The sequence below is a fragment of the Gastrolobium bilobum genome, unplaced genomic scaffold (genome assembly GCF_033153095.1).
Source record: "Gastrolobium bilobum isolate Gb01-03AN ecotype WA unplaced genomic scaffold, APGP_CSIRO_Gbil_v1 utg21466, whole genome shotgun sequence".
NCBI lineage: Eukaryota > Viridiplantae > Streptophyta > Magnoliopsida > Fabales > Fabaceae > Gastrolobium > Gastrolobium bilobum.
The window spans coordinates 29639-101727 of NW_026895308.1; the positions used below are offsets into that span (position 1 = coordinate 29639).

Below are 72089 nucleotides of genomic sequence, written 5' to 3' on the forward strand. Positions count from 1 at the left end.
CCTTTTGCACCAAGTCTAACACATCTACTCATTCTTGAACAAGAAAGATAATACAAGAAAGCAACATGTCATGGCTCTAGATACTTAGAAGGGTTTCCTGTCACCTTAGCTCCTTTATATATATATGTGTGTGTGTGTGTGGACACACACACACCATTGGGTTATGTATCATTGTCCTAAATTGGAGGGTAGGTTTTCTCCAAAAAAAAAAAATTGGAGGGTAGGTGCGTAGTATGTACATGACTATGGATTTGAACCTGCCTTTGATAATTCTCAATTCCACAATTAACTATTCATATGAGTGGATAGATAAAGATGTTTAATGTGAAATTTACTCACCAAAATGAATATAATTGTGAGGACAAGAAGATGGAGAAGGTGGGAAGGAAAGGTTTTGACCCCACATAAAATTGATGTATGATTCTATGCAGAAAAGGGAGCAAAGCAATGAAAGTGGTTTGGTTTATTCACACGTCTATGTCTTAAAAGTGAGACATGGAGCACCTTGGTTTAGTGTTTGTTGTTTTGCCTTTCCCTACGGCAATAATATTATTCATTCATATTGGTATGGGGTATTTGTGATTGGTTGAAGTTTGATGATTTGCGTAAAGGCATTTCAAAGATTGGAAATTTTATGTACCAAAAAAAAAAAAAGATTGGAAATTTTGGGGGATTCCAATGTGCAATGCACCACTCAACCAAAACACTTTCATGAGATGTGCCATTTGACAAACTCAGTACTTGAAATTAAAAATTCCCTCGTTTGACACATCCTAATTATCTTCAAAGACACCATTTTAGACAAAGTTACCATTTCTTTAATCAACAAAGAGGGGTCTATATAATATTGTTTGGATTTTTAAATTAATCATATATATCACCATCACCATCAATTCAACCTTGATGACGATATGCAAATGGTCCCACACACATTCATCAATGTGGATGCACTAAAAAAGGATTATGCTTATTAGGTTTAAGAGCTAGACAACCGTCCTTCACAATTGCAAGTTACATTTTAATTCTTCCAATCAACTATACATGTTCATTATTATATTTATAGGTGTTCTTTTCCTTATTTATCTATGTTAAATTGATCCAAATGTTCAATCATGCCTAGGTCAAATCATGTTTAATCCTTGTGTTTACTTTAAAAATGAGATCAAAATTCATTGTAACGAATATGGGGTCCATGATTGCTCATACTGCTTTAAGTAGACGCCTAACTAATGATGCCAAACGTTGAAAACAAATTCATCAACTTCTATATATATAATTTGAACTCATCACCTCCTTTGAAAATAAAAGTGAGTAAAAAAAAATTAAAGATAATGATCGTTCATTATGTTGGTGATTCAACCACTCCAATCTCTTAAATAAACTTTTGGCATGCACATTGCAGCTTTTTAAGCCAATATTCGTAGTTCATGGTTGCAAAATCAATAACATATAGCGCTCCAAAATGAATGCGCAAAAGCATATTTTTTTATTAAAATGTTATATGTTAGTACTTAGTACCCCCTTTCTAAGCAATTAGAAGACAAGCATATGACATAGTAAGACAACGACCTCTCAATTTCAAAGTACAATAGTTGGAAATTGCAATAAATAAATAAATGTGAGGAGGGAAAACAAACAACCACCTAGAATATGATATCTAACATAACAAGATTCCTAATGGGCAATCAAATTCAACACGGCACATTGATGAAAAATTGGAAATTTATATAGATCATGCATTTGGGTATCACGATATGATCTATATCCATTGCAAAATAAATAAAAAATAGTCAAAAATATATTTTTGTCTCAACGTAGGGTGAGAAGTGACCCAATTGAATGCTTCCACAGTCAATAATTGAATAAAGAAAAATTAGTCAATTTCATGGTGCAGAGTTTGATCCATCATATAAAGGTGGGTGGCACAGACAATTTCAAAGAGAGATAGAGAAACAAATGCTACTCAACGAGGATATGGGTTGTCAATGAATTATAAAATATTATAAAAAAGACACTTATTTATATAAATGCTAAAAATATTCAATGGTTTAAATTGCAATCAAATGCAGGCCAAAGATTATGTCCACTAGTGTCAGAATTCTGAAGCCTGCCTGCAATACAATAAATATTTTTTGTTAAGATAAAGATTTATATTATTTTATAAAAGCATACCCAAAGCGAATCATTCTTGATTAGGTAATATATTGTTCACTAACTTTTGCCTAGATTCCTAGGTAGAAACATCCTTCCTAATTCTATATTTTTTTCCCCTTTTTTTTATAATTATTCAGGTGGTAAGTCCAACTCCACAAGCTAGGTGACTACTATTATTATAATAATCCTTTCTAATATTGTTAAAAAAAATACTTATAAACATTATTCTTTTAGTGATATGATAACAAAGAGTCAAACGATAGCATGGATAAGTTTTATGCCAATTCAAAATCGAAATTAAATTATTCAACCCAGTAGATAAAATAATTAATTAGTTGATGAAACCTATATGGTTCTTTTGATTTATATTACCTTTAAGCAATAAAGATTATGATGATATTAAATACATCTTTAAGCAATCAAGATTATGATGATATAAATTATAAAATTGACAAGATTATGGAGGATGAGTGGGAATCAGATTCACGTGTTTTGGAGGTCTGCCGGTCACAAAGGGACAGATGGTCCTAATCTTGTGGGGGCCCACAAGAGGCCCAAAGATCCCATCCTACAAAAAAAAATCAAATCTTCTCATTATTTTTGTGTTGTCCTTGTTAGGGACTCCTCACTAAATGCTACCTTTGGCGTTTGTACATGTCCTACGTGGGCTCCTTCCTAAGGGGTTGTGACTTGCTCTGTCCCCCAATTACATCAAATCAACAAACATCATTTTTTTGCTTTTTTCCGTATGCATACATAAATCTCTCTTGGCCCATCCAAACAGTGAATTGAAGGGTACTGAGACACTGTGTGGAGGAGGGTGGTGGTGGTGACTTGTCCATTGATTTGGAAGCTTTGGCTCTTGAATTGCACAATGAACATGGAACAAGGTGGTGACTAATGCTACCTAAGCTATAGTTGCTTTTCAAATAGACGGCACTATGTTCTTATTTTTTTATTATTAGTATTTTTTTTTATTGGATGAATGTGACCACAGATAATAGGAGCTGATTCCAATGTGATATACACCAACTACTTTTGCAATTTGACCCATTTATTTACGGGAAATCTCTACTTCTCCTTTTACCCGAGGAAAAAAACTCCTGCAGCAATTTATTTTAATTATATATTATGGATAATATATAATTATAATGATAAAAAAAAAATTCTCTCCCTCAAGTTAGTTAACAATATATGAGAAAAGAAAAAAAAAATTATTATTATAACTATATACTACATATAAAACATAATTAGTCTCATAGCCGGCTCAAAGAGTCGAAGCTCGTGGGGATACCGGAGAGAGCCAACTCGTCTCAAAGAGATAATTAGGGTTGGGTAACTCCAAAAAAAAAAAAAAAACATAATTACAATCAGTTGATGTGAAAAAATTTCTTTGCAACAATAGTAGAAAAAATTCACCCTTTGTTTATTTCTTGATATTTTTTAAATGTTTTTCTTATATTCACGGTAACTCTTTTTCTTTTTCATTTTTACACTAATTTACTTTCAAAATCTTATTTGCTTATGATAAAAGTTCAGAGTCACACTTTAAGGATAGACAATAATTGCAATCTTTTTATACTACAAGAATCTAATTATATTTTTTAAGGATGAATTATATTTTCTAAATACCCTCATGATTCATATGGGGTAAAGAAGTTCCCACATATATGAGACTAATCATAAGTCGAGCGGCATAATAATTATTCAGCTTTTATTTTAAATGTCTTTTTCAAGATTCAAATCCCTACTCTTTTAATAGTTCATCCATCCTGAAACTCATATTATTACTTAAATCAACACTTACGACGAATTAGATCTTATGAATATTTACACGATCCACACGTAGGGAAATAAAGTCATACAAAATAGGAGACTTATCACAAGTCGGTAGTATAACAATTATTCAATTTATTTTATTGCAGAGGTTCTTTTCTGGAATTGAATCCTTATTTTTTAATTGTTCATCCATCTTCAAACTCATATTATTAGTTAAATCAACCCTCAAAATTATTGCAGATGCTAATCTCCTACTAGTCTAAATTGTTAGACATTCCAACAGTGTTAAATTAATGCGCTCTATAAAATGACATTGTTTATATATTTTTTGTTAAACAATTTTTCGAATAGGGTTATTCTAATTTTTTTTGCCAGCTAATTTTAAATGTGTACCGTTTGAGGACTATAAGTCCACTATGTTCCCTTCTGAGGTGGAGTCACTGTATGGGTTATACCTCCAGCACAGGTAGAGACCAAGCTAGAATATATAGTTCCAAGTATGAAGCTAATCCGATGATAAGGGGGGATTGGGTGTGTGTGTATGTGACTCAAGATAAATGGGCAAAATAATGATACATAAGATGCCTCTTCTTGTGTATGGAGAGGGGTATTTATAGGAAAAGGTGACGTTGATCTTGTATGGGTTGGTGAGGAGGGGGTCAACTCTCATTGGGATTTGCTAAGGGTGGCAGTGATGCACCCCCTGTGTCTGGCAATGTCAGCATGTGACAAAGGGCAGTTACCTCTTATGGCCCTTGGGGCGGTCTTCTTGGGAGTTATAATTCCAAAATGAGACATTTTAGTGTCTCACCTAAGGAGCACCATCGTTTTGGGGCAGTGAGACTGAGGGTTGGTAGGGCTTACGTAAATAAGGGTTTGGGCTTAGACCTTAGAGCATTATGTCGTTGGGCCATCCAGAACAAAATGTATAACAGTTAATGTAAAGATCACATAGTATCATCAACTTTATTTGTAGTTTATTAAAAAAATGTGAAAAGATATATTGATTGGAAGTAAAAAACTCACATAAAGACAAATATGAGGTTGATGATAGTCTTTATCATCATATAATTTCATGAAGTCGATTATTTTTCGAGTTTTATTATTCTCCTTTAATATAAGATAGGTATCTTATGTTGTAGAGATAAAATGGGTGGGTCCCACCATTATAAGAAAAAAGAAAAAAAATGAGGTGCGAAAATCGAAGTGAGAGAGTAGGAGAGAAGTAATCTTATGTAAAAGGAGAGTAATATTTCCTTTATTTTTCATGCCACTTTTCCCCTTCACCGAAATAATGCGTGTTATCTATTGATCGAAACTTAGGCCTACAAGTGTTGCCTTTAATTAAATTGATTTATATAAATGTACATCTAAATAACTTTTCAGCCTGGTGTGGTTTTGACATATAGCAAAGCTAATAGAAGCGACGTATTACGATTTACGATTCTCACAAAGCGAGAAAAAATAATTTTTATGTCTCATGTGTCATTTTCCGTACAATGACATTTTGATTTTTATTTCTTTGTAAATGCTATAACTTAATGCAATTGAAATTATAGAATGTACATGGAATTCAATCACATTATTCCATTTTGAAGATGCAAACGCGCTATATGCCAGCAAAATGTAGTTCTTGTATTTCAAATGAAGTAATACACACGACAATGAATTTAAATTTGATGATTTGATATTTCACAGTGGATGGCTACATTCACCTTTAACCTTTACATTTTATTAGATATCCTTCAAAATACATAAGTCCTAAGAGAAAAACATCTCTTTATGTCTTGGATTTAAGTAGTTTATGCTCAATGCCAAGGCTCCAATTTCTCTTATTTTTCTCATAATATTTTTATTCAGTGTTTTAAAATCTCACCTCATCCTGGGGTCCACCCCTCCGGATCACTGATCCCCCTCTCTATGAGAGTTCGGGTTAGTAGTTAGACCCTACTTGCATGTTGACCCCTGTAACTCTCGAAACCTCCCGGTTGAACTTGTGACTCCCGGTTCAGAGGGGTTGAAAGGGTCACTGCATCTTTTAAAAAGAAATTATACACGAAATGACATCGTTTAATGCGTAAAAATCAAAAAACAAAACAAAAACTCGTTGTTGCCTAGAATTAGAACTAAATCTGAAATTTGAATCGTTCTTCTTCTTCTCTTCTGATCTTCTTTCCTAGACCCAGATCCAGTCTCCCTGTTCCGGTGATCTCCTCCACTGTGCCGGTTCTTCTCTCCCACCGTTAATTTATCATGTCGCCGCCTCTCCTCTGCTATTTTCTATTGTGTAAGAGATCTCCTTTCATATACTGTTGCAGGTGCATGAGAAAGACAAAAAGGGTTTGAGTTTGATGATATAAATTTTCATTAAATACATTAGAATATGTGTTTTATACTTTGATAGTTTTACTTTGATTAGCTTGTGAATATTGACTTGAAGATGTAATTGGTTAAATTATGTTAAGTATATTTGGAATCTTTAATGATTGGTGGTTTGATGTTTTTGAATTTTTCATATAGAATATATATTTATATTTTTTTAATGTATAAATCGGGTTAGCGAAGTAAATCTGTGATCCTCCGGTTGAATCCATGACCCCTGACTTCAGTCAAATCGATAATCGGGTCAGATTTTTAAACACTGTTTTTATGGTTATACTCTTAATCTGGTTTGGTGATTTTTGGTACACCTCCAAAGTTATTTTTTGGTGGGGATGTTTAGTTTTGCGGACTCCATAACTGTTTTTATATTTTTTAATGAGTTATGAGGATTTCGATAAAAAAAAAAACTGGTTGATATTATTTGAAAGGTTAAGTACTTCGCACTACATGAAGTGATTTGTGAACTCCCCAAATTAGACTTTGTAAAATTCGTTAAAAAATTTATGAAAATATAAAATAAAAGTTTCATTGTGCCAGTACGCAGAACTAAACACCTCCACTGAAAATAACTTTGGGGACATGATAACTCATTAACTCCCCAAATGGTTAAACATAGCTGATTGTGATATGGATCTGGATCCTCTAATGTGAAAAATCACATGACATGGTAAAGTGGAAAATCATAACCATACAAAAGTGGATCAACGGTAATAAAAGAGAAGAGAGAAAAAATAGTAAAATAGGTAGTTACAAAATCATAACCATTGATTTAACTTTGTATAGTTGTGATCTTCTCACATGACCGTGTAATTGTAAAGAATCTTGGGATACACCACCCCAAAAGTTAGCTCAAAGGGTGGGAGTGCTCAGGGCCTTATAAATGCCACATTGGTTGCACATAGAACCAATGTGGGACTATATATCTTAACACGCCTCCCTCACACAAGAGTCAATTGGGCTTGAATAGTGGACCATGCAACAGGCTCAACCTACCTGTGCTAAAAAACGCCACAAGAGAAAGTGGGGGGCAGCAAGGCTCTGATACCATGTAAAGAACCTTGGGATACACCACCCCAAAAGCTAGCTCAAAGGGTGGGAGTGCTCAAGGCCTTATAAATGTCACATTAGTTGCACATACAACCAATGTGGAACTATATATCTCAACAGTAATGTTTTTTCTTACATTAGAGGATCCATTTCCTTGTGATATACCATAATTAGATTTTGTGCTTCTATCATCATGTTCTTAGATTAATCTTTGAGCTTCCTTTTTTTATTTTTTGGGCGTGTCATTGGCGAAAAAAAAGTTAATATGCGTTTAATATGAAAATTAATTGTTCACCAAATTATCAGATCGCATTAGATGAGATTCATTAAAACTCATTTGTAACTAGTTTAAACATAGAAGAAAAAAAATGTAAATTTAATGACTTGATATATTCTACTCTATTCTTTTTTAATATTTATATGGGATATGATACTATACTTATATTTTTTATATTTATTTTATTAAAAAAATTTCAATATTATTAGATCATAATTTCAACCAAAAACGGAAGGAGAGGGAAATAATAAAGATTGGTTAAAATTGTGATTTAATGGAAAGAAATAGATAAAATGTGTATAAAAAAATAAAAATAATATCTTATCCTTTATTATATATATTTCAAGTTAAGCAAACTTTTTAATGTAGTAAAAGAATCTCATCCTTTTTATCTTCAATGTGAGTAATCTATGCTTAATTCATACATCCCCATAGATGTATCGATTTTTTTGTTTCCATCCTTTTACCGTTATACCCTGGTATTTCAGATTTCTCTGTTATTTTTCTATTTGTTCTTGTTTATAGGTCATTACATTATTTTTATTATTCAAATATTCACAGTTAGCTTGACATTCATTTATAAGCTGTTAACACATATTTAATATTATTATTATTAATTATTTATAAACGTTATTAATATAATTAATTTTATTGAAAAAACAGCATAAACAACATTATCCATTGTTTACAACTTTACATAATTCTTAAAGTGATATCTTGCCCAATAATATATTTATATCAATCAAATATACTATTTGCATGTAGATAATAATATAGATGCTTGCAATCTTCAACGTACATGTCACGCTCTCAGGTTGCACGATATTTTAGTTTTGTGAGGAGTTATACATTCTCTCTCCATCACCCACTCCTTTTTATATCTTCTAATTTTCTCCAACCCAATTAATAAGCCTTCTCTCTGCACCTTTTATTTTTAATAACAGTGACATGTTTCATTTTAATAAAAAGAAAAGGAAAAGCATAATATATTTACATTCAATTATAGTTACTCATATTTATCTAAATGACTTACGTAGTTAATAAATTAGAATCATTTAAAAATAAAAAAAATAATTGAATTAAAAATAAAAAAAATTATACTTATAATATCTTATGATACTTATAATTGAATCACATTTATCTAAATGACTTACGTACGTTGATCGAATGGTTCTGATTTAACTTTTTAAAACTTTGTTTTCTTCACTATATTTAATATTATTTATTTATTTTCACCTTTGTATGATTATGATATCCTATATTTAATATGAAACATATCAATTACGGAGAATAATAATCATATAAAGGTTAAAATAAATATAACTATTGAATCTACATCAGCGATCTGACGATAAAATAAACTGATAGTGATATTAATAGCAAAATTAATTGGTAATAATAATATCCTATCATTATATTGAAGTTTATCATTTCTCATATTATAGGAGATAAATTTATTTTCTACGCACATATAAAAATATGTGTTTCTCTTTCTCTTCTTTATATTGGCCTACATCTATATGGGTTTCATATAAATTTATGAAAAAAGTATGTTTTATTTTAAAGGATGTAAAATTGTGTTATTCTAAGTGGGAAAAAGAGATAGATCATTTGGTGACAGAGTGGACAAAAAAAAGTGTGGATCACACCTCTTTGTGAGAGTAAAATAATATAAATTGTATCATTTAAAAGGAAAAACATTTTTTCATGAAGTAGGATCCTTTGACACCAGTGTCAAATTTGAAGTTTGACACCTCATGCGATAGCTATTAGATAAAAAAAGATCAATGGTGTCACATGCTTATAAATCAGAGTCGTAGATCTTTTTTGATCTAACGATTATCATATGAGGTGTCAAATTTCAAATTTGACACTAATGTCAAAGGGTCTACCTCTTTTTTCATATATATTTATATATAGATCCTCTTTTTTCATATATATATATATATATATATATATATATATATATATATATGTGTGTGTGTGTAGGATATTCTTACACCGATGTAAAAGTTAAAAGTCTTACACTCAATCTTGACCATTGATCCACTTGTATCCATTAGCTCACATTATTAAAAAAATTGAGCCCTTAGATATAAATGAGTTTAACGGACAAGATTAAGAGTGTAATTTACACTGGTGTAAAATGATCCTGACCCATATATATATATATATATATATGGTATAAGATCCTTTGACGTTGATGTTAAATTTAAAATTTGACACCTAATCTGAGAGCCATCAGATCAAAAAATATTAGTGGTGTCACATGCTTATACATTAGAGTCGTTGATCTTTTTTGATCTAATGACTCTCTGATGAAGTGTCTAACTTTAAATTTGACAGTGCTGTCAAAAGATCATATATATATATATATATAAAGGGATAGTATTCTTTGATACTGGTGTCAAATTTTGAAATTCGACATCAAATCCTAACCTTTGATTTTCATCAATCAACGGTTTTCATTTATTCAGAATTAATATTAATAAATGATAACTAATATTAGTATCAAAAAACCTATTCTTTATATATAAGAAATAATTTTTTTTTTTAACGGAATAAAAGAAAAACATGACTCTCGTTGCCTTATCCTAAAAGGCTAAAACAAAAAACGTGTCCAAGATCCCCACCTCCTTTGGTGATCATTGTCTTCAACTACAGGTGAGTGGTGAGACATCTCACAAACAAAACAAAAACAAAATTACATAAAAAAAGAAGAGATTTGCATTCATCATGCAACATGAAAAAAAAATTCTTACACACATAGTATTTTATGGGATTCACTTTTTTTAAGCAAAAAAAAAAAAATAAAGCATGAAAAACAAATCTATATAACATGACACAATCACTTTTAATACAACATAACTCTTATAAAATCTAAAAAGAAAATTGACCACTCGCGTGTCCCTAACACGTATTTCAACACAAATTTCATTCTTATAATCTTCTTCTTTTCCCCATTTTCAAGGGTGAGAAAGAAAAAAAAATCAAAATACTGAAATAGTGCCCTTCCATTCGGAAAAAGCCGTTCATTATTCAGTCAGATTCAGAAACACAATCAGCACTGTTGAACAAAAACAAAAAGAGTAAGAATAGCAGTGAACTACGATAAAGGTTACCATTTTTAACCGCGTGCCGTGAAATATCAACTGCAAGGGATCTTATTTTGTACAACTGTACCCGCATAATAATTAGTCAGTCAGGACCACCGTACCTACCTTGGTTACAGTAAATTTTTATTATTCTTATCTTAGCCAGTATAATTAATAAATGAGTTTAACGTTCCTTTTACAATTTTAGCACACATAATATTTTAATAATATTTATAAAATGTCTTTATTTTTTAAATTTTTTCAAAATAGACATTATTTTAAAATTGTAAGAAATCATTTTATCTTTATTGTAAGAAACCGTTATTTCATAATAAAATTAGATATTTAAGTATTTAACAATGGATTAAATATATCTTCTGTTGTTGTAAAATGACTATTTTCATGTCACAGACATAAGAGAGCATGTGAAGCCCACAGGTAAGTAGAGAGAAATATAGGTAAATTCCACTTAAAATTTGAGTCAACTACACAATCTCTTTTCTCCTATCAAATGAGAGATACAAAGCCCTTTAACAATAATAGAAAATGAACTCTTTTACAATGTTTTATTAGTGTGAGATAAACATAAAGAGAGAATATAATTTTGATAAGTATTGTTTAGAGTGAAAATTTTCAATACGATACGAAAAATTCATATTTAGGTCCATCCATTTTTAGATTCGAATTATGTTTGCGGTGGCAAAAATTAACTTAAATAAATTTGTATTACATATCAACCCCTTTACCACAACGATGTTGTCTATAGATCAAATGATTATCAATCCAAAATTAATCTGTATTATAGATTATTTGTGTCATGTAGTATTATAAATAAATTATTTATATTTTATCATATTTTGTCAACCCACATAATATTTAACATAATTTGGATTTGCAAATTATTGGTATCATATTATGTCATATCAACTCATAAAGTAAAATAATCATATTCGTATCAAAAAAATTAATCATCTCATCATATCTTGTCAATCCGGATAATATTTAACATAATTAGGATTTGTAAATTATTCTATGATATTCTATCATATCAACTCATAAAATAAAATAATGATATCCTAGTCACAAAATTTAAACTGATCTTAAATTCATATGGCATTAGTAATAAGTATAATCATAGTAATAATTATGATGTGTATGTGTTATTGAATGGAAATGGATCCTCTCAATGAAAGAAAAAAACATAACATTATCATGTAGAAAGATTACAATCATAGAAAAAAAAAGAAATCAACGGTTATAATTTTATAATTATTTATTATAATATTTTTCTCTCTCATCTTTTATTACTATTTTTTTTTTTTTGTATAATTACGATTCTTCATGTAACCGTAGCATCCAAATCCTTAGGTGCTGTTTCGTTGAGGATGTAACAGCCCCAAACCCTGTAGCATGATATTGTCCGCTTTGCCCCGCGCACAAGCACCGTCGAGCTCACGGTTTTGATATTGTCCGCTTTGCCCCGCGCACAAGCACCGTCGAGCTCACGGTTTTGTTTCTTGGGACACCCCACAAAAGGCCTCACACTAGAAGAGGTATCCACACCCTTATAAGGTATGCTTCATTCCCCTCTCCAACCGATGTGGGACATTACATCCTCCCCCACTGGGAATACAGCGTCCCCGCTGTACACACCGGTCCAGGGCCAGGCGCTGATACCAAATGTAACAGTCTCAAACCCTGTAGCATGATATTGTCCGCTTTGCCCCGCACACAAGCATCGTCGAGCTCACGGTTTTATTTCTTGGGACACCCCACAAAAGTCCTCACACTAGAAGAGGTATCCACACCCTTATAAGGCATGCTTCGTTCCCCTCTTCAACCGATGTGGGACATTACAGAGGAGATTTTGAAAGATCCCTAAGCAAATCATCTTGGGAAAACACAAAGTCTATGTTTGGTACACAAGATTCATTAATGTTTCTCATCTATGCCATTTGCATAGCAATCCCTTTTTGGTAGATGATAGCTAGGCATTGGCACTATTTAGAAAGCTTTATTGAACATGGGTTTTTGTGGATAGCCAGCAAAATTGCAAAAAGCAAAAATGAAGCAACCGAAAATACCCTTCTTGGCTTAATATGAATCACAGGGACTAGGGTTGTTAACACTATCAACTATGCTTCATTCTCTCGTCAATTCTGAATGCCAAGTTAGCAACGAATTCATGCCATGATCTCCTTGGTTGCAACGAATTCAACAAAGGATACAGAACAGAAAATAGGAAATATATCAGCCCCATTCAGTATCTCGGACATGTTTGTTATCCTTAATTGCAATGGCTGCTATGGCTAACACATTTCAACCATCTAGAAATAGAGGAACTCAGCACCAACCCACAACGAATTCAACTATGGCTAACACATTTTTCATTGTCTCTGTTCTCTATTTTCTTTTCTTTTTTGTTTTAAAATTTTTAATAACAGATATTTTTGTGATTGTCACTTATTTCTCCATCTATATTTTACCTCAAACCAAACCTAGATTTTATAAATCTTACCGAATTTGTCCGGTAAAATTTGTTCAAACCAAACAACTTTTTACATTTTACTACCTAACTCATTTTTCAACTATTTCTCTATCAATTACATTTTTCTAGTATTCAAAAAATTTCTCCTCAACCAAACGCCTTTTGGTGAATTGTCATCCCTAACTATTACTTGCTAGAGTGAAACTAGGTCGCACAGTATGCTCTTATAGGACACGCCTTACTCAACCATAACATCTTTTCCTTCTCTTTCTCACTCCTCAAAACAGATCGATAATCTCGACCTGCACCGCCTCCGAAATTAACACCATCTTTTATTTTATTTTTGCATTTTCGTTGAAAAGGGAGAAAACGCATCAGCATAATAAAACGCCGTTGTCCTCTCTACGCGATGTAGGGCTATCAATTTCGTCAATCACCCCAATAATCGGAGCAGGTTTGGTTTCCCAGACTTTTTCTTCACCTCACACCCTCTCTCTCTCTCATATTTTTTATTTCTTTAAAATAAAAAAATAATAGCTTTCTATTTTTTTTGGCAGTGTTGGGAACCACCGGTTTACAGTGTCGGGTTCCGCATTGGCCTTTGGTCCAAAGGCTGAACTCTTAAGAAATGGCCGTTGCAGGCACTCTTTAAAAAACAGCGACATTTGCGCGCGTGCGACGTGTCAGCTTTTGCCACCGTTTCTCTACGACGAGAACTGCTAGGGTAGAATAGACCAACCACATCCACCACACATTTAAGAACACCATATATCATAAGGCTCCACTAGGAACATAAAAACACCATCAAATGCACACACAACAATGCAACCACCAAATACTTGACACTAATTGTTCCAACTTAATAAATGATTTTAAGAATAGTGTGTTTAAATTTAATATAACATGCTTCGAACCGACTCAAAGTAAAATAAGAAACTGGATAATGTAAGAAAAAACATTGCAATTATATTCTCTAATTTCTTGGCTAAATATTACGAGCAAAGATATTCTAACTACCAAAAATTCTTACTATCACCATTGGATAAAAAAAAAATTATTAACAAAAATTTGAAGAGAGTTGATAATTAAATAGATAGTAAATTGATAGTGAAAATTTTTGGTAACGAGAATATCTCTCTTCAAACGTTATATTATATATATGTGCAAAACAAAATAAGAGTAAAACAAAAAGCATATAGACAATAAAAAATGGACATATTTTGGAATTTTAACTTTTCCATCTTGTGAAATATAGGTCTTTTTTGTGGGGTTGATCAAGGTCCTAATTAATTTCTACATTTAGGACATGTTAACATGGACACTAGCAGTCTTGTAGGATTTACAGACAGGACAAGTGTGTAGGGTAGACCCACAAACAGTACAGAGACACAGGTGCCTGCACGGCAAAATCAGCATACACGACTCCACTTTCCCACAGTTCCTGCACAATCTGCTGCTGCTGCTCCTACTGCTGTTGCCAATGCTATAGCCAACACCCCCACCAACTTCTTCCCCTTCATCCTTATCCTTCGCACCCGCGCACACTGCTAACGTGCGCCACCCTTTCACATTATTACTCTCGTAACCATCTTCATGATGATCACTGTCTGTGCTGCCACAATAGGATTGTGCATCGTCCATCACTGCCGCTCCAGCATAGGGCACGGTGGTGCCGCCGTCAACGACGGAGCTTCCGCCTCGTTGCGCCAGCAATTGCTCGAGGTTGGAGCGTAAAGCATTGGCGGTGGCTTCGTTGGTTTGTGCCAAGTCACGCCATATTTGATTCTCCATGCAAAGTGACTTTACCCTTTCTTCCAAAGCCCAATTCAGTTTCTCAATCTTCTCTATCTCATCCTCTTTCGCCTTCAGCTTCTTCATAACGGTAAATTCTATTGCCTCCATGATCCTCTTCGCTTGCCTCTTTCGCTTTTCGTGTATCTCCATTCTCACCTTTTCCATCTGAGCATCAAATAATAGTAAGAAAGATCAGATTTTGAAGCAAACCCAGAAAAGTAAATTTGTGTATTTGGATAGGACTAATATAAAACTTACGTTTTGTACAATGAGATTGTCAACGTCAAGTTGCTGTTGTTGAACCTGAAGAGTAATATCTTGGCCCAGAAATGAGAAGGAATTGAAACTCTTGTGAGGTTGAGTGGTTGGGAGGGAATAGATGTTAGTTGAATTTGAATTTTCCCTTGAACGCTTACTTGGAAAGTGAAGATTGTAGGTGAGACAGCTATCAGATTTCACGGCGGTTTTCTGATGAAAAGAATCTGCTACTGCTAGATATGGCGGTGGTAACAGAGTCTCCCCTGTGGCTGTGGTGGTTCCAGATAGTGGCAGCTGTGAACAATTATTACCTATCACCTGATTGTTGTAAAGATTGATGCTTGACTCAATGGGGTTCATCATTTCCCTGTAGATTCATGTCCCAATAAGCTTAATTTCTGAGACATTGCATAACAGACCCATAATCAAAGAATAGAGGAGAAAGAAAAGGTACATACCAGTTGCAGTTGCCTATGAGTTGAGGGTGGAAGAGGTTGAGATGGCCAGCTTCAACAGCCATGTTGATGATCTATATATTTGCTTCACTCGCTACCTTTGTAGCTAAGAAAGGATATATATGCTTTGTTGGTATCTTCCCTATATACGTCTAGCTCAGAAATTATGTATTTGTTGGGGGTCTTCACACTCTGTCTATATGCGTTTATAGAGTGGGATCTTATTTGAGGTCTTAGCTGGAGTGGTTTGAGAGAGCACTATGTAAGGGAAAGAAGGAGCAAAAGTACAAGTAGTGATAGAAAACTGAAGAGAGAAAAATGGCATGCAAATACGGGTGGCAGTGCTGTATGGTGGGGTTTTATTAAGGGTTTCTTTCGGTCCACTCATTGAATAATTTTAATTTAAAATAAATAATAATAATAAAAAGACTGTGTTTTGTTTTAGTGGGAGATCTTTTTGTCTATAACCGTGACAAGAGAGATTTTATGAGGCAGGTCGTAGTTATGGCCAATTTATAGGGGCATTTCGGTAATATGAATCCGTCTATGTCGTAACTGGAGATCGGGTAACCAAGTACCTTACCTCTGCTTTCTCCTTTAACCGATAGTTAAATAGTAAAAAAATTATTTTTATATTTATATTAAAAAATGAAAGTGCCACGTACTACCTGCCGACTAGAGGTGCCGCGTGGCACCGCTAGAATCCAACAAAGTTGTTTTTTGTTTAATATTTTATTTTTTAATGTTGGTGTTTCTTTTCTATCTTCTGGTCGTCCAAGGAAGAACAACGTGAAAAAGGTAGGGCCCGCGAGTGTGGGGTTAAACATGTGTGTGGCAGGGTTGTGGGGGAACAGTACAAGGTGAGGCTGGTGGGGCACGTGCGAGCTGCCAGCGTGGAACCGGGCGTGGGACCCGGAAAAGAGAGAGAAAAAAAAGGAGTACGGTGTACCAGGTTCTAAGGGGAAGGGCTTTTTGGCAGTTTCCTTTTGATTTTGAGTTTTTTTTTTTAAAATTTTTTTTAAATTTTTTGTGTGAAGAAAAAGTTTCGTTGTTGTTTGTACTTTGTTGGTTGAGTCATGGTGGTAGCATGGGAAACGTTGCTCGTACCTATGGACAAAGCTATCTGCCACGTGTCCTTGTTTTGAGTTCGTGTGTTACGTTTGGTTTATGTTTTGGTCCACACTCCCATTATGATGCATCTATCCCCTGTGGAAATCCGTGGCCCTTTGGAAATTTCAAGGCTCTTCACTCGGTCATGTTTAAATGCTTCATGAGACTTTGGTTTTCTTATACTTTGTATTAATTCTACGATTATTTTAACTGATGAAGCTTGAAATAAGTTAAACAAAAATTGCAAAATAAAGTTTTTCGATGCAATTGAAGCTTTTGATCAATTATTTATTAATGTAACGTGAGTGAGATGTGTACGTGTATTATATTGTATTGATTTTACACAAGTTGTGCATGGGAGGTGATATATGATTTAAACATACATTGATAAATAATTTATTAAAAGAAAACCATAAAACAATGCATGGCAATTAAATGAATAAATAGATAGTGCCACCATGAATGTTGGCTCAGATGATAAACTCGTTCAATCTGAATACCTGAACAATGGTAAACTTTTCCTTCTGAGCGTAGTTGATGTTGGTGGTGCAATTGACACAATAGGATATCTGTACTTGCAATCAGCAAATCAGCAATCAGAGATCAGCAGTCAGCAGAGACTCTAACCCTAAGTTAATAAGAGATCAGTGTAGTAAATGTAATTAAGTTATATTTATACCTAAGGTATGAATATTCGATACTTATGGTAAAATAAATTGAAAATATTCTGTTTCTATAAGCGTGGGATTATCAGATATCTTTTTAAAGATATTTCTTATTAGGAATAAATAACTGTAATTCAATTATATAAGAAGAGATTGAGGTAGGACTCGACTAGATATAGGACCCAATACATCGATCGGAATTCGGAACAATAAGATTAAACAAATCGATACAGTTTTATTACAATTATGTCTTTATTTTCAAATGAGTTTTTTTTTATTATTATTACCAATAGAAAATAAAAATGCATTGAACTTAGATGAGATAGTTAGATAGACATCAATTAAGAGATTAAATTTTAAATTTTGAAATGATAATACATCTCTTTCATATACATGTGAAATGAAAAATGAAAGGTATGCTTTAACTACTAATAATTAACGTTGAACTTTTGTGCAGATATCAAATTTGTCAGGTGCTGGACTTCAACTTTTTTTTGAATGCGTATGCTTTCATCCGTTGAATTTGTCCTGCAAATCTGAATTTCTAGTTAAGTCTAATTAATTCGAGATTGTCAGGCTTTGATATATATAACATTCTGAATCTCACACTTTGTCCATATCCACCGGTTCACAAATTAATTAAAATTTCGAAGTTGTGGATAGACATAGACGTGTTGAATCCATTATTGGTTTGTAGCTAGTTATATCCATGGTTGCGTGTATAATGTTATCCTTGTAACTTGTTTAGATCATCTTAAAAAATTAGCTTATAAAAAGCCTTAAAATATTTAATTTTATTTTATCGATTATTAATTTTTTTAGTTACCCATCCATAATTATATTTTTGAGCCAATAATTTGACTCCTCCAACATCTCACAAAATTTGACTCTTTTAATAAGTAAAGTAAAATTCATTTGCTTGAATTTTTTATTCCCCTATTCCAATAAAGTAGAACTGGATTTTGGTGGTGAAATGGTAGACTTAAAATCTTGTGCTACAGAGTGTGAAGGTAATCGGTTATGAGACTAATTTAAGATGCGAAATAGATCTGGAATGGAGATATTAAAGTGACACGTAAGGATTGAGTCGGAGCTCTTTCCTTTCCACTGTTAGCTCCTTTGTTACCCACTTAACTATTGCTAAATTATTGAATTTAAAACTTAGCAAGTTTGATGAAGATTTTAAGTTTGTGGTTCCGATTTTCTCGATTACGATGATAAAATAAAGTACTTTATTTATATTAATCTGAACAACAATTCAGTTCAAATTTGAGCGGTGATTAATTTGTTTGTTTTATCATATCAAAATGGAAAAAAATCAAAAACCTTCATAAGAAAATCATATCGGCTATTCAATTCGGGGAGAATATTTCTTAAGCCACTTTAGATAAGTTTATCAATAGCTACTCATTTATAACTATGTTCTCCCAGGAGAACATAGTTATAACATTAAAGTTGTTTTTTCTTCTTCTCTATGTCAGCAAACAGGTTCTGAAAAGTAAATGAGGAGAGAGAAAAAAAATTAACTTTTAATGTTATAATTATATTCTCCCGAGAGAACATAGTTATAAAATATAGTTGTAGATAAGCTTATCTAAAGTGACTATAGAAATGTTTACCCCATATATATATATATATATGCTTATCATTGTATACACATAGTAACACCTTTATGAATATTATCTCTCATAAGCAATTGAATATATATGATTTTTGTTAATTTCTTTGTGATTTTATTGAGAGTTAACAGAATCTTTCTATAACATTGATTTCAAATCGAAAACTGCATTTTATCACGGGGTACTAATATTATTGTCTATTGATTAGTTCTGATTTTATCCATTGTACAAAAATTAATGCTTTAGAGTTTTCTTCTGAAAAGTTATACTTTCAATCTTTTTTCTTTTATAACTTCTTACAATTACTTTTATGATTGTCAGATCATAATCAAATCAATAGTTCTAAAATGATATTGAATGAGAGTCATTAATTTTATTTTAATCCAACAAGCATAAAAGTGGTTGTAATGCAAAAAAATACCCTTTGAAAAACTATACCAACCATGACATAAAAAAAATTTAAAAGTATAACCCTTCTCATGCTTGTAATCATATATAATATTAATATTTTATTTATAATTCAATGTTTTATCTAGTAAGAATATTTTTGACATTTTATATAATAAGAAATTTTTTAATATTCAAGTGATAAAGTTATATATTTTGTAATCACATCAATTAATCCAAATAATAATTTTAAAATCATAGAAAGTTAAGTAATAGATGTTGCATGCCTGTAACTATTTTAATGCGGTGGAAGTGAATTTTTTTTATATTTTCATTTTACACCACAAGTAATAAACATACATAGGAATATAAATGTATATATTAGGCTTGTTTGAACTTGTTTGATACTATAAGTTTATATTATAAGTTATAACATTTTTAGTTGTTTGGTGAGACCATCGTATAATATAAGCTTATACAGTAATGTCCTTTAATACAATAAAATGATGTATAACTTATTCAGGTCCAAGGGGTGGAATAAGGCTTGATAAGCGGTTCATGTATTAATATTGCTGATTAGTGCAATTCTCAAGAATTAATATATCATTTTAATATTAATATATTAAAAAAAATTCAATATGTTAATTTTTAAAAATTAAAAAAAATTATTTTTATAAAAATTAATATATTTTTTGGATACACCGATCAATAGATTTTCTATAAAAGTTAATATAATATGACATATTTTGAAGAATTATATAAATTATTTATTAAATGATGCTTTTGTCAAAAAAAAAAATTTATCATATATAATATTACACAGTACATTACCAAATACTGAATTATATTAGCTTATACAATATATTAGCTTATATAATATCATGTCAAATATTAAATAGTATTAAAATTTAATCAAGTCTTATACAATCAGATCTTATATTATCAGATCTTATATTATCAGACTGGTTTTATCTTACGTTGTGCACCAAATATGCCCTTAATACAAAATTCAACGGGAAAAACTATTACATATCTTGCTACCAAAAAGAAAAAAATATATATCAATTTAATTGAAATTGATGTATTAAATGATAATTTCTCTCCATCTCAATATAAGATATTTTTTTGATATAGAACCTCAATATTTGATTTAAATCTATACTTTGTGCTCACCTTCTCTCCATCTCTACTCTGTATAGATCTTGCTTTAAATTCTAGACGTGCAATCTCATTAATTATGCACACATATGTTGGTGCCGTTTCAGTACAAAAACAAGTTGATTATTTAGGTTTTATCATTCCTTGGTCAATATAACAACAACGAGACATAGATGGAGATGTAGCTTTCCTAAAAAGTTGACATGCATATGCTTTTATTATGATTGTTATTTGTTATTATGGGGTAGCTAGGCACTAGGACAAGGAGGGGCTGCAATTATATTCAATTTTCTGCACAACAAGCTCAAACAAAATAAGACCATACGATGTTGTTGCAGGATTTTGATTGTATTTTATTTTTTTGCATGTTTTTTGCTTTAACATTTAATATTTGTTTGCATATCTAATCTTGCACATGCTAGCTTGCTTTTAGGAGACAAAATGACAAATACATTAGTCTCTTATTAAAGTGCCAACTAAGGAAATGTCGCCAAAATTTAACTCCCAAATCGATATCAACTGACCCATGAAAAAATTTAAAAACTTCAAAGCAAAATCTAATTAATGGCGGTGCCAACCAAGGATTCCCCAACTTGGTTGTTAGTATTACATGCAAATGTTGATTAGCACCCAACGGATCAATTGAGGTGCTTAACCTGACATAAAATATGATTAATAGCATTAAAGGGTGGGCATGAGTCGGCCTGAACCAAATTTTTAGCTGAACCGAATCAAATTATTTTTAGCTTTTCAGAATCGGTTCAGAATCATTTCAAAATAGGTTTGGAAATGATTCGAAATCGGGTTATTTTTCAGAACCAAATCATGTTTCACAACGGTTCAGAACCATCTTAGAATCGATTCGAGTATGCAAAACTAATCCGAACAGGTTTTCGAATCAGTTCTTTTGATTTGGTTTAATGTTTTAACTAGTTAATAAAACATCTTCGATTCTTAAAAGGGAAATACTACTCTCATTTTATACGAGATAGTTATCTTATTTTCTTTCACTTCGAAAACCGTACCTCCTCTTTTTTTCTTTTTCTTTTTTGCTTTTAAATGGTGGGCCCTATTTGGATTTACTCTATTGCATGAGAGAACTACTCTCATGTAACATTAGAATAATATTTCCCTTCTTAAAATTAGTTAGTTTAGAAAAATGTGGATCGATTCGGTTCAATTCAATTATTTTCCATACTCCTAATAAGCATCATGTTAGAGAGATATAAAATAATTAATTTAGCCTCACTCAATGCCTTAAGGTTTTGGGTTTAAGTGGAGCTTATCATGCCTTAAGATTTTGGGTTGAAGTGATTCTTTAACATGGTATCAAAGATTCAATGACCATAAAGTCATAGTTCGATCTTTACTGCCCCCACTTATGGAATTAAATAAACATAATGTAAACCAAAATTTGGACCTATGCAATAATTCACGCTTCAAGTCCAAAGGGCTCTTGCGTATGAGGGAGTGTTTTAGAAAATATTATAAACCATTAAAATTTAAAAAGGCTCTCATCCAATACCTTAAGGTTTTGGGTTGAGGTGATTTTTTCATGGTATCAGAGCTTCAGTGACCACGAGGTCACGAGTTCGATCCTCACTGCCTCCACTTTCAGGTGAAATTAAAAAAAATACAAGGCAGACAAAAAAAAATAGACTTGTGCAGCACAAGCCAGACCAATAATGAACTTATGTCATATTCACGCTTCAAGTCCAAAATACTCTTACACAAGAGATGTGTTAGAAAGATATAAAAAATTAATTTAGCCTCATCAAATACTTTAAAGTTTTAGATTAAAGTCACAGTTATCATATCACAAGATAAGAGAGATTAATTTAACAGATGATTAAGTTTATTACAAAGTAATAGTGAGCTGCACAAGGCAGGCGGGCCGTACAGACAGAGAAACCAAGGATTATTAATGTCTAGCAATTTGGCTTGATTTTTTTCCCCCTACACTTTGATATTCCCGATAGCTTAATGTAACTTCAAATTTGGCTTTAATGTCAGAATAGAAATGTGTATTTTTAAAAAGATGGGGACATTAATATTGTTATATTATTATGAAAATGGAAATGAGTGGGACGTGATCATGAAGTAACATGAATTATTATTACATAATGATCTTGGCAGAAAAAAGGAAATGGCTATTGTATATGGAGGGCCATCTTTTTCCTTGTTTTGAAAACTATAACCTTTTTTTTTTTTTTCCTTCTGAAAAAGTATGGCCCTATGCATTAAATAGGACGAAAAGTAAGAGAACATTGAAATTAACCCAATTAATTAGCCAAAGAATTTGAGGTTTAAACAATTGCCAACCTTATCAAGTTTCTTGAAAAAGTGAGATGAGTTAGCTAGACAGAAAAAGGAGTCATAGCAAGATGAGTAAATGAGAAGTAGGTGCTAGGTTTGATTCCACCTCGTCAACTCTCTTCATATTTCCATCTCATTCTAGCTCCATTATTGCTCATATACACTCCCAACCATATTGACTCTACTTTATTTTAACCACCAAAGAAAATAATAAGAAAAAGTAAGCAAAAGTTGGGGAGAAAAAAAAAAGAGGGGTCATAAAACAACTACATTTTGATTAATTAGTTTATAGTGGAGGATGAATATTAGAGGGATCATGTGTGTTCTATGCTTGCCCCACTTTTAAGGGTAAATTGTTTGCATCTTGACTTGTGGGAATAGTTTGTGTTGAATATATCTTTTTTTTTTTTTCCTTTTTCTCCATTCAACTTAAAGTTTTTGTTATTCTCCATGTGATTTCTACACCCCCTTTTAATTCTCACATAATGAGAATCTCCTACTTTCTCTCCATCTGGCTTTGTTTTCTTTCTTTGGGAATCTCATTTATCACCTCCACTCCACAATACAAGCATATAAAACCAATCTTTGAACATGTCGAGCATCAATCTCTCACTTTCTCTTTGTCAGTCATTGTGATGAGAGAGAAAAACAAAGGTTGATAATTAATGAAGGAGGATCTTCTGCATGACAAAGTGGAACTGAAAGAACACTTTATTTTTTATTTTTTATTTATGTTTTCAAAGTTTTTTTAATTTTTTAAATTTTTGACTGTGTTATGACAAGTTTTTGCTGAAATGGGTCTGTGAGTTGAACTATCATTATATCTTGTATTGGAAACATACCTTACTTGTGCTCAGGATACTTGAAAAGTGGGTAGCTTTATATCTATCTATGGCCAACCAAAAAATTTGACCGTTAGGTTGGAAGGAGTGAATTTCAGATAAATTGCATGCACTCATCGGTGGGGTGTCTTTTGTGGACCCCCCCCCCCCCCCCCCCCCCTCTTAAAATAAAGCAAGAGTACTTGATTCTTTTCCTATGTTAGCTTACTGATAAATATTTATGAGTTTTAATAAGAGTTATCTCGCAGGAAAAGTGATTGTATAATATTATAGAGATTCGTTTTATGTGTCATAATTTTTTTTTTTCAAAAAGTGTGGGCTCCACAAAATATTATGTGCGTATAAAAATTTGTTGTGTCATGTTAAATGACAAATGCAAACCCCAATATTTATATGTTTGGTTGAATTCTTTTAAGGGGTTTGCATTTATCATTTAACATCATCGTAAAAAATTTCTTACACACACAATATTTTGTGGGATCCGCATGTTTTGAAAAAAAAAAATTATGGCATGCAAAACGAATCTCTATAACATAACACAATCATTTTTTTTACAACGTAACTCTTATAAAACCTTTCTTTTAAATACTGATAAATATTTATATGTTTGGTTGAATTCTTTTAAATAATGATTTTAACCATATATATATATATATGGGATATATTTTTCTTATGTTGTAGGAAAAAAATTACCTCATGTTATAGAAATAAAAGTATAAGTGGGATCCACAGGTAAGAGGAGAGAGAAAAAAGAGTGGTGGGACCCAACCCTTTTTTGTGTGTGTAGAAAAGTTGTTTATCTCATGTAAAATGAGATAAAAATAACCCTATATATATATGGGGCAGGTTATATTGACAAACTTTTTCGTTTACAAACTCTTACAAACTACACTATATTCTCCTGGGAGAACACTGGTTACAATGTTATCCCGGGAGAACATAGTGTAATTTGTAAAAAAAATTTAAAAAAGTTTGTAAACGGATCCTTCCCCTATATATATATATGTAATTTATATTTTTGCAGCTGTTGTACGTGCAGCAATCAAATACTTATCATATGTATACTTGAAAGCATTAAATGCGAGGAATTATAATCATACAAATGACGAAAGCATTAAATGTGAGGAATTATAAGTTTATAACCATACACCTGTCGTTATTGTACGTAAAGCGGCTGCAGAAATAATTTTACCTATATATATATATATATATATGGAAAAAATATTTCTACAGCCACTTTAGATAAGGTTATCTACAGCTACCCCAAAAATTATGTACTTTTGATTAATGAAGGGTGTTTCCGTAATTTTGTTTAATTTTTTAACATATACATTTTACTAAAACACCCTTCATTAATTCACCTAAAATTACATAAACACACTTCATTAATCAAAATGACGTAATTTTAGGGTAGTTGTAGATAATCTTATCTAAAGTGGCTGTAGAAATATTTACTATATATATATATATATATATATATATATATATATATATATATATATATATATATATATAAGGGATTAAATTTCTATAGCTGCTGTACGTATAGCAATCAAATACTTACCATATATATACTTGAAAGCATCAAATGTAGGGAGTTATAACCATACAAAAGATGAAAGCATTAATATGAGGAATCATAACCATACACATGTCGTTGTTGTACGTAAAGCGGCTGCAAAAATGATTTTACCACACACACACACACACATATATATATATATGTATGTATGTATGGATACGATCCTTTGACACCGGTATCAAACTTTGAAATTTGACACCAAATCCTAATCGTTGATTTTCACCAATCAACAGTTATTAATTATTGGGAATCAAACTTATTAATTAATCATTAATTCTCAATAAATGATAATCATTGATTGGCGAAAACCAATGGTTAGGATTTGATGTCAAATTTTAAAGTTTGACACCGATGTCAATGGATCCTACCTTTTATATATATATATATATATATATATATATATATATATGAGAATATATATCTTATGTAACAGGAAAATAAATTATTGTTCTGCACAAACAGATTTTAGTGGGTCCTACCATAAAAGAAAAATAAAAAACAAAAAAAATGTCTACACACTTATCGATGAGTGAGTAGAAAATTTGTTCTCTATCATGTTACGTAACTTATGTATTTCCATATATATATATATATATATATATATATATATATATTCCATTTTTATCTTTAGCATAATAATACTTCCCTAGTCAAAGCAGAGCATGTAAAAATTTCATTCTTATTAAATATTAATTCAATGATATAAAAATGTTATTTATATGATAATATGTTAGGTTAGCACATAAATTTTTGTGGCAAGCTTTATTAAATTAAAGTTTGGACTTTGTTAAACAAGTTTTTTTTTTTGAAGTTTGAGCCTGTTTTTTTTATTAAATAAGTCAAGCCAAGTTAAACTTAAAACAAGTCAAATTTTGAACCTCTGATAAGTTGTTGGGTCCATTTATACTCCTAATTTTTTTTACCCATATAATTTAATTTTTTATCTGTATTATTTATCAATTTAATATGAATAAAATATATATTAGAAATATACATTTGTTCATTATCTCTATGCACGATTTGTGTAAAGTCAGCAAAATGCGCATTCATGCGATCTTGCAGGGAATGATACGCGACAAACAAATTTTAACTTTTGCACAATTTATATAGAAAATGATCCGTAATTAAAATGCGCATAATTAAATTGATAAATAAATTATCAAAAGAATTAAATCAATAAAATGATATTATTATTATATGAGTGGAAAGGCGAGCCCGTAACTTCACCGTCAGAATTAAATTTCAATGAATTGAAAAACTACCAAAATTGAATTGGGATGTGCCCATTAAAGGGAAAGTGGTAGATATTGGGAAATGAAGCTCAGATGTGGTCAATGGGAATGAATATATACTTGGCTAAATCCTTTCCCTCAAATTGAAGAATACATTTTCCAATACATAGGTCTAGTTTTTCTTTTCCTTTTCTGTCAGGCTTCATAATTCCATGTGCATTAATGTGTTACTCCTTCCCACAATAGGACAGGTCATTTCGCATTTATTTCTCACACATTGTATTCAAGAATTTATGCTTATTCTAGAGGAACCAAATTTGCTGGTAAGGATTGGTGAGTTTGCAGTTGCAAGTATAGTGGGGAGAGGGGGTTTGTCTATACCATATTTTGACTCATTTGCTACAGTGATTTTACCTGCATTTATTGTCTGATTTGTTTTTAGTGTTCCATTGGGAAACCCACCCTTTAATAACATTGGTCATTGCAAGCATTATAGCATAACAAAAATGATCGAGATAGGTAAAAGAGGAACATTAGTGCAACCACGTGAGAAAAAAATTAAAGTTTCAACTAACTTCTTTTGGTGTTTAGTAGGGTAGGTAAGTTGATTAGAACTTGGATTAAAAAAAAGGAGTTTAATTTAAGTCATAACAAGTTAAGAGTGGGGAACGATAGAATATAACTATACTAGGGGTCATTTGTATTGATTTTTGAAGAAAGTTTTTTTTTTTTCCTTATTTTAATAGTACTTTCTAAAAAAGTTACAGCTATTTAAATTTTTAAAAAAATATTTGATTTTTGAAAAAAAAATATTTGACTTCTACTTTTTGTTAAAGCTAAAAATTTTAACTTCGAAAAAAATAGATTTTTGACTTTTTTTTAAAACAGACATCCAAACAGACTTTTTTCGAGAAGTGCTTTTTTTCTTAAAAAAACAGTTTTTGAAGAAAAAAAGCTCATCCAAACGGGCTCTAAGTGAAATCCCATTCCCTTATTCAATAAAGCACAAGCCAATAGTTAATATACGGCTTTTTCACCCTTTTGTCCCTTATTAATTAATTAATAACTATTTTGTCCCTGATTCGAAATTATATACCAATTTGTCCCTCTTTAATTGACTACCTTGCATTTTTAATCGATTAAATGGTCAAAACAGACAAAAATGGCTGTTGGGAGATTTAATCGACTAAATCTCCCTATTTAATCAATTAAATCTCCCAACAGGCAACAAAGGGAAACAAGTCAGTATGATTTTTTAATCGATTAAGTAGGAAGATTTAGTCGATTAAATCTCTCAACAACCATTTAATCGATTAAAAATGTAAGTTAATCGATTAAAGAGAGGCAGTTTGGTGGATAATTTTGAATCAGGGGCAAAATAGTTAATAATTAATTAATGAGGGGCACAATGGTCAAATAGCCATTAATACACTATCATGACATCCTGTAATTCACATAAGCACTACTGGAAGAAGCCAAGTGTTAATCAAATCATTTAACTATTCGTGTAGATTAACAAATCTTTTACATTTTCGGTTCATTTGTGTTGCATTATTATTTAAGAAAAATTGCAAAAGTAAAATACAAACATTATAATTGCTCTGTTATCGCTTTATATTTGTTTTTTAATTGGGTAATTGAGTTTTCATTTTTTGCTTTTTTGCTTCCTTTTTTTTTTTTTTTTATTCAAGCTTGACCCTCAAACGACAGAAGTCATTGCTCAGGCCTTACAGTTATGTTATGTACAATGCTACATGTCATTGTTGGGCTCAATTTTTCTAATTACAATTTTGTATCCAGCAGCCCAAGCTCAAACAATATGGGTTTTGTTCTTCTAATAAAAAAACCAATGATGGGTTTTAATTACACAAAAAGCTGTTTTGGGTTTGTTTTTTTTGGGCACAAATGATGGTTTTTAAATCAGCCCATTCACCCATGCCCAGCACTTTTTGGCAACAAAAGCAAAATATGGATTTTTTTTTTAAATGAATCCTCTTAGGTTTCTTTTTAATATGACCTTGTCTTGTGTTAAATTTCGCGGATTCATTCCCATACTAATGGTCATAATTTTAATGCAAAATGAAAAAGTAAAATAATTATTTTAGTTGGTGACTGTTGATCTATCAATAAATGATTAAGATTTAACACATGATATGATCATATTAAAAAATAAAGGCCTTTTGACCTCAACAATGTTAACAGTAATAAGAATTATCGCATCAATGCGTTTAATAAATAATTTGCCAAAATAATGCATTTAAATGAGATGGTGGGCCTGCATGTTCAACATACAAAAGGCAATGGGACTAGGTGTGTGACATGAATGCGAACAACACAGAGACACATCTATTATGATTTCACTATGTGGCTTAATCGTGGCCATCAAATTCATCTACCAAACAAGTCAAGCATGGGGTAGAGGCGCAACTTGTGGCATGTTGTCATGTGGCTCGATCCTGGTTGTATGTTGTACCTACCGCCTTCACTATATAATCCCTTATCCTAAAAAATGAAAATAAATTCATCTAATTAAATTTATTTTCCATCTCAGAATTTCTATATTTCATTAATTATCAAAAATAAGTTCAAATTTATAAATAGTTTGTACACTTATCTATTACAATGGTAGAAAAGCTCAAGGTCCTTATGGTGTGTCGTTTGAAGGTGAGAAAAGAATAATGCGGATAACATGCGACACTGGTCTTGAAGAGTTGAAAAAGAAAATTCATGGAAAAGTGGGGTTGTAAAAGAATCAAGTTATTTTTCAAGTGATGGCTAGAGCCTGCGTTGATAATGGTGAATACACAGGTATACCGATTATTGATGATGACGATGTTGACATTATAATAGTCTATAAGGAGGTTTGTTGAGTCATTGTACATGGACATTAAGTGTGATGATAATTTTTCATTACTGATTCGTTCGTTTGATCACAATAGCGAACCGTATATTCGTGACGATGACATATATGCATCATCATTTGTACCTCCACCAGCATTTAGCCAGACAACATTTCAGGTTGAGGATGAGCCAACCTGGGTGTCCAACGATGATGATGACGAATATGAGGAAGATGAAGACGTCTTTCTAGCTGATGTGTATCTTGGTATCAAAATGTTGTTGAAGGTTAGTTGACAAGTTGAAACATTCACATTATACTAAACTTTGTTCTTATATCGATTTAGATATTTGTATGTGTAAGCAATAGTGTAACTCCATTTTGGAATGACATTATATATATATATATATATATATATATATATATATATATATATATCTATAAATTGGGAGTATTTGAATGAGGAGATGGTGTATAATGAGAGAGAGCATCAAGGTCCATGGAAAATTGGTGATGAGTTATTTGTTAAATAGGAATTTGAATCCAAGAAGGCAATACAGACGACGATCAAGTCTTATTGCATGAAAGTATATTAGGAAGCCATGGTAATTAAGAGTACGACTCCCAAGCTAGTACATTTGTTAATTTTGTAAACCCAATTTACAATATTATTCATGTGAATTCATCACCTTGGTATCCGATTAGAAATGAAGAATCCATTCTGCCAAGTACCAAATCGATTATCATTCTTTAGAAGGGAAGGTTTCGTGCAAACCAGGTGGAATCTAGTTCTAGTCTCACTAAGTGTGATGTATACAAGCAAATCAAACACAACAGATGATCATGTCCTACGAGGAAAAACATTTAGTAGTTATTAGGCATGGTTGCTTATGTTTTTAGAGTAAATACCATTTTTGGTCCCTAACAAAAAACACGGTCCCCACTTTAGTCTCTTACAAAAAAAAAGTAGTCAGTTGGTCCCTAACAAATTCAAAGTGGACCCATTTAGTTGAAATCGTGGTCCCTCACAATTTCAAAATAGACCCATATTAGTCTGGACTAAAATGGGTCCACTTTGAATTTGTTAGGGACCAACTGACTACTTTTTTTCTGTAAAGGACTAAAGTGGGGACCGTATTTTTTGTTAGGGACCCAAAATGATATTTACTTATGTTTTTATTTATGTAGTAGTTTGAGTACTTGAAGCTGTTGTTTTAATTTTATTTGTTGCAGTACTTGTGGTTGTCATGTAATAGTATCTTATGTTTATGTACTTTGTGATTATTAATGTTTAGTCAATCGCGTTCATTGTTATCGTCTAACGTAAGGCATAAATACAACACATAGTCCATAAATGCAACATATATCACTACCAAAAAAAGGGTATTCTGAGGCGGTTTATTTGTTGTTTTAAGGCGGTTATAACTGTCACCAAATGCACCAAGTGACGGTTCAAAATCGGTCGCAGTTAATAGTGTCGCCAGGTCATTACACGACGGTTTAAGTAACCCGCTGGTATATCCGCCGCCTGTATGCAGTAGCGGTGTGAGATGCGGTTAAACCGCCTGGAAACAATATGCAGAATTCTTCTAATCTGAGCCTTCCTTGGCGGTTCCAAACCGCCTGCAACTAATATTTTATGCGCAGTTTTTGAATTTAATTTTTTAAATGTATTCTTAATTTTGTGTTGCGTTTATAATTTTTGATCGATCAAAATTAAATCTTTAAATTTAATAAAAATATGCTTAAGAATTATTTTCATTCTTAAAATATTATTGATATTTTTATGATACATAAATTATTAAAACATGAAAATAATTAAAAAAATCATGAAACTCTCTTTTATTATCTATGTAAAAATTTACAATATTCAATATACAATATATCATTTATTTAACACAATTAAATAAAAAATTAAATTGGAGGAGATGATGATCCATGACTTTGACGTTCTCGCATAGCGGAAAAAATCCATCTTACACAAAGCAATAACCTAAGCCACAAAACTGCAATTATTCAATAAACAAAATATTAAAACAGTAATTTAAAATAGCCTAAATTATATTATTATTATTTTGTAAATTAAAGTACAGGGGATGTTACCATATTCCTTGGTGTGAGATTCTAACAATTGTAATAACAACTCACACCAACGGTAATAACAACTCACATCAAATTGTAAGATCCAAACAACAAACATTTAGTTACCTACTTGAATTCATTTTAAACGCACCTGAATTTTAAGAAAGACTTTACTTTGACATTATATAGTCTACGGTTTTTCTACATCTTTGCCTGCACAAATTAACAAGTAAGAAAAATGTCATATAAAATGGACAAGTTGAAATATAACACTAACAGGAAAGAAAAAATGAAAAATTCATTGGTATAAGTTCAAGTACATTGAACTGCATTCTCACTTGAATCAGTCTCACAACAATTGAGAGAAATTACTAGATCAAACAATTTCTCTTCCTTATATGAGGATAACAAAATCACAAGTCACATACTTTAATATCATATATATTTTACTAGATTAATTATCTAACCACAAGTCACAACAATTTCGTGTAGCATGCAACTCTGTTTCTATAAGCCTCAAAGAAAGAAATGGGTTATTCTAACAGATTATCCCCTGCATTTGCCTCTCTAAAATTATACCCGAAGATGAAGGATGTAGTCACCTTTTAGTCGTTTCTCTTAGGCTTGAGTTTTTAAAGGATGGTGACCTTGAAGGTGAGAATTGCTTCGGCTAAGGGGAAAAAGGATGTGAGTCGAACAAGCTTGATGATGATGCTAAGAGACAAGATTAAACACACCCTTTGTAGTTAGATTGATTCGGCCAACATAGATGGTGTTACTTGAAATGTTTGCATATAGAAGTTTAGAGAAGATATTGAATGAGAATTCCAATAAAATAGTGGAGGTTGTGAGGGAATGATGGTAGGTTGGCCAAGAAGAATGAAAGTGGATAAAACTTGGTGAGTTTTTGAGGTCAAAAGAGGTGTCAAGAGGAGATGATGGCTTCGGTTGGTTTGTGAGACTTGGAGTGTCAAGATAGCTTAGTGAAACAAGGTGAAGTGTGGTCAATGAGGGGTTCAATCGATGAATGCATGGATGAAAGGTGTCATGGAGAGTTACAAGTGGCTTGCATGTGTATATTCTAGTTTCTGTACTAAATATGACCTAAAGAAATATCATCAAAAAAATTAAAGCTCTAACAATTACAACCTGAAGCATATCAAGGAGTAAAAATATAAGCTTTATTATGTCAAATAAGGAGTAAAATACAAATTATTAAAAACCAATACCAGTTTTGAGCTCGCCAAAACCCAATAGTGTTTTATTTGTCTACCAAGTCACAAATCAACATATAAAAGAACAGCAGATTCGAAAGACAATATTATTGATTTAATTTATTCTTATTTCCAAAATTGGATTTTTAATTTGTTCATATTCTCATTGTTAGGTTTGGTTCCCAAAAAATGGTTGGGTCCAAAGGCTCATAAATATATAATATAGTATGAAAATCTTAATTAGTTGCCAAGATAAAATTGATAATACATCTTACCCTGTTATTCTACAACAGAGATAGAATATCTACCTCACTAACATTTCAAAGAAACAAAATTTTCATTGTTTAATCTATGAAAATTAAAAAAAAAGAGAGAAAAAATATGAAAGTTCGAGAACAAGAGAAGGGACTTACAAAATATAATTTTGTTTTATAGTGATTGAAAACTATGTGAGTTGGCAGATCTTGGTCTTTTATGAAAACCCCATGAACCTGCAACATGATGAAATTGAAAAAAAAAAGGTGTTTGTAGAACTAAAATCGCACACGAGAAGAGAAGCAATACATGATGTTTATCTAGTATGGAATTTTCCAAAGGAATGTAATATACGACCTTAATCTTCCCCTTCTCTGCAATATAGTGAATTAGATCTGCAAAAGCGAAAAAAGAAAATGATTTCAAAATAACAAAATTAAAAACTAATGCGAAGGATTGAAAACATCTCACAGGGTTGCGAAGGACTTCATCTAGCAGAAGGAGTTGAAGAGATAAGAACACCAAGCTAGGTTAAGACATTAGAGGTTTTCAGTTGAGCACTATGGGATGAGGGGATGCAAAGAGAAAATGTGGGTGTGTGCGGCGTTTTTGGTTTAAGAAAGAAAGAAGAGGGAAAAGTAGGGTTAACCTATTTTCGCCTCAAAATTACTCAAGACCGTCGTGATATGTTTGTATTACGAGGCGATTAAAAAATTTGATATTAGGACCGCAACAAAACGTAAAGCGAAGGCGGATTCACTAAAGACGACGCAAAAAGACTGACGCGGGATGTTTAGTTTCTTGTAGTGATATAGTTGATAAATAAAAACACATAGGCCATAATATGAAAAGTATTTCAATAGAAGTCAAATTTAGAAAAGTATTACAATAGACAATAATGAGAAAATCACAACTCACCGCTTGTCAAGTTTCTGTCGCCTTCACAGTCATATATCATTTGATGATACGCTTATCCTAGATGATATTCTCGGAGTTCGCCGATAGGTAACCATCACCTGCATATGCACCTTCGACGACTCGTAAGTGTCTTTCCTCCCATAACACTAAAAAAGGTCTCAACTTAACAATCCAATTATTAGTCATCTTACCTCAAAGGGCAAGGTTGTGTATGCCATCTAGCTTATTGACTATTATTAGGTTTGATTGTTGCATTCCAAACTGGCGCATAACCCTATCTGGTTGGTGCAACTCCACAATATGGAAAGATATAATCAATGTCACAACCCTCCATAACAACTGTATCTTGGCAAATGCATCCAGAAAATGATATCCAATGCATGATTGCTAGACAATTTGTTACAAAATAAACAATCTTATAGGTTAATTTCATAGTGTAAACATATATTACATAACTTACATATCCTATTGTAAGCACTTTAAATCATTACATTCTCTCTATCTATAGTATCCAGAGTCGACCGATAATAACTCAGATCTTGGGAGGGGGGATGTTACACCTTGTAACGAGAGAACATGGGAAAGAAGAACAAAGGTAACTGAAAGAGACAATTTCTTTATTATCAATGATGAATATCCCTGAATACAAGCATTCTATTTGTATTATTCCTATTACACGTGTTCACTACTCAGTACACCTGTCACTGGATCCTATTCTCAACTATACACAACTACTTACAATTGGACTCTTCATTTACAAGAGTAATCTTTCAGCCACACTGCTTCTGTTCTCTTTCGAATGGGCCTAATTGTCTCATTGTTGTCCAAGGCTGGGCCATTAGCTGTTGGGCTTGTAACAACTACCCTCCCCTCCACAGAGACCTTGTCCCCAAGGTCTAATCCTGGATAGACAGCAAGCAACTCTTCTGCAGGTTCCCACGTTGCATCTTCAGGGACTGTACCTGTCCACTGGACCAAGTGTTGCAGCTGAGGAGCACCACCAACTTGAACTGAATGGGTAGCTAAAATTGCAAGTGGAACTTGAACAGGCTTATTGGCCATACTGTGGGAAGGAAGTGGAGCAAAATGGAGATCTGATTTTCCATGAAATGGCTTGAGGCAAGAGATATGGAAAGTTGGATGAATTTTGGAAGTGGCTGGCAAATCCAATTGATATGCAACAACAAGTTTCTGATGAGAACGTCTAGCAACGGATAATTGGCGATATGGTTGCAGCCATAAGAAAATCACGACGATGCTTATTGATTGATTCTTCATGCGGTTTTGAGCTCTCAATAAATTGCTCTTTAAATTGGCTAACACTTCATTCCTGTGGCATAGAAGAGTATCAAGAGCTTCCAAAGAAACCAACCCGCGGGGATAATGTGGAATAGATGGAGGCAAACGACCATACACAGCCTGGAAAGGGGACATCCCTATAGCAGAATGGACTGAAGAATTGTAGTGCAATTCAGCCCAACATAAAAATGATGACCACTTATGATGTTGATAAGAACAAAAGGCTCTCAAGTATTGCTCCAAATAACGGTTAGTCACCTCTGACTGTCCATCAGTTTGAGGATGATAACTTGAGCTTGTTTTCAATTTAGTACCACTCAAAGAGAATAAATTTTGCCAAAATTTGCTCATAAAAATCGGGTCCCTATCAGAAATCAGTGAGTGTGGAAAACCATGAAGCTTCACAATATTATCACAAAAAATCCTAGCCACTGTTGCAGCTGTATAAGACTGGCCTAAGCCAATAAAGTGGGCATATTTGGACAAACGATCCACCACCACTAAGATAGTAGAATGACCATTTGAAGGTGGTAAACCTGTTATAAAATCCAATGTGAGATCTTCCAGAATCGCCTCAGGGACTGACAGTGGCTGGAGTAACCCCAAGGGTGCTGATGTTGCTGTCTTGATTTGTTAGCAGATTGCACATTCTTTAACAAAGGCAGTAACCTCCCTTTTCATGTGCTGCCAAAAAAATGAGGCAGATAGGCGAAGAAAGGTGCGAAGGGATCCAGCATGCCCACCAATTGGAGTGCAATGAGCCTCTTCAATTAGTGCAGACTTTAATTGTGACTTGGATCCCAAATAAAATTGACCTTTGTGAAACAAAATTCCATCTTTTGTTGTTATAAGAGGATCAATGGGAAGACCAGAAACCAGTTGTTGATGTAAAGACAGCAGCTCCGGATCTGAGGCATTCTCAGCTTTTATGCATTCATTGATGTCAAATTGAGGCTCAGACAACATTGGCATCAAGGAACCCATATCAGAAGGATTAAATTGACGAGACAAAGCATCAACAACAATGTTCGAAGAACCAGGCTTGTACTCAATAGAAAAAGAATAGCCGAGAAGCTTATGAAAGCTCACGAACATATGTAGAAGCTTTTGACATCCGGAACCCAAGCTTTTTGCTAAACAAAGAGATTGGTTTGCCATGATGGATCAAAACAGCACCAATTCCTAAAGTAGAAGCATCAGTCTCCACAACAAAAGGAGAAGAAAAATCTGGCAATCCTAGAACTAGAGTGGTACTCATGGCTGTTTTGAGCTTATTAAAAGCATCATTTATAGCAGAAGACCAATTGAACTGCTCACTTTTTAACAGATCAGTGAGGGGTGATGCAATCTCAGCATAGTTTCTTACAAATTTCCGGTAATAGCTTGTTAAACCCAAGAAAGCTTGTAGCTGTTTGACGGATGAAGGTTGTGGCCAATCAATCATGGCAACCACCTTCTTGGAATCTGCCTTAACTCCATCTACACAAACAATATGGCCCGAGTAAGCAATTTCAGCAACACCAAAAGCATATTTGGGCAGTTTGACATGAAAATTATGTTGCTGCAAACATTGAAGAACAAGCTCCAAGTGATGCGCATGATCTGCCAAAGTATCACTATATATGAGAATGTCATCAAAAAAACTATGACGAATTTCCTCAAATAGGGACGAAAAATCTGATTCATGGCTGCTTGGAATATGGCAGGGGCATTGGTAAGCCCAAAAGGCATCACAAGGAACTCGTAGTGTCCCTCATGGGTCCTAAAAGCAGTCTTGTGGACATCTTGAGGCAGCATGCGAATCTGATGATAACCGGCTCTAAGATCCAGTTTACTAAACATTGAAGCACCTAGTAGCTCATCCAAAAGCTCATCAATAGTAGGTATAGAAAAACGGTTAGGTATTGTTATTCCATTGAGAGCCCTATAATCAATGCACATACGCCAAGTCCCATCATGCTTCTTCACCAATAAAACAGGAGATAAGAAGGAGCTTCGACTAGGTTGAATAAAACCAGCAGCCAAGAGATCAGAAACCTGTTTCTCTAACTCTGATTTTTGGTGATGAGGAAACCTATAGGGTTTGACATTAACAGGTTTTGCTCCCTCCACCAAATGAATAGAATGATCCATGCCTCGAAAAGGGGGAAGAGATTGTGGAGTGTGAAACACAACCCTGCATTTTTGGAGAACAGACCATAATTCAGAAGGCAAAGTGTCATGCATAGCATCTAACTCAGTCAAAACTGGCATGACAGTTTCTGTGGAGGATTGCTCGAGCAATAGGCAGCAAGATGCAGTTGTATGCTGTATAAGAGGAGGCTGAATTTCTGCATCAGTAACTCCTTGCAATTTGATCCATTGGTTATTGCTCACGAATTCCATCGATTGGCCCAGATAATCATGAGTAACACGTCCCAAACTCTCCAGCCAAGTCATACCCAATATGACATTTAATTGATGCAATTCCAATACCCAAAAATCCACGAAGAAGGAATGATGTTGAATGAACAATTGAATCTGACTGCATTTTAAATCACAGAACAAAAAGTCACTATTTCCCATGAACACCTTCATTCCTCTCGATTGGATCATATGCAACTTCAGTTTAATGGCTAGCTCTTGATTTATAAAGTTATGAGAGCGACCAGAATCAACTAATACCCTTACTGCATGGTTGAGAAGTTGTGCATCAAGAATTAGTGCCCTGGGCCTCAAGGAACCCGATAGTGCGTGCAAGGTAGCCGTATCTGACACCTCTTTGTGATCAGGAGACACAAAATTTCCTCCTCCGTATCCTGTTCTTCCTCCATTTCACTAATTAAAATAAGCATCTTAGCTTTGCACCTATGTTTTGAATTCCATTTCTCGTCACATGTAAAACAGATCCCAAGGTCCCTTTTCCTTTGAATTTCCTCAGGTTACAACTTTCGAACTGGCAAGGTAGATGTTTGGGATGAAAGGGGCTGAAGTATATTCTGGAGTGGGGTAGTAGAATTGGAGGCTACAGTATTCGAACTCGATGAAAAAGAACTGGATTTGGAGGTAGTTGTGGGTTGATGTGAAGAGTATGGGGTTTTCTTCTGGGTGGGAACAAGGGATGAGCGTAACTGCTCATGGTGAGTATCATATGCATATGCAAGTTGCATAGCATGATGAAGGGAAGTCAGCCATTGAAGTTGAATGGCTCCTCGAAGATCAGGTTGAAGGCTCGAGATGAAAAAACTCCTTAACACATCATCATTAAAACCAGGGACCTGATTTAATAAGGACTCAAAATCCCTAATATATTCCATGAGAGTACCTGATTGGGATAATTTGGAAAGAGCCCCCTTCAAATCAACAAAGGCTGAAGCTCCAAACCTCTGTCTCAATGAGCGCGTAAAATCTTCCCACTGGTTGATCATCCCCGAAGTAAACATCCATTGGAACCACGGTGATGTTTGGCCCTCCATTCTCATGCCGACAAGTTGTACCTTCATGAAAGGTGGAACATTTTGCATCTGAAAGAACATTTCAGCCTTAAAAATCCAATTACTAGGATCAGACCCATTGAAAGGGGGAAGCTCCACCTTCACCGATTTCAGCACTCGCTGCTCCGGAGTTTCTGGCTGACGGAAAAGAGGGTGAGGACCATCGGAAGTAGATGCATGGTTTTTCTGAAGAGGTTGGCGTTGAATCACGAGAATGGGCCATGAAATCCTTCAATCTTGCATCCAAAGTTAACACCGACTCAGTAAGTTGATCCAGCTTCTGAGTAAGATCAGAACGTGTAGACTGAATTTCTTGTTGAAATTCCGATCGAAGTTCCTCAGCGACATCTTGAATCCGCATGATGAAAGCACCAGATGTTACACCTTGTAACGAGAGAACAGGGGAAAGAAGAACAAAGGTAACTGAAAGAGACAATTTCTTTATTATCAATGATGAATATCCCTAAATACAAGCATTCTATTTGTATTATTCCTATTACACGTGTTCACTACTCAGTACACCTGTCACTGGATCCTATTCTCAACTATACACAACTACTTACAATTGGACTCTTCATTTACAAGAGTAATCTTTCAGCCACACTGCTTCTGTTCTCTTTCGAATGGGCCTAACTGTCTCATTGTTGTCCAAGGCTGGGCCATTAGCTGTAGGGCCGGCAAAATGGGCTGAGCCCGCCGGGCTGGCCCGCCCCGCCTGCCAAATGGGGCGGGCTGGGTTGAGTCTTTCAACCCACCAGCCCGCCAAACCCGCCCCGCCAAACCCGCCAGCCCATATGGGTCAGCCCGCCAAGTCATTTTTTTTTTTTTTTTAGGTTACTCAATTGTTATGTAGCTCCGTATCTTAGATTTCTCTGCTTGCAAGTGGCTTTTTTGAATTGTTGTGGACTGCTCATACAACACTTTGTTACTTGTTTTGTTATTCTATTTTATCCTGATATGATTTTATTTTTTTATTATTATTTTTGGATTGAAAGATGCATATTTATATGCAGATTATTAAACACTGATCTTCTTGGTTTCATAAGCACATTAGGATTTTATACAGATTTTTGTATGCTTTTATGCAGATTTTTTTATGTGATTTTATGCAGAATTTAATTTTTTGTATTTTATTTTTATATATTTTTTATTTTAGGCGGGCTGGCCCGTAGCCCGCCAGCCCACTCATAAAACGGGCCGGGTTACTCAATTCAACCCATTTTATCAAAACGGGCCGGGGCGGGCTAGTGGCGGGCCGGGGCGGGCCGGGGCGGGCTGGCCCATATTGCCAGCCCTAATTAGCTGTTGGGCTTGTAACAGGGGATATGCCTGTGCAAATTAAACCTAAAAAGAAAACATGGCTGGAATATCTATGTAAGCAATCCAACATTAGCTACACAAACTATTATAAATATAATGCGATGTTGCTATACCTTCATCCATAATGGTTTGTTGTATCTCTTGCGGGTAGAACAACAGGTGGGATGGGCGAGAATATGATTTAATCCCATAAATGCAGCATTGCAGAGCAACCAACCATTTCCTTCTGAGTAGGGTTATTCGCCTAACATAGTTCTCTGAATAAGTGTGTAAGCACTGCCGCTCTCGAAGTATAGGTGGTAGTGTCCTCAAAATTCCCTCCCAAGAAGTGAATATACCATACAACAAAATTGTTCGACGAATTGTCTTATAATAAACAACCACCAATAAGGAGCAATAGATATGTGCTTGTGTATAGTAGCTCTTTCTCTGAATCACCCTCGTTCGCTCCCCAATGACCTTAATAACGGTCTAAAAATAACATGCGTAAATAGTCTCCTTCTAGCTCATGTTGTAGCGGATATAAACACAACATCTCATGATTGACCTCACACCGAGGAGCAAATGTTGTGTGTAACATCCCGAGTGCTGACAATTATATGGTTAGTGGAAGAGCTAATGTACAATTGAATGTATGGTTAGTGGAAGAGCTAGCGTACTATCAGCGGGAGGGATACATGAATGAATCAAATAACACCGGAAAGAGAGGGATTCCAGAGATTGTGCTGGTATATGACAGCACAACTGAGAATAGCTTATAAGAATTAATTGGTACTACCTATACTAACAAGATGCATCTACTTTTCGGTAGCCCGGATCGGAAGAACTCCACTGTTAAGCGTGCTTGACCTGGAGCAATTCAGGGATGGGTGACCTCTTGGGAAGTTTTCCCGAGAAGTGTGCGAGTGAGGATAAAGCATGCTGAAAAGTCTCGTGTTAGTGTTTGGGGATAGTCGTTGATGCTTGCAAGTGGCCGGGCGTTACAAGTGGTATCAAAGCATGGCCTCTCATCCAGTACGGTGTGGTTCGAGGACGAACCAGGCGGAAGCTGGTGGGCATGTAACATCCCGAGTGCTGACAATTGTATGGTTAGTGGAAGAGCTAATGTACAATTGAATGTATGGTTAGTGGAAGAGCTAGCGTACTATCAGCGGGAGGGGTACATGAATGAATCGAATAACACCGGAAAGAGAGGGATTCCAGAGATTGTGCTGGTATAGGAGAGAACAGCTGATGATAGCTTATAAGAATTAATTAGTACTACCTATACTAATAAGATGCATCTACTTTTCGGTAGCCCGGATCAGAAGAACTCCACAGTTAAGCGTGCTTGACTTGGAGCAATTCAGGGATGGGTGACCTCCTGGGAAGTTTTCCCAAGAAGTGTGCGAGTGAGGACAAAGTATGCTGAAAAGTCTCGTGTTAGTGTGTGGGGATAGTCGTTAATGCTTGCAAGTGGACGGGCGTTACAAGTGGTATCAAAGCATGGCCTCTCATCCAGTATGGTGTGGTTCGAGGACGAACCAGGCGGAAGCTGGTGGGCATGTAACATCCCGAGTGCTGACAATTGTATGGTTAGTGGAAGAGCTAATGTACAATTGAATGTATGGTTAGTGGAAGAGCTAGCGTACTATCAGCAGGAGGGGTACATGAATGAATCGAATAACACCAGAAATAGAGGGATTCTAAAGATTGTGCTGGTATAGGATAACATAGCTGATGATAGCTTATAAGAATTAATTGGTACTATCTATACTGACAAGATGCATCTATTTTTTGGTATCCCGGATCGGAAGAACTCCATAGTTAAGCGTGCTTGACTTGGAGCAATTCAGGGATGGGTGACCTTCTGGGAAGTTTTCCCGAGAAGTGTGCGAGTGAGGACAAAGCACGCTGAAAAGTCTCATGTTAGTGTGTGGGGATAGTCGTTGATGCTTGCAAGTGGTCAGGCGTTACATTGTGCCTATCATAGGTCAATCATTTATACACTAACCAAATATGGCTGCCACATCCTATAAAGTTATGGTGCATTATGTTTGTTTTTGGTAGGGGTGTTCATCAACCGATCCAAACCGATTCAAACCACGATGATCAAACCGAAAAATCGATGACAGAATTAACCGAAAAACTAAAAATCGAAATAACCTGCATATTTTAATTGAATTGGATCGATTTTTGATTTGATTAATGAAAATCGATCCAATATATTATGTATTTAATATTTTTGAAAGATGGTGACTTGGGATTTTGTTGTTTTGTAGACTTGGAATCTTGGATGTTATTGATAGCAAATTATCTTGTTTTATTTCTTTTATTGTTTATTAATCTATTTTAACTTTTCATGAGTTTTAATACTTGTTTTAGTTTGAAAACTTGAATTTTCTGTAATTTATAATTTTATATGACTTTATTTTGATATTGCTAGTGATTTATATGACTAAAATTTTAGGCTTTTGAAAAAATAAAAAATCGATCCAATTCATATCGAATAAAATTGAATTGGATTTAAAAAAAAATCTAAACTGAATAAATGATTAAATGATCAAACTAAAAGAATTGGATGAGATAATTTTTATTTTAAAACTAATGCAATCCAAATCAGGAACACCCTTAGGGGGTGTCTGGTAGAGGAGTAAATTTTTTTTACTAGGGAAATATGATTAATGGGAAAATAGTGAGAAAGCAAATTTACTAGGCAAATTTTAAAAAAACTGTTTGGTAGGCCGAAATATTACCAGGAAAATCGATTTAAGTTTACTAAATCTATGTTTGGTTGAAGGTAAAATATTGATAGGAAAATATATTGAAAAACCGAAAATACCCCTTGTAAATTTTGAATCTAAATGGATGCGTGAGTGTATCATTGAACATCTATACAAGGAACATTCGTCTTTCGTTATGTGTTTCTATGTGTTTCTTCATAATTTTTTTTTTTGATATTTATGAAAGGGAAATGTATCCATGCCATTACAGTTTAACGAATAAGAATGCCATTATAAGGACACTTGAAACAGCTTCTCATAGACAAACTATAATCTCAACAAGACACTACAATGAGAAGGTTCTAGGAAAGTCTAATCATTCCATATCATGATAAATTTTCCTTATATACCAAACTGTGCAAAACCTGTTTCAGAAACTCAGTTTCCAAATTTAAGTTAGCATGAACACATCAACTCTAAGATAAAATAATAAAAAAGGCTAATTGCATCCAAATCCTACGATTCAGATAAAAAATACCTGTATTCACTCACACTCTCAAACCGTGTAATTTGATTATATGTATCCCTTCTCTTCTCTCTTTCTCAGTTTCTCAGATTAGAAGGGCATTTCAGTCAACAAAATCTGGCTAAATTTTTTATTTCCTTAGTCTTCCTCAAATACTAGCTCTGATGTGGTTTTCACAAAGTGGATTTTTCATATCAAATTACACACGACTCTGATTTAGATGGGTAAAATAATTGCCTAGTTTTATTTCTCTAAACCCTCTACCAAACATGGCTTACATAGTATCCCACTCTCACCTACCCATCCATCTCACCAAAAACCACCCACGAAACACCCCCTTAGTTTTTGGTCGTTATCTCTCCATAAGGGCACTAATTAGTACATGATCAGTCATCCTTGTACATCTGTCACATGAAATGTGCATTTATCCCTTGGGCACATTATTGCACAAATACTTACGACACGTTTTTTCGTATTATATTGACAAAATATTTTCCAAATGAATTAAGCCAGTATATTTTCCCCTTATTTATAGTCAAAAGGCAAAAATATGAAACGATACATTAAAATAACACAAAATATGAATCAACCGCCCACCAAAGAATAGCTGTCAGCCATCTAATAACGACAAACCACTGTCCACCTACAACAAAATTACCATTTATTAGGAACTTGCCAAAACCAAGGCCATAGGCCATGTGCAGTCATGCTGAGACAGCATAATTGTGCATCCACGCTGCATCTGTTAGCCACTAAAATTTTAATATTTATTATTTTCTACATTAATTAATTAGATAATACTGGATATTCCTCTAAAGATGCTGGACAACTTACAAGACAGATTTTGTTGACAGAAGAATTTATTATTTTTTATTAACTTATTATTATCGTAGAAAATAATATAAATTATTAAAAAAATTTCTCCTAATATCTTAAAATTTTGGTAGAAGTAGTTCATCATATGATATCACAACTTTATTAACAATACAGTGAAGAGTTTGATTCTCATTACCTCTATTTTCTAGTGAAATTAAAATAAGCACAAGGTAAACAAAAAATTGAATCTGTATAATATTCACGCTTCAAGCTCAAAAAATTCTTATGTGAGAGAATATGTTAGAAAATAATATAAGTCATTAAAAAATTTCACTCAATACCTTAAGATTTTAAGTTAAGATACTTCTTTATATATTAATAGGGATTTGTATTTGTCATTTAACATGACACAACAAATTTTCCTACACACACAACATTTTGTGGGACCCACACTTTTTGAAGAAAAAAAAAGAAATTACGACACGCAAAATGAATCTCTATAACATTACACAATCATTTTTCCTACAACATAACTCTTATAAAACCCATATTAATAACTACAAAAGGAAAGTGTAGACTATCTTTTTAAAATTAAGATATTAAGTATTTTTGTTTTTCATTATTTTGGTTGACTTCATAGTTTGGTACCTAAATAATCCCAGGAACGTGTCTAAATATTTTCAAGACATAATCCTTACTCCATGAAAAATAAAATAAAATTCAGGACATTATAATTGGCTCTTTCGTGCGCAGACGGAACAAAAAACAAAACAAAAAAAGAAAAAGAAATAGGAGCAGAATTTTTTTTTTTTTAATTTTCCATAAAAAAAATATTGTTTTCTAGAAGAACAATAATCAAACAGGCTTCTGTTAACACTTCCCCAAGTTCACCACGCGTTTTTCCTTAATACCATAAAGTCGTCGAAGCAACCCCAAATAGCTATTTATACTAACTTTACTTTTCTGTGCTTTCCATAATCAATTAATCACTCTTTTGTCTCTGCCTCATTGTACAAAAAAAAATCAGGAGCAGCTTCATCATAACCATGAGTCACAATATCGATCAACAAGAAACTTCTGGTAGGTCTTTTTGTTTTCTAAATTGAATAATTGAATATGATTAATTGATCATTCTCTCATCAAAATTCACCTCAATCATGAAGAAATTTGTTCTTCCTCATCTTTTTTTTTTTTTTTTTTTTTTTTTTTTTGTAGTTAAAGTATTGAACAAAACATGCATGGTTTTTACATCATAGAATTAATAGATGAATTGATCATATCTGGGTGCTGAAAAATCCATGTTTTTTATTCAAAGCTAGAATTATTAACTTGTTTATACAGTTTTTGGTAGCTAGAATTATCCATATCTATAGGAAAACAGTGATCTTTTATACCTAACTAGTGTCTTATCTTGTTCTACTAGTGGGTCAGACCAACCCTCCAGCTCCATCTGTTACTCCACCACCACCTATGGGTTACCCCACCAAGGATGATCCTGAAGGGTACCCCCAAGAAAGTGTTCCAGTGAAAACCACTAGCAGGGGTGAGGGTTTCTGGAAAGGATGGTGAGTTCATAGGCAAAGTCTTTGTGTTTATCTAATTTAATTATTTTCCTTTGTTTTGATTTTCTATTTTTTTTTTTTTAACCCAACACTCCTTAGTCGGGTTTAACGAGGATTATTTTTATTCTATTGATTTATTAAAAGACTCAAAATGATTGAACTTTATTTTTGACTCTCTCTTTTTTTGCAGTTGTGCTGGAGTATGTTGTTGCTGTGCCCTAGAATGTTGCCTCTGATTGATTGCAAATCTTTGCATATACAGATTTGTGCTTTGCATGTCTATATGATTTTCTGTCCTTTTTTTTATACCTGATTGTTTTGTATTCCTTGTCTAAAATGGATCTTTATATCCTCTGGAACAGCAAAAATTTATCCATGGTTGTGATGGAATTTGTAACTTGTTGATCTTTTCATTTTTACTTTGGAAATAGAACCATACGGGTCATTGCAATTTGAAACCACAACTCTCCCCTTTGAAAAGCTGTATCTTTTCAATAAACAGTTTGATTGGTTCTTTTCTGTTTGAAGGTTCGTTTATTCATAATCACTTTGAAATCTTGGTGTTTGATGGTTTTGTTCAACAATACTGCTCAATAATTGAAATGCATCATTAACTCTCTTGACCCTTGACTTTATAGTTTTGATCAAGTCTTAGATAATAATACATCATTTTATTGATAAAATTCGTACCTAACTCACATAATTGAAGTTTTAAATTTGAACAAAAAATAATTTTATATAGATTTAGGCATGATTCACGCAACCAATGCCACACACTAGTTCATTTGTTTAAGTCTCAACTTTATATTCTATGGTTCAAGTATGATCAGAGTTGACCAATCTACAATGAACAACTATTGGGATGAGAAACAAATACTTGGCACTTTGCAATGGTAAAACCCCGTAAACAAACGTGTGATTATTTCATAATTTTTAGGTTTAAAAATAATTATTATTTAAAAAATTTAATTTGTTTTGAGTTGTTTGTTATTTTAGAAGATTAATAATGTGTCAATTAGTCTTTTTAAAGTTTATACTTATTTCTTGTTATTTTCACTAAGTGAAATGAGAGAAATTTTTTTTATCGAATATGATTTTATTTTTCTAAAATTAGAAATTCTTATTCACTGTAAAACCTTAATGTATGAAAGAGTATAAAGTTGTATGGGCTCTCCGAGTGGAGTTTAATATTTTATCTCTCTTCCATTCAATTTATTTTTTTAGCTCAAATCTTATCATTACGTAGGTTTTTTAATTTATAATTTTAAAACTTCTTATTAAATAGACATTATTCAGAGTAGGAATCCTAATATTAGATTTTTTTAATATTATCTTTTAAATATTTTTTATTATAGGAAAAAATTTCATACTTGACTCACTGAATAATTTGAGTTCATTCTCTGTTGATAGGACCACCATGAGATTTTATTAAATAACAAAATGTTAAATATAAGGTATAAAGAGTGTGTTGATAGCATTGTTGTCAAAAACTAGTGTAAAAACATAAAAACTTACGTTTTTACTAGAGTGGTCCATGTTAAAACTCAAATAAAAATGGTCCTTGATAAAAACTAGTAGAAATATCGCGTAAAAACGCAAAAATGATAAAAACTTACGTTTTTACCGTATTGACCGTTTTTATTTAAAACTAAAAGTTTAATAAAAAAAAAGATTTACAAAAAATTAAATAAATAAAAACTTAATTTTGATTTTCCCCAAATCATATTCACAGTATCTTAATATCTTTTTGTTTGGATATATGTATTTTATAATTATGTCTTATAAAGCTGCAATTCCATTATAAGTTATGCTATAAGAATTGTTTTGTGTTTTTGGATCAATGTGTGAATTGAAAGAAGTGAAATTATATCCTGATGAGGATGATCCAAAATCTGCAGAGTGTATAAAGCAGTTAGAACAGATTGGTTATCCATTACTTGTTAATTATCACTATTTATAATTTTGATACTTGGTTATGAAAAATAGTTTTCTTTTTTAGATAGATAAGTGGCTCAATACACATGTTCATTATGTGATTTTTTTTACTTGCATATATATAATTTTGTATCTTGACCTTAAGTGGTAGAAAGTAGAAACTTTATGTTTCGTGTCGTTTCTACGTTTTACATTTCTACCACCCCTTTCCGTTTCTACGTAGAAACTCGAATTTGACAAAATTGGTTGATAGCATTGACTAATCACTTAAATATTATCATGGTTAATAAACCCTCCCAATGATTATTTTCCTTTAATTTGAAATTTATCCTTTCTCAAAAAGTATTATTTACTTACCATTAGAATTGAAAGTTTTTTCAATGCTTTTGTAATATTTAAGACTTTTCATCATCTCTTTTTATCGTTATTATTATTATTATTTTTGTAACAACCGATATCTAAAGTCTTAATGAATCCGTCTAATCCGACCTAGAATTTGAGTCTCTCTAGTTTTCCCGTGAGCAACTTCATATGAGTTGTTTTAGTCTTTTTACATAATGGCAGCAAAATGTTTCTTATCTTGACACAACAAAATATGATTTCTTATGTAATTTTCTTTTTAGATCCAAATCAATTGACTCAAATTAAGATAAATTGGGCATATTTGCATGATCAACAATTTTATTTTTACCATAAATAAATGTCCAAGTTGGTTTTACATAGAGCTTAAGCTCATATTACTCTTGTTTCCATGTGAATTGTGAAATCTTTCTAACTAGTACTAATGATATGATATTATGATGCAACATCATATCCCTTAACAATGATTGCATATCCTCCACCTCGCTCGGCAAGTTTTTCCTCCAACTTTGTACATTATTACCCCCACCATCTGTGGGTTAACTTTCCAAGGATAGTTCTGCATAGTACCCTAACAAAGAATTCCAAAGCAAACCACAGACGGGTTATGGCTTCTAAAAGGGAAGGTAAGTTTATGGGTTTTAATTTTCTAATGTAGTAGGAGAAAATTTTCTCATATTATGAACATATTTTGTATGGGGTCCATATTTATTAAAAAAAGATAAAAAAAAGAAAAGAAAATATTGCACAAAAATCGGAGTATAATTGATAGGAGAAAATAATTTTTCTACAACATGAAAAAATAATTTTCCTACAACAAGAGAAAATATTTTCACTAAGTTTATAGCCAAAAGCACTACACTTATTTACTGCTTTTTCATTAGTTAACTATTATGGAAGGAGAGCTAGGTGTGTATCCCTCAAAATATATTGTATCTTGTATAAGTGTTCAAGGAGGCAGTAGTATAGAGCTAACTTCAAGATGACTCATCGTAAGCAGTCGCGGATGAGGATACGAATGGAGTGTGTGTGAAGGCTATGATGATTCTAAAATTCAACAAAGTAATAGCTCATGAAAGTATGTAATGTTAGGTGCCTCTTCGGTAGGAGAAGATGGGTATATATGGGTGGAAGAATATTCTCTAATAATGAAAGAGAGAAAAATGAGCCAAAAAACTATTAGCCAAGACCTCATTGTTGTAGTGAGACACTACCGCACCATCGTGTGTGTACAATGGTGAGTTATGCAGGGGAGAAGGGAATCCCCTAAGGTGAGGTCTATGAGCTCACCTGTAGGGTGTTGATGGGCCTTGGATAGTCGGCCCATTATATTGGGCCTGTGTAGATTAGCCAAAACAAAAGCCCCTAGCTTGTTAGTTTGCGAAGTCAGAGTGCCAAGATGTATGAAAACTTCATCCAATCGTCTGTAATGTGTAGTGTTTTTAGATGGATACATTGTTTTTCAAACGATCTTTCATTGTATGTAGTGTGTAGTGTTTTCAGATGTGTAGTATTTTCATGAATTGCTGGTTTAAGCTATGTATAACATGCATTGAGTTGGATCATTTTCATTGAACGCTTTGTGGTATGTGTTTCCTCTATTGATTGGCAGGTGAGCTGCTGTCTTGATTCTTTTGGGTATGGGGACATCATCTTCACTGTCTTCATCCTTATCAGAAAGGGTGATGGATTTCTCAAAGGTAGTTCCCTCTGAGCCATTTGTGCTCTAAGGTTCTCTTTAGCCTCTGACTGGATCGTTCCCCCTTTCTGAGGGGAGCCTTTGGAGAAGTCTTAGAAGGAGACTTTTTCTTTTGCTTGCCTTCAGTAGCAGCAGAAGTCTAGCATCATAGGGGAAATACTTTCCTAGGAACAACTACTTAAAGAACTGCCAGGTCATAATCTGGCCCTGCATCTCATAGGCTAGAGGGGTGTTCGTCCACCACTCATGTGCATCTCCTTCCAGCTTGTAGGTGACAAACATAAACTTTTGCTGATCGGTGCACTGCATCACCCTGAAGATCTTATCCGAGGCTTGATGTCATCTAGCTGCAACGATAGGATCATAGGCTTCATTGAATGAAGGTGGATTATGCTTACGGAAAGCACTCAGCCTGCGTTCTCTCGTCTCCTGGTTCTCAATGGGTTCGTAGTATGGCTGGATCATACTGAAATAGTGACTCGTGCTCTCTTTTCTTTTTTGCTCGGTCCAATGTCCTTCTGAACATGCGTCCCTCCATTTCCATTCCCATCCTGGTGATGGAATGGATGCGGTGGTGGTGGTGACGATAGAGGATGCTGACCATCATTACGACTAGTTCTCATTTCCTCCAACATGACTCACATCATGGTCATATTTGCTAGTCGGTTCGCCTCTAATACATCCTCAGTGGCATTTCAATTTGTCTCTCACATGGTGTCCATCATAGCTGTGACACCCTCATTTGTATGCATCCAAGGGAGATGCCTGCTAAACCGATTAGAGTCGCAGCGTTTATGTATTCAATTAAAGAAATGCATTCTGAAGTCACGTGATAAATATTTGTATTGAAATCGAAATGTCGTAAGTAAAACAGTTAGGAAAAAAAAAACTATTGAAGTTGAATTCGTAATTACTTTTCAGAAAACCTGTCTGTATTGTAAAAATCGTATAAAATCGAAAATACATGCGTTAGTTATGAATGTTTTATAATCTGAAAATAGACATATGGGCTTTACGTACATATAAATTATGTCTCATTCGAAGGTCCGTAGCCCCAGAAACAGAACTCGCAAAGTGCTCGCTAATTCAGTTTAAAGATCCGAATTTAAATCAGGTAGAAATTTTTTTTTTGCAAATAGAATACTAGAGTTACACAAGTTACATGCAAAACATAAAATCCAAAATACAGCAAGATAAGATGCGGTTCCAACATTTGTCGGTCTCTCAAAATATTACATCAACTTTGAATATTCAGCACACAACAACAGAAACAGTGGACAAACAACAGAGTTTCTAAATAGCAGAATCAAACAATATATTTCCAAGACAAATACTTCATCAAATGCTTCTTCGTCCTCCTGCAATTTTATAAAAATTGAGCCCCAAAAAGGGGTGAAAAAAATCCCAGTAGTGTGATAGAAAACCAACAGTGCAACAGTATTAGTCTAGATACAAGATTTCCAAAATAGCCGCATCATCAAATACTTTCCAAACAGATACTAAAATGCAACAGAATGCGTATATAACGCCAGAGTAATGTATGTCATAGCACTACAGTGCACATTCTAACTAACTCAACGGAGATTCCATTTGGCCCTAACAGAGGGGAATTCCAACTGAGACCTATGCGAACTGAGACACGATTCCTTCTCCCTGGTACCTGAAGGATGCTTATATGATGCATGCTCAAACAAATGTTTCCTTTCATAAAATTTACGGTTTCCAAAACTGCATGAATATTGATGCATGTCATGCTATGTTTTGTTTCACACGCACATGAAAAATATGTGGATTTATGATGTACATGAGCATGACAAAAATCAAAATCAGAATACCATAGTTCACATGGATTTTTTTTTACACCCAACATTTCGAATAACATGTGTCTCCAAAATCGAATTTCAACAAGTCCAAGTACAAGGGCAGATTACAAATATTTTCTAGCAGAATATATACATATAGTGGTTCACGTGAGCAACAATTCAGAAGTTCAAGGACTAGCTAATAGTCACAAAGGTTTAACCACCTAACATTTACCTTGGTGTGTCCAAATTCTCAACCCAAGAAACACAAAAATCAGTCACCTTTGATTAGAGATTTGCGCACCTAATTCAACTGTACAACAAGTCAGAATTTTCGTTCAAGCTTTCCTATAATTCACAAGCAATTTTCATGCCTCCTAACCCTTGGTGTTAATCGAATTACCATGATTCTTACACTAAACTAATTTCTGACTTCGTATTAATTTACCAATTTGTTAACAGTGATAAAATCCAAAGTCTCTAACACATACAGATTCAGTTTTTAGCATGAAAAAGATGCTCACGATATTTATTTACATATCCAACTCTACTAAGCCTATGGGTGCGCTAGGGGGATCTATAAGCATGCTGTACATTTAAGTTTAGCTCATGCAAAGCTAGACACATCAATCTAGTCCAACAAAACAGTCTAACCAATGATGGAGGCTATTTTCCAAGATCCAAAATCAATTCTTTGTGCTTGCAAGCACTAGGTCTAGGCGGTCCAAAAGGGCAGAAGAAAGGAAGTAGAAACGGCAAAAATCTAACCCCCCCCCCCCTAAAAGACACATGCAAGCCGAACCAGTGAGGAAAAAAGGAAGCTTGAGGTCCGACTCATACCTCCTTGTGTGTACCCAAATAATCACCAATCGGCCAAGGGGGTAGCAGCCAAGGAATGAACAACACCCTCAACCTTCTTATGCTCCAAAATTTCATATTTTAGCTGCATGCAAACAGTGAAATGGCTCCATCAAAATCGAGTGGAGTGTATAGAAACAAAGAAGAGGAAAGCACATTACCTTCTTGCTAGATGAGGTTCGGCCAACAAGGAAAAGGGAAGGAGAATATGCTTAGGAGTTTTGTGGTCTTCTCATGAGGCTCACGGTTTGAAGGAGGAGATGAATGGAAGAAGATGCAAATTTTGCTTTGTGTTGTTTACTAATGAACTTGCGATTTTTGGGAGGAATAGGAGATGAGAGGCTGAGTTATGTCCTTGAATATAGAGGATGAAAGAAACCAGCTTTGAGGTTCACTAACTAACGCATAGAGGGAGAGAGAGAAGGGTTTGAATGCTGACCCAAAAGATGACACAATTCAGTTTGCTTAACACCCATTGGTTGCATGGTTGGCAAGGCTGGTTGAGTTTGGCTACTACAATAAGCAATCAGCTTGCTTTCTCCCTACTCCATGCGCATGAAAAGGGATACAAGGGTGGATGGGCTTTGCCATGTGTTAGTACTTGACCAATGTAGAGCAACCATGCAGATTTCTTAGGATATGTGTGAGGATTAGCTAAAGGTTAAGGGATAAGGGTGTTTGGGCTGATTGCAAGTCCTCCAATGGGATTTGGGCCGTCGCCCTCTTAGGATATTAGGGTCCAAAAATATCACTCCCTAATGGGTCACTTGTTACCTCATGTACCCTACGAATTATTATTTCATGTGCCTTTTACGCATTAACTTTATTTTTATATATTACGATCAAATTAATCTTATCCTTTTTAACTAGGGTTTCGAGTTCCGAACATATATACTCACCCATAATTGCAATTAAAATAATTTTCCTAACTCAAATTAATTCCACCCTAAATATATATGTAATTCGAATTCAAGACATGCTTCCATTTTCCTAATTTCAATTTACACAACTTCCTAATTATGTGGGATGTTACAATAGCCTAATTAGCCTCTCTAATTGCACCTAACTCAGCTTGCATAGCGGCCTGCATCGCTGTCAATGCAGCTGCAATGGGATCTGAACTCCCATTTGTTGTCCCTCGAGCACTCCTAAAGTTAACCATAACTTTGCACATGTTACACAAAGACTTGAGTTGATCAGGCCCATACCCAGCGGTCACACATTCATCATCATGAAAAGTTTTAAGAGTAACTCACAAGACATCCTAACATGCACAAGATATCCTATGTTATTGCAATACATAATGATTTTTCGCTAGAAAGTTTGCTCTGATACCATAAAATATAACACCCTGTCTGCAGCCGGTGTATTAACATACAAATAGTATTTAAAGCGCAACTTGCAATAATTAATCACGAAAGCAATATACTCTTTTATTTAAATACTCAATGTTAATCTTCGTGGTGGATTAACTTTTCACATTAATAACCATACTTATGTAATTGTAACACTAAAATAAATCTAAAATATCTCGTACTCGTAATAACAATTCAAAAGCATCCATAACTCATGCTGCTACGATACAAATACCCATGTCAACAAATACACAGATTATTTAATAGTGGCATAGATAACCTATATGCCCACCACAAATATCAACACAATCCATCAAATCTAGTCATAATAAAGTGTCATTATGGAAACATAAATAATCATAATATGCATGGCTCATAATAATAATGAAATCTCTATGTCGACCTCTTGCCTCTATCCGTGTCTGTCTCACGAACGTCATCTCCTGAAAAATATGCCCAAAAGGGGTGAGATTTCTAACAAAAATGTCAGTAAGACAAGGGGTCCCCAAGGGATCCTCCACCCCAAGCTCACTTACATGTATAATATAAGTTCTAAAGTAGTGCAGACAGTATATAAAGAAGCAGATTAATAACAAGATAAGGGGAATGGCTATACCAGGGCATTTATAGCAGTAAACAATGCAGTATATAAAATGAGCATGCCATACAATATATCAAATGAGCGTGCAATGCCGCATATGTCCATGTCATGTGTGTATGCATCCTCAAACATACATCATGTGGGTGCACAATAATAATCCTACTGGCCAGAGAATAATGTAGGTATTACGCACGTCTGCTGTAACACCGCGTGTATACCCGGTTTATTTTCATATCATCGTATTAAGTCACGCTTAATTAAAAATGCGGAATAAACTTTTTATTTTCAATTATGATGTCATTAACAATTTCCAAGTTGATTACTTAATCCTTTTAAAACATTGCATGTATGTAATTGCAAATAAACAGCTATCTACACTGAATGACCTCATAATATAAATATGCGAGTATCTTAGTCACGGAACTATAACGCGTAGTCCAGACCATCGTTCTGATACATGTATACAACTCAATCCTAAAATCAGACATAGTCAATCAATGTGGCATGGACAACCCCCATGCTCATCAAATAAGGAAACAAGCCCAACAGAGTCTCAACAACAACAACATGATAATAATTGTAAAATAGGTCAGCATCCAAGCATAATCCAAGCATATCATCATAAAGCATAAATCTCAACTCAGCTCCGGCCTCCTGCCGCCCGAGGTCTCAATCCCCGAGTTACCTGAACCTGAAATATGTGCCCCAAACGTGGGGTGAGATCTCTAAACAGAAATCTCAATAAGACATGGGGTCCTCAAGGATTTCTCCACCCCAAGCTCACTTACATGTGTAATATAAGTTCAAAAGCAGTAATATAATATAAGTTCCAAAATCAGTGCAATGCAGCAGAATAATCATGTCATGTGTGTCAACTATTCTACTGACCAGAGAAATACAGGATTTACATACGTCTATTACCTACATTAGTGCAAGACACCACTTGCACCCACTCACAGAATCACCCGATGGCATGTCTTCTACATACACACGCTTACTGTCTAGGTGGAACAACACGTGCATATTATAAGACATTAGCACATAACAACTCAACAACATTTCAAAATCAATACATGAAAACACATCATGCATATAAACCATCCCCCCATAGGGTATGGTGGAACCAACAATGGCTAAACCGAGGACACGAAAGCTTACCTCGCAAGCTAACTATCCAAGCCAAGCTCACACTAGCTCAATGCCCACAAACAGCCCAATCACAATCTGTTTATACAATAATTAATCATCAATAATCATTGCTCAAGATTCCATTAAGTGATTAAGACTTTCCAACTCATTTTAAGTCATTTCATGCAAATTCTGCAGGAGGTATTCGAATACTCCTCGATGAGTATTCGAATACTCCATGTCTCCAGAAAGTATTTGACTACTTTCACTTAAGTATTCGCATACCACAAGGTATCCGAATACTTTTCTCCCAGTATCCCAATAGCACCAGGTATCCGAATACAAATACCATAGTATTCGAATACTACCCAGTATTCGAATACTTATTCAACAGTATTCGAATACTTTTCTTCTCAGAAAAGTATCTCAATACTCTTGCAAGGAGTATTCGACTACCAAGGGATAAGTATTCGAATACTACACGAAAAGTATTCGAATACTTATCAGACAGAATATAGAGTTTCGTGAATTCTCTGCATAAGTCCCATTTTAAATGCCCAAACTCGATTTGGAGTCCAAGAACTCCATCAACAAATGTTCATTAACTTGTTTTAGACTCAGAATCTCAGTCCTTAGCGCAAATGATCAAAGTTACATTTTTTAATGGATTAAACAAGCTTAAATCAAGAAAATAACAAAGAGGTGATCATGGTATACCTCAAGTGTCTCAAACTCAGAAAAAAAAACTCCTCCTTGGAGCTCCCAACACAGTCCCAAGGTGCTGACCTTGCAATGACACGAAAATGCACTACAAGATGGGTCCTTTATACCAAAAGGTGGCTCCTTGAAGCCTTAAGTGACAAGAACAAGGCTCCACTCAACCAACTCAGAAACACAGCCCCCCACTCACCCAAACAGCAACCACACAACTCAGAATGTGAGACCACACACTCTCACAAGCTTGCTCTCACTCATCTATACCACTTTGATGGAGGAAATGTGAACAAAGGTGATCCCTTTAGAGGTTTCAATGGAGAAAATGGTGGTGGAAAGAGGGGAAGACACCAAGTTAGAAAAGAGAGGCACACGGGTCACGTATAAAATGGCTGAGTATCAGCCTAGGGCTTTGTGCCCTTTAGTATTTATAGGCTTATTAACTTTAATCACACTGTATTAGCTCTAATAGCTACGCTTATCATTTTAATCTCAAATTTAGGATTCTGAACCTAGCCATTTTTCTAGGATTTATCATATTTTTATTTTATTTTTCGCATCACTTTGCCGGTACGCGCTTTTACGAAGCCGGTATCAGTCCTGACACCAGTTCTCATTATTTTGACCTGAAACTTGTTATGCTAGTCCTATATATTATTCTAAGAATATTCTCACACTTATTATAGTTTTCTGGGATACTTCATCGGTACGCATTTATAGCGTAGAGCAGAACTGATATCTGCACTTTTCGTCAGAAAAATGACTTTCCACATTATTAATCACTTACCAATATTATTTAAGCCTTCTCATAATTATTAGGGTCAATTATGAAATTATCTCATTAGTCTCATAATTAATTAATTAAATTTCTAATTTAACAGTGTGGGTCCTTACATCTGCAACCTACCCAAAAGTATAAGGAGTTCACCTTATACCCACATTGCTGGAGTTCTACCTCTAACATGGAGTCCACCCTGCTCAGGAACCCCACACAGGTGTTTTGCACACTACCCCACCTACATATACATGTAGCAATGCACTATAACAGAATTCAGTTTAACAATATATCCAATTGTCATAACATCAATAGATATAATTTCCAAAAAAATGTACCATGCACATAAACCAAACCGTGGAACAAACAGTGGATTAAACCGAGGACCAAAAGCTTACCTGTACGATAAAGTCCTCTAATACCAACTCAATATCAACGTGGTCACCAACAACCAAACAATCCAGCGAGTCACAATATGGTTTAATGGCAAAAACATCATTAATAATCATATCCTACAATTTCATGTCAAACAGAACATTTTTTTTTTCGTTTAGCATACTGCAGGCTTTTCTCAAAACCCCAAGCACTAAACCGGGTTTACTATTTTTAAAACTGGTTTTGCAAATCATTACCAAAAATCCTAAGATTATAGTATGTTAAAATAGACATCTCAAGACTTACAACGACATATTATATGCCTCATTTGGAGTGGTAAAAATCTGATTATGTGTTTCGCAAAGTGACTGCTACAAACTGAATTTCCAGCAACCAAGATACGAATTCAAACTTACGTTACGATTAATCCACTTGTCCAATGGATCTAAAATTTTACAGGTTTGTAGCTCTATGTGTTAGCTTCAAATAGGTCCAAACTTTACTCAATTTTGAGCTCTATAGCTCAAGATATCAAGTTTTTAGTAAAATAGGTTCCTTGCTTTCCAGACCAAAATATCAGGATATTACCGAAGGAATATCAGGATATCAATATCGGGATATCGATATCCGGATATCATATTAGTATATCAATATCCTAATATTGGTTTTCCACTATCGAGATATTTTGCGACAGTTTTCCAAAAATGCGTTTTGTATATATATTCATCAAACCTACCACTTTTATATATATTCATGCTTGTTTTCATCAAGGTTACTTAGTTCTTTCATTTTACATGTTAAAAATCCATTCTTTTCAAAGAAACTCAAAGATAAGAGTTGAGGTGTATACCCGAAGTTTCAAAACAGAGAAAAGAAGTGCTCTAGGAGGTTCCTAGCCTACTATCCACCTTTGACCAGCAAGGAGCACGAAAATGGTTTCCAAAACTTGATTCTTTCTCCACAAAGATGGCTCCTTGAGCTCCAATGTATGTGTAAATGGCTCCAACCCACTCAACAAAGAATGGCAGCCCTCAACCCTCACCAAAATAGAAACTAACACTCTCCAAGAAGAGATTTCTCTCTTCCAAGATACTTGCTTTCAATGTTTAGCAATGCTCAAGTGGGTAAAGATGGAGACTTTGATGGGATTTAGTGAAAAAGTCACAAGTTTTTGGAAGCAAAGCAATGGCACAATGGATAACTAAACAAGGCAGTCATGCAAGAAGAAAAGGAGTGGCTGGAATAGTGTTCAAATGCCCTAAGGTTGTGTGCCACTTTCTATTTATAAGTGCACCCATTTAAACTAACAATATTAATTTAATTTGTTCTACTCTTCGTTTAACTTTAAAATTTTATATCCTGGATCTAGACATTTTTCTAGGAATTATCATATTTTTACATTAATTTTTCGAGACACTTTGTCGTTACGCATTTTCTATTGTGAAATAGCCGATATTAGTTATGACATCACTGCTTATTATTTACATTATAAATTTGATATTCTTAACCTAAATATTTTTCTAGGAGTATTCATATTTTTATTTCTATTTTTCAGATTACTTCACTGGTATCCATTTATACCGCGAAATACCCGATGCTTACACTTTCCTTCAGATAAATGACTTAATATTAATTATTATGCTCTTTCCATATTTATCCAAATTCAATTATAGAATTATTTTCTAATTAAACTTATGATTAAATTATTTAAATTCCTAATCTAGATGAGTCAAACTGGACAACAAGTGAGTATGGGTAACTTGTATATCCTAACTCATAAGAAGAAATATGGAACATACATCAATAGAGAAGCTCAAGTTGTTTGTGTAAGTATTTTATTTGGTCCCATTTTTGTAGTTTCAAATCTGTATGGGTCTATTGTAGAATTATAGTAAATTGGAATCATTATATCATTTACTAGAGCATGGGACTAACTAAGTGGATTAAGAAAATGTTTTTCATCAAATAAGTGGGAAATTATTATTCTTGCCTCCTCATTTTGGTTCATCGTTGACTAACAAAATAAAAGATGATAGCTCATGAAAAAAGTTTCAAGCATAAGGTGGACACATGTTGGTGCATGGTTGATTAAAAGTCTCATGTGTCTCAAGGAAACAGTTGGAAGTTTTTATAGGCCCTTTTGGATATCAGTGTTCTGTAGTAATAATCCTTGCACGATTTCTTTGTTCTCTAACCCCATTTTTCTTATCAGCTTCTTATTTTTTTTATTGTAACCTTTTCAATGTTTTGTGGTCCATGATGTGATACATTCATCCTCTTCTTACTTATTCATTTATGTTCTGTATTATGTATATTTGTTTTTTGAAAACTGCACTCTGAACAATTTTCAAGTGTATGTTCAACTCCTTTGAGGTTCAAGTTTTTTAGAAAACAATGCCAACACCAACTATATTTCTATTTTTTTTTATTCTAATTCTGTTGATCCATATTTTTCTCTAATTAAGATCTCAAGAAGAGAAATAAGTTGCTTGCAGACCATAATTTTCTTCTTGTTTCTGGATAAATAATTATTTCTTATAACCTTAACTGTATAGGAGAAGATTAGCAAGATTGAAAGTGAAGGAAATGTGACTTTGGCACTCGCACCTAATGATTCTCTTGGCCAAGTGTTTGGCAAGGAACATGCAAGACGTGTTTGAGGTGTATCTGCTGTTTGTCCTTCACAAGTCTTTGAATTTGGTTATCAATGGCACAATAATAGTGGTTGTAGCAATTCTATTGGAGGATCTTATACTGCCACAAGCATGCAACAAGAAGTTCCAAAGCTAAAGTCACAGCTACATTTAAAAGTTCAAAAAAGAAAATCAATGGAAGTCATACTTGTTAAATTGTATCAAAATATGTCTCTACCTATACCTGACAAATTAACTATTGTTACTGATGATCAAGTAAGTGGCCAACCTTCTTCACATTCTGCTACTCATCAGTCATATTAGATTACTTATATTTTAATATTTATAGTTGTATTAACATTGATTACTTTTATGATTAATTTGTAAGAGACTTAAGTACTTTGCTTGTGTCAGACTCATATTTGGATCTATTAAATTTTAATGTTAGACTTTTTAAATTGACTTTTATTATTTGTATTTATTTTATAATTATATTTATTTTTTTATATATTTAATATTATAATGATAGGTTTAATTATAAATAATGAAGTTTCTTGAAACGTAAATAATCATCAAAAACATTGCAAGTCTGTAAATATTTAATTCAAATTAAGTAATTTTAATAAATTACACAATTCAGTGGTGCTTTGAAAGACTATTTAGAATTGGAAGGACTTTAAAGACTTTTTTTTACAATCAAAATTTTATAGGATTGAACTTTAAAAGATTTTAATAGAATTTATAAGATTTCAAAGGACAATATGGATTTATAAGATTTTAAAAAATCATGTGAATTTTTAATAAACATTCAAAATTATAAGATCCACTAAAAAAACAAAGAAATGCAATGATATTAATAAAAAACGTAAAACCTAATGTAATTTTCTCAATTAATAAAACATAATATAATTTTTATCAAACATTCAAAATTACTAAGCAACAGCTCTCCACATATCTAAGTTATACTAGTCCTCTATGCACTAGCATTTTCTCGTTCATGTTCTTGGATTTGACCAATGAGTTGAAATTATTTTCTTCATTTAGTATAAGAGCTATGCAGATACAATTATAAGACCCAATTTTTTATTTATTAAAATAATTTTAAATTTGCATATACAACCTAAAGTTCATCATTAAATTTCGTTTAAATTTTTTTGCAATTGATCTTGGAAACCTTAGGAATTTTGTTCTACACGATGAGAGTTGTTTTCTAACCATATATCATATGCATGTTTTCATTGAGTATTCTAAGAAAATTTGAATCTGAATTTCAGGATTTTATTATATGAAAGTTTAGAAAATTTCACAAATTATTTTCAATTGATACATTGAAACCTTAAATTGCTTTGGGGCTTTTGAAAAACAAGTTTTTAGTTATCTATTGACACAAAAATTGTTTGAAATCGTTTCCTATAGCGAAGAAATTTCATTCATGAATGTATTGTTACGAAATATAGGGTTTATATTACGAAAGTTTCAATCTTTCTTTAAATTGATCTTGTTTCATTGATGTAAAACGTAAATTGGTTTAATGGCTTTAGTTCCCCCCCTTTTTTCCCACTATTTTATGTTGTTTTAAATACAAAAATCATATTTTTTGTGCAAAGAAAAATCGAGACCCATCACTTGAAAAAATCATTTTTTAAACTTCCAAAAGCTCTTAAAATTTGCTGTTTTTGAGATTTATTTTATTCGAAGCTTGTTGGTTTATTGTTTCTGGGTTATTTTGTGATGAAAATTGCTCAAATATATGTTGTTTTTGAGCTTACTGCAATAGAAAAATCTCAATAAATCCTAGGAGTTAGGGTGAGATTGTGAGAGAGACATCCTAATTATATTTCTCACTAAAAAGTCTCACGAAATCGACAACAATAGAAAATCCATGAAAATCGTCAGATTTTTGAATATCACAAGATTATTTTTCCTTTGTTTAAAATCATGATTGAATATGTTCTGGATACAACTTACATTAGGCCCACCAGATGGGCCCAACTTCTCAAAGCCCACAGTCTAGAACTTTTTAGAGGGCACCCATGGCAAGCCATTGAGGCTTACCACTGGGTCATTCTTCATCCTACACTACTGCACCTGTACACTGACAATGGGCAGCTAGATGAGACAGCTCAATGGGAGTTGACTAACGATTTTCCCTATACTAGAGAGGACTCTCCTCTCTAAATACCCCTCTCACACTTGGAGAGAGGATCTTCTTCCCCATTCTCATATGCTGTCACTCTGCCCCTATGCAGAGCCCTCACACACACTCCCCCTTTAAGAACATACATGGGAAGCTTCACTAGTGGCTTGGTCTCAACCAAGGCCACTATGAACACCCCTTATATCAAGATACTTCACCCTTCATGGGACACATTCTATGTACCACCACGAGTACAGAATACATACGGATTTGGACAGACTCTAAAATAATCTTTTAAAATCTTAATCGAATATCACGCGATTTTTTTTCAATCTTTTAAAATTCTAATTAAATATCAATGAATTTTTTTTTTCAAAAATAATTTATTAAAATTCTTTAAAATCTCAAACAGTCCTCCTCATATCATCTAGCTATATACCGCGTCGATTTGTCTCTAAAGGCGATTATTCCGACGTTTTATGAAAACAATCGTCAATATATTTAATGTCACTAAAATCCTTGTCAGTTTTGGATTGGCCACAATGTATTTCTTCGAGTCCGTTTGAATCGCCGGTGCAGACTAAGAAAACCGACTTTAATAACCGCATTTGGTGTAGAGGGAGAATCTTATTGTTATCCAAATTAGCATTAAACGTGTGCGTATTCTTCTTAGGTCAAATCATATGTGTCATTATTATTCAAGCATGATAACTTATAAAATAATCCAAATAATGTATCTAAAGCATTTCAAGACAAAATAATTAGCACTTCCTTGCGCAGACGGAACAGAAGAAATGGGTGCATCCGTTACGACGTCGTTTTAAGGCTGCTATGACTTTTGGGCTCCACCAAGTTCACCTGTTCTCTTTCTCACCCAAAACGCGTTTTTCTTTATCTCATAAAGTGGTCACAGCCACCCCCCAAAAACCTATTTATACTTTACCTTTGAATGCTTTCCATATTCAATTAATCACACATTCTTTTGGCTCTGCTTCATTATACAAAAAAGAAAAAGAAAATCAAGAGCAACTTCATCATAACCATGAGTCACACTATCAATCAACAACAAACTCCTGGTAAGTCTTTTTAATTTTTTAATTTTATTTTTTAAATTGAATAATTGAATGATCATTTTTTCATCAAAATTTACCTCAATCATGAAAAAAAAAAATGTTCTTCCTCACCATCTTTTTTTTTTGTTTTTGTGATAAAGTATTGAACAAAACATGCATGGTTTTCACATCATAGAATTAATAGATGAATTGATCATATTTATGGGTGCTAAAAAAAAACCCATGTTTTATATTCATAGCTAGAATTATTAACTTATTTATATAGTTTTCGGTAACTAGAATTATCCATTTCTATAGGAAATCAGTGATCTTTTAAATCTAACTGGTGTCTTATCTTCTTCCACTAGTGGGTCAGACCAACCCTGCAGCTCCATCAGTTACTCCACCACCACCAATGGGTTACCCCACCAAGGATGGTCCTGAAGGGTACCCCCAACAAAGTGTTCAAGTGGAAACCACTAGCAGGGGTGATGGCTTCTGGAAAGGATGGTGAGTTTATATCCAAAATCTTTCTGTTTATCTGATTTAATTATTTTCCTATATATTGATTGGGAAGATAATTTATCTCTTGTAATTAAAAAAGAAAGTTTATTTTGGGATTTGGGAAAAAAATACATGTATTTCAGTAAAATTCATCGAGAAGGGTTATAGTTATAAATTTTTTGTTTACAAACTACATTATGTTCTCCCAATAGAACATTAGATTACACTATGTTCTCCCGGAGAATACATAGTATAATTTGCAATATTTGTACAAAATTTTTGTAAATGGATCCTTTCCCAAATTCATATCACTAAAATTTCTAAAATATTATGTATTTTTGTTAAGGCTTTAATATTTCTAAAGTGAATCTAAAGTGAAGGTAGATAAGTTATCTACATTCGCTCCCAAAATGACATCGTTTTGGGTTAAAAAAATAAAAAATTATAATAAAAAAGACTATTATAACCCTGAAATAAATTATAATTATAAAAATACCTTGATTTTCGCCTTAAAACGACGTCGTTTTGGGCTCAATGTAGATAACTTATCTACATTGATTGTAGAAAAATGGAACCCTTTTTTTAAATTCCAAAATAATGTCATTTTAAGTTGCAAATTTATCTCCTATTGCAATAGAAATACTTTTTCCATATTTATTTTTTGAAGTATCTAACTTTTTTTTTAACCTATATTTTATTTCATTTTTGCAGTTGTGCTGGATTATGTTGCTGCTGTGCCCTGGATTGTTGCCTCTAATTGAATATTACTTGCATATCTAGATTTGTGCTTGTTCTTGTGGTTTTCTTTTGTCTAATTTTTTTTTTCTTTATGAAACTATTTGCATACCTTGTCTAATAAGGATCTTTATGTTTATCCATGTGATGGAATATGTAACTTGTTGATCTTTTTCTTTGTACTTTAATTTGAAAGAGAACCACATATGGGTCCTTGCAATTAGAAACCATAATGTCTCCTATACAAACTGTATCTTGTATCTTTTCATTTAACAATCATAAAAATAGATAAAGTATCTGCAATTACTTTCAAAACGACGTCATTTTGAGATTGAAATATTAGAAAATCATAATTATAAAAACTATAATAGCCTTGAAATAAATTAAAATTACAAAAATACCATGATTTATGTCCTAAAACGATTACAGCATATAACATATCTGCAATAACTGCTGAAAAATTGAACCCATTAACAATTTGATTGGTTGAAGCTGCCTTAATTCGTAAAATATCCGAGTTTCAATTCCAAGTAAATTAATAGATACGTTCCGTGATGGTTTTGATCAACAACTGAAAGGCATATATGTATAACTCTGTTGACCCTTGACTTGATAGTTTTGCTAAAGTTTTAAGATAAGGAAGCATTTTATGGATAAAAGTCTTACCCAACTCACGTAATTGAAATTTTAAATTTGAACAAAAGTTATTTTTATATAAATTTATACGTCATGTGCCATGACACATGAGGATTCATTTCTAAATTTTCTATTCTTCAGTCCAACTACGATCAGAGTTGAACAATCAACAATGAACAACTATTGACATGAGAAACAAATCTTTGACACTTGGCAATGGCAGATAAGCTGCTAACTAACAAATGTATGGTTCTTAATTTCGTGTCATTTGTTATTGATCCGCAACGTCTATATAGACGCAAGTATAACAAAGTTTGTTACAAGAATTTGAACAACCCAACAACTATCCTATTATCTCAACAATTTACGGATAAGAACAACTAAACATCTAAACAAACTAACAACTATTCAAATACAGATGACTAGATAATAGATACGAAAGATTTGAATCAGAAGATTCAAATAGATTGGGTTGTTATCTTATCACTCTCCCTCCCTCAAGTTTAAGCATATACATAGTGAATGCCCAACTTGCTAAGTACAGTCCGAAAGGCTGTCGTTCCAAGAGCTTTGGCGAACACAACACATCAGCGAGCTGGTCTGTAGAACAAACAAAGGTGGTGCAAATAGTGTTGGCCATCAGATGATCACGAATAAAATGGCAATCTAACTCAATATACTTCGTGTGCTCATGAAAAACTAGATTAGTGGTGATGTGTAAAGCTGCCTTATTGTCATAGTGTAAACGAATGGGTTGGGAATGATGAACACCCATTACTAAAAAATGCTATTTTTTCAATGGAAAAATCCCGTCGAAAATGGTTAAATTTTCGTCAAAATTGAAATTTTCGTCAAAATTGAAATTTTCAACGGAACTTTTGACAGAAATGAAGCCGTTGAATATCTCTTCGTGGGTAACAATATTTTTGATGGAATTAGAGATTCTGTCGAAATTTGACGACAAATGAATGAAATTTCGTTGAAAAATCTTGTATAATTTTCGACTGAAAACAAATTGCGTCAAAAATTTTCGATGGAAAATGAATGAAATTTTGTCGAAAAATCTTGTATTAATTTTATAAGGAAAATAAATTCCGTCGAAACTTTTAGACGTAAAAAAATTATGTCGATAATTTTCGACAGAAAACAAATTCCATCGAAAATTTTCTACGGAAAATGAATGAAATTCCGCCAAAAACTATTACCTCAATTTTTGACAAAATTGTTTTTCTGTTGACTTTTTTTTAATTTCTCTCTACAAAATTAATATCAATTTATGTTTTGCTACTGATAAACAAATATAATGAAAGAAAATAACATATAAAAATCATATGATCTTATTATAATTATATGTACAAAAGTCCCTGTTATATATTAATGAAAAAGGTCTTATATATACAAAAGTCTCTGTCATATACTAATTAAAAGAGTTTTATATGTATAAATGTCCAAGACATATACTAATCAGAAGGGACATACATATACAAGAGTCATACATCTTTACCGTTACTTAATCTTCGCTATTGGTTTCTTGGCTTAAGTTTTACTAGCAAAGGGTGGAGCTTGTTGGTGGTAAGGCCAAGTGTATCCACATTCCTCCATTAAATCAGCCACTAGAATCTTATGTATGTCTTCCCTTGATAATGTACCCACGAGCTCCATTAATGAATTTATTAGTCAATGAATTTAATTGTAAAAAAATAGTTATAACCACACTGATAATCCATCACTAATTGATAAATATAATTTTCGACGGAATATGATTTTCATAAAAAAAATTCATAAATATAATTTTTTTTTATATGATTTTTGACGATTCATTTTTCGCCGAAAATGAATAAATATAATTTCTTTTTTATTTTATTATAAGAGTTTTCGACGGAATTAGTTTTCGTCAAAATTTTTTGACGGAATCTGTTTGTCGTCTACAAATTCATAAATATAATTTTTTTTTATATAGTTTTTGACGGAATCTATTTTCGGACAAAAAACTCATAAATATAATTTTTTTTATAAGGGTTTTTGACGGAATTAGTTTTCGTCAAAATTTTTTGACGAAATCTGTTTTTCGTCTACAAATTCATAAATATAATTTTTTTTATATAGTTTTTGACGGAATCTATTTTTGGACAAAAAATTCATAAATATAATTTTTTTAATTTATTTTTTTATAAGGGTTTTCGACGGAATTAACTTTGCGTCGAAAATATCGTAAATATAATTTTATTTATTTATTTATTTATTTATATGGTTTTCAACGGAATTCGTTTTTCGTCGAAAAATTCATAAATATAATTTATTTTTAATTTATTTCTTATAAGGTAGTGTTTAGTAGAGGTTGTGTTAGAAGATAGATAGGCATTTGAGATTGGCATTCCATTTATACCATGTTTGGTACAAGATAATAGAAAATTTTCCTACCAAAGCTATTCCCCCAGCCATCAATGCTTTCTTGTAATTTTGGTCCAAATAGACTGGCACCTATGTAGCACCGATACGTCACACGACACGTGACACGATACGACACGACACTCCGACACATCAATTCTAAAAAAAATATGGATTTTGACACGTTGGGACACGTTTTAATATTAAATAATATTTTTAATTTATATAGCGTATATTTCATTTAATATTCAATAATTTAATAAAAAATGAAACTAAATTAATAATACCCATAAACACGTTATAAAGGTGGAAGCTTTAATAAAAAAACAGGAACTGGGATGAAAGAGAGATAATATCAGATAGAGAGATCAAATCAAATTAGAGAGAGAGATCAGAGGGAAGGAGATACACCAAGAACGTAATAGGAATTGACAACAATGATGCTGAGATGATCTCTTATCTACTTAAGGGGAAAAAAGGCAAAAATAAAATAAAATTGATATGATCAGGTGGAAGTTTTATTAATATATTTCAATTTTTTTTTAAAAATAATTAAAAAATAATAAATTTTTTTACAAAAATGCCATTTGACCGTGTCGGAGCGTGTCGGGACGTGTCGGACACAGTCAAATTCGCGTGTCGGGAATGTTGACCATGTGTCGGAACGTGTAGGAGCGTGTCGGCGTGTCGGAGCGTGTCGGACATGACACTCCCTATTTTTTGGAGTGTCCGTGCTTCTTTGACTAGCACACAATACCACTTGGGATGTGGTATTTGGAGTTGTCCTAGTAAATGGAAAAAAAAAGCAACAATTTGCTGACAAAAATACCCATCCAGATTCCACATAGAATAGAAAGAAAACAGGTTGTCCCTTCCACCATAATCCCACACATGAATTGTTCTTTTCTACTTTCATCTAGCAACTATTATCGTACTTCCTTAACAAAGCTCGACCTCCATCGATGGCATCCTCTCCAAATATATCCCCAACAAACCCTGCTTCTTTCATTCTCTCACACCATTTTTCTTTCCCTTCATTCATCTCACGCTGGTTTGTCAATGCTTTTGCAGCTTCACCTTCCATCACCTTCCTTTCATCACTCTCAAGACCCTTGAAAGCTGAGCTTGTTGAATTCAAAAACCTCCATAAGTACTTCAGTCTCCGAGAGAACCCATTGGCAAAATTCCCACAACTATTACAGCAACATTCCATGTTGTTCTCATTTAATAGCACCCCTTTGGGCTCAATGTTCCTCAACACCTGCAGAAACTCACTCCTTTCATCAAGAGTGTTATGATTCAAGTGATGCAGCCTATACTATGCACAGACAATAAAAGTTTCAGAAGTGTCAATACTTTCAGCAGGAGAATTTAATGTCTCTAATGGATGATTCACAAGCCTGTTTATCTGCAAATTGACATTCATGGACTGAGCAATAACCACTGTGAGACGGAGAGAAATACAAAGATAAGGAAACTTGAATATTGACGTTGGTACAAATGTCGAAGACTCACTCCCTGATATTTTATGCAATGGTTATTCACGTTCAAAAAGTATAAAAGGGTTATTTTAGTCTTTTTAACCTGTTTTCCCATCAATATTTTATCTACAACCAAACATAGACTCAGAAAATTTAACCCAATTTTTCTGATAATATTTCAGCGTACCAAACAACTTTTTTTTAACTTTCCTACCAAACTCACTTTCCCACTGTAACACCCCGTGTATACCCGGTTTGTTAACATATCATCGTATTAAGCTGCGCTTAATTAAAAATGCGGAATATCTTTTTCTTTTCAATTATGACGTCATTAAAACTTAGCCAAGTTGATTACTTAATCAATTTCATAAAATATTGCTGCATGTAAGTTGCAAATAAACATCTAACTGAAATACCTCGTAACATAGATAAAGTGAGTATCTAAAATCACAGATCTACAACACGTAGTCCGAACAATATCCTGATACATTATTACAACTCCAAATAAAACAAGACAATAATCAAGTCTATATGGCATGGACAATCCCCATGCTCACCAAAGCAACATCATAACAACAACGTCTCAACAAGATAATCCATAATCATAAATGAAGCTAAAAGCATACTAGCTCCAAGCATAACCAGCATCCAACAAGTCATCAATAAATCAGCAATATCTAACTCAGCTCCGGTCTCCTGCCGCCTGAGGTATCACTCTCAACATTACCTGAACCTGAAATGGTGCCCCAAACGTGGGGTGAGATCTCTAAACAGAAATCTCAGTAAGACAAGGGGTCCTCAAGGATCTTCTGTAACACCCCTTGTATACCCGGTAATGTTATCATACTATCGTATTAAGCTGCACTTAATTAAAAATTTGCGGAATATCTTTTTCTTTTCCAATTATGACGTCATTATACTTAGCCAAGTTGATTACTTCATCAATTTCATAAAAACAATGCCTGTATGTAAATTGCAAGACAACTAACTGAAATACCTCAATATAAAATATAAAGTGAGTATCTAAGTCACGACATTACATCACGTAATCCAGACAATGTCCTGATACATTATTACAACTCTAAATAAAACAAGACATAACAAGTCTACGTGGCATGGACAATTCTCATGCTCACCAAATCAACAACATAAACGACAGAGTCTCAACAAGATAATCCAAAATCCTAACATGAAGCTAAAAGCATAAAAGCAGCAAGCATATCCAGCATCCAACATGTCAGCATATAATATCATCAATATCTAACTCAGCTCTGGCCTCCTGTCGCCTGGGGCCTCAACCCCCACATTACCTGATCCTGAAATAAGCATTCCCCAAACGTGGGGTGAGATCTCTAAACTAGAAATCTCAGTAAGACAAGGGGTCCTCAAGGATCTTCCACCCCAAGCTCACTTACATGTGCAATATAAGTTCTAAAAGCATTTGTATCAATATAAGTTCCAAAACTATGCAGTGCACCAAATATTCATGTCATGTGTGTTTAATACTATTCTACTGGCCAGAGGAATGCAGGAATACGTCTATACCTACATGTAGTACAAGGAACACTGCTTGCACCTCACCCACAGCCTCACCATATTGTATGTACTACATACTCAGGCTTACCGTATAAGTGGAACACCACATGCATATAATAAAGGCACTAGCATATAATAGCTAAATAGCATTTCCAAAACATCAAAAGTATGTAACACATCATGCATATACCATACCCCCATGGAACATGGTGGAACCACAACATGGCTAAACTGAGGACACGAAAGCTTACCTTGCAAGCTAGCTATCCCAGCCAAGAGTCCACAATCTCAAAGCCCAAACACAACAGTATCACAATCTGTTATGGACCAATAATACATCATTAATCAAACTCTACAAGCATACACTCAAAGACAGCGTCTTTCCTTTACGTTTTACGTATTAAGGCTTCTAACAAAGCCACAAGCCCTTAATCACATGATTCTGACTTAGTTTATTAATTACAGAAGTTCAACTTCATCAATCTAGGGTCCACAAACCCCCAATAGCCTACTGTACACACAACACAACTACTGTTCTATGAAATCCCAGAATATCCGGATATTCCTCGGGGAATATCCGGATATCTCACTGTACATATCCGGATATCAATATCCGGATATTTCACGATCAGATATCCGGATATTTCACGACAGAATGCAGTTTCTGTATTTCGTGAAGATATCCTTCCAAGGTTGGGTTTTTACCGATTAAAGACACTTAAACATGCATTTCTAAGTGTGTTTGACATTACCCAACGTTAAGTTATCATCTTTTAACCATTACATGCATCAAGGTTTCATTTTTAAGCATAAAAACTCAAGTTCAAGTGTGATGATCATACCACAAGCTCAAAACAGAGAATGGAGGTGCTCTTGGAGCTCTAACACAACCCCTCAAGTCCGACTCAGAGATGTGCACGAAAAAGTACCACAAAGGTTGGTTCTTTAACACCAAAGGCCACCACTTGGACCTCCAAATGCCAAAACAAAGCTTCTCACAACCCAAAACCACCAAGTCAGAAGCAAAGCTTCCTCACACAGCTCATCAAACTCAGAAATGACACACCCTCAACACTCACAACACACTACAGTAAGTGTTTGATGAAGAAACCAATAAGAAAGGTGTCTTCTTGGCCCTCAAAGTGGTGAAGAAGAAGGGAAATGGAAATGGAACAGTTTTTTTGGTCAGCCACCAACACAAGCCACGTACATGAAGTCTGATCCTAGGGTTTTGTGCCCATAAAAAGAGTATATATAGCCACTTAAGTATTAAACACGCAGTATTAACTTTAATTGCTACGCTTAGCATTTTAATCCCAAACTTTGGATTCTAAACCTACTCAATTTTACAAAAATTATTATATTTTTATTATATTTTTCGGAGCACATTTCCGGTACGCGCTTTTCATAGCCAGTATCAGTTTCTGGCACCAGTTCTCATTATTTTGACTTGAAACTCGTTTTACAAGTCCTACATATTATTCTAGGAATTATAATGCACTTATTATAATTTTCTGGGATACTTTTTTGGTACGCATTTATACCGACTAGCAGAACCGATATCTGCATTTTTCTTCTGAAAAGCGACTTTCAGCATTCTGAATCACTTATCATAATTATTAAAGCCTCTTAATAATTATTATGAACAATTATGGAATCATTTCCTAATTTAACATAATTAATTACTTAATTTCCTTAATTAACAGTGCGGGTTCTTACATCTTCCACCCCAAGCTCAC

At 33.6% G+C, this 72089-nt stretch overlaps 1 protein-coding gene across 1 annotated transcript; it reads right to left on the reverse strand.

Moving 5' to 3' along the window:
- Positions 1-14373: 14373 nt before the first annotated feature.
- LOC133305071 (probable BOI-related E3 ubiquitin-protein ligase 3) lies at positions 14374-16043 on the reverse strand. The gene is made up of 3 exons (XM_061505199.1): positions 15733-16043; positions 15275-15641; positions 14374-15181 (listed from the first exon to the last, which is right to left on the reverse strand). Exons 1-3 carry the CDS (start codon positions 15792-15794, stop codon positions 14522-14524), a joined length of 1089 nt encoding a protein of 362 aa, XP_061361183.1. The 5' UTR covers positions 15795-16043; the 3' UTR covers positions 14374-14521.
- Positions 16044-72089: the final 56046 nt, after the last annotated feature.

Bases quoted from the DNA above. Each gene is read 5' to 3' on its own strand.
- LOC133305071 (XM_061505199.1), bottom strand. From the start codon at position 15,794: ATGGCTGTTGAAGCTGGCCATCTCAACCTCTTCCACCCTCAACTCATA. The intron at 15,642-15,732 runs GTATGTACCTTT...ATGAATCTACAG, and splicing joins CTCATAGGCAACTGCAACTG to GGAAATGATGAACCCCATTG. The intron at 15,182-15,274 runs GTAAGTTTTATA...TTTGATGCTCAG, and splicing joins ACAATCTCATTGTACAAAAC to ATGGAAAAGGTGAGAATGGA.